The 72,089-nt window shown below is 37.9% G+C and overlaps 2 protein-coding genes across 3 annotated transcripts; one reads left to right on the forward strand and one right to left on the reverse strand.

Moving 5' to 3' along the window:
- Window positions 1–3,476: 3,476 nt before the first annotated feature.
- LOC149815713 (protein NARROW LEAF 1-like) lies at window positions 3,477–34,399 on the forward strand. 2 transcript variants are annotated; one of them, XM_089989301.1, is made up of 6 exons: window positions 3,477–3,548; window positions 3,842–4,286; window positions 13,734–13,877; window positions 14,662–14,902; window positions 16,480–16,977; window positions 33,673–34,399. In XM_089989301.1, exons 1-6 carry the CDS (start codon window positions 3,493–3,495, stop codon window positions 34,137–34,139), a joined length of 1,851 nt encoding a protein of 616 aa, XP_089845427.1. In that variant the 5' UTR covers window positions 3,477–3,492; the 3' UTR covers window positions 34,140–34,399. The 2 variants fall into 2 exon arrangements, with proteins under 2 accessions (XP_089845427.1, XP_089845428.1); XM_089989302.1 differs by having other exon boundaries at window positions 33,709–34,399.
- Window positions 34,400–43,088: 8,689 nt separating this feature from the next.
- On the reverse strand, window positions 43,089–45,914 carry LOC149815714 (uncharacterized). The gene is made up of 2 exons (XM_089989729.1): window positions 44,838–45,914; window positions 43,089–44,247 (listed from the first exon to the last, which is right to left on the reverse strand). The coding sequence occupies exons 1-2, from the start codon at window positions 45,824–45,826 to the stop codon at window positions 43,506–43,508; spliced, it is 1,731 nt and encodes a 576-aa protein (XP_089845855.1). The 5' UTR covers window positions 45,827–45,914; the 3' UTR covers window positions 43,089–43,505.
- Between the last annotated feature and the right edge of the window lie 26,175 nt (window positions 45,915–72,089).

A 72,089-nucleotide genomic window follows, 5' to 3' on the forward strand; every position in this document is an offset into this window, starting at 1 on the left:
TTGTGATCATTGATGGGATGCAAATAACTAGAACTAGGGTGCCTATGTATCGTGCACCTGTCTATGAATAACACGTGAAACCCACTTGGGAGACAAATTTTTTGCTACTAGGTTGCCCAATAATCCACATGTATACTCAGTATGATACTTCTTCACTTGAAAGAACGTTTCTCCCTGCACATTTGTGCAATAGATCCTCCAAGTGTGACTAATCTTAATATGTAGGTCATGTGCGTGAATATAACAGTTATTCTGTTGTTGTAATTCTTCTTGAATTTTGTTTTATAGTTGTTCCTAATCACATGATCTTTCAAAAATTCATGGCAATGATCAACATCATTAAACATTTTGTCGATAGCAACCTCTTGATTGTTGGTCTATGTTGATGGTCACTGAAATTATTCATAATCACCAAGTCTTTCCTTACGCAGTTGTTCATACAACTGAGATATCTTCGCATCAAAGATTGTTGATTAATCCATCACGAAAGAGAACCCATCCAACGAGAGCCTAGTAAATCCTAAATATTAGCATATAAACCTAAAACATTTCTAAAGCCCAATAAATGCTCACAAAACTCACACAACATACCAATGTTTAGGCTTCTGATAGGTCATTTGTGTATCATTGATAGGATGCAGATAACTAGAACTAGGGTACCTAACTAGCTCTATATTCTCTCTGGTGATCCTTTGTTGATGTATACCCTCAATTGTTCGTGAAAGTTTTTTGTTGTTTGTAGGTCCAATATCTATATTCCTAATTGGTTCAGGCAACTACATGTTCTCTACTTGTACAATATTACTATTGTTTATTATTTGAGACAGTTGTATGTATGATTCATCAACATCATTCACTGATTAGGATCGTTTGATGTTCGACAACTCACTAATCTCGACAGATTGTTGTAATTCCCTTTGAACTACTTTTTGTTGCACTATGCAAAATACTAAGTAAACATCACAACTAAATAATATCCCTTCCACATCATCATCGTCAAAAACATCTACTTAGCCTGGTTCATCACCCGTGGATAACGAATATGTATAACAAAGGCTGATTAACTTTTCACTTAATCTTGTTTTTCAAGACAACTTAGCTACTAATTTATTAAAGTTAATATTTTGAGGACCACTAAAGATCTTCAACCATGATCATCAGTGACACAAAAGTGCATTTTAACATATGTTGAAGTCATCTTAACTATCTACACCAACCATATAAAATATACATCTATTGAGAATAGAATACATATAGCAACCACTTTGTAAAACTAACTACCCACATTAACACCTTGTGCATAATCAACCCAAGCCCCATTACACATACATAGAAAAATAAAAAATCATATAATAATGGACAAACATCTTCAAAGAAGTGAAAATATTATTTTTTATGTGATAAAACATCTTCAAAGCAAACACAGATCTCCAAAACAAATATATTATATTCTTTTAGAAAAAAAAACCCTAAACTATATATGTGGAGGGGATTTTAGGGTCCACATGTTGGGGACTACAAATAACTCACCTTTTGATCTAACACAAAAAGTCGATAAAAAGAATGTTGCAGCCTTGTCAGAATCACCAGAAAAGTCATAAAACAAACTCAAAAAATTATGCAGAGGAGATTTTGGGGACCACAGGTTGGGATCATGAAGAACCCTAGATTTTTGTTCTTAAAAACAAACAAAAATTTTGGGATGCTGGTATCAGGTCGAAAATAACCATAGGCAAAAATAACCATGATCCATACTCAGTACCAACATCTCAAATACAGAAAAAAGGCACGCATTTTAAATTTTAAAAGATATTTGTAGATTTTTTATGCGACATTATTTCATTCTTTATGCAAAGTAACTTGGGTATTTGCGTAGTTTCTCGGTTTGAGTTTTAAAAAAAAATGTCAGATATTTATGCATATTTATGAATTTTTTATGCGAAGTAACTAAGGTATTTGCAATGTTTAGAAGTTCGATATTAAAAGAAAGTTTGCTCACACATATTTTATGCAATATTATTATATTTTTATGCGAGGTAACTCAAGTATTTATGAGGTTTGACGATTCAAGTTAAAAAAATTTAAATTTTGCATGCGACATTATTAGATTTTTTATGCAAGGTAACACAATTATTTGCAGTGTTTGTTGGTTAGGTTTAAAAAAAAATATTGTAAATTTTTTATAGGACATTATTGTATTTTTTATGCGAGGTAACTCAAGTATTTGCAATGTTTGTCACTTCGAGTTAAAAAAAAAATTGCAAATTTTTTATGTGATGTTATTACATTTTTATGTGAGGTAACTCACATATTTGCGATGTTTATTGGTTCGAATTAAAAAATAAATTCACAGATTTTTTATGTGAATTTAAGAAATTTTTATGCAAAGTAACTCAAGTATTTGTGATATTTGTCAGCTTCAGTTTAAAAGAAAGTTCACACACTTATTTTATGCAAATTTGATAAATTTTTAATGCACGATAACTCAGGTATTTGCGTGTTAGAGTTTTCAATGGAGACGGAGAAAATTCGCATATGGAGAAAATTTACACCGAAAATGATAGGTGCAAGAGCTAAAAATGTTATAAAAATAACAACATTTGCGATTTTGTACTACAAATGAATTTAAAATTTTTGAAAGCTTTTCAAAAAACATATCATTTTGTTGTACGATATGGTTATTTTTAGTAAAATGAAGCTGCAAGCTTGTTATAGTAAAAAGTAGTATATGAATACGTAAAACATAGGGATAAAAGGGAAGAGAGTGAGAAAGAAAAGAACTAAAAAACAATAGAAAATCAAGTTGAGTTTCTCCGTGGTACTTCTCCTTTAGAATCATGCTTCTCAGTCACACTTTAAGGGGCATTTGCGTGTCACAGAAAATTCAGATTTTTTGCAAAAATGCATCGACGGATGTGCATTTCCACAGAGTCCACAGTGCCAAAACAAACATGGCATCACAAATTTGCATTGACGGGTGTGCCATTTTACACAATGACTCCCCTTTTTGTACAAGTATTTTGATGAGACATGCATTTTTCAAAAGTTTCAGCCCATAGGTGCAGCTTCTAATTATGCTGAATACTTAGGATACCATTTAAATATTATCCTTAATCTTACATTAATATTGAGCCAAAGACAACGTCAGCTGGAGCCTTGAGTGGGCAAACTGGCTCAAAAACTTTTCCACTGAGAGGGGACCCCGAGCGTAATTGTTGACTAATGGGTCCCCCCAAGCCCCTCTTTGTTCTCCCTCCAAGTAAGGTAACGCCAGCAAAACTCATTGCTACAACAAGACAATGTCTTAAAACAGTCTCCCTTTTATTCTTCCACATTTTGGCAAAACATGAGAGACATTCTAAAGTGGCCACTACATGCACGCGTATGACTATATAAAACCCCCTCACTACCTTTACTAAATTCTCTACTGCCTGCAACCCCATCCTTCTCTCTCTCTCTCTCTCTCTCTCTCTCTCTCTCTCTCTGTTGAGAATGTTGGAGCACCGGCTGCAACTCTATAGAAGAAAGCCACACCCCTGCTACTTCAGGTGCGCATCCTCTCTCTCTCTCTCTCTCTAAGTTTTACATGTCTGGTATATTTGTAACCTTGTGATTTGCTAACTTCAAAAGTTTTTTACAACCCACTTTGCATTTTAACCCCCCCTCTTTAAAACACCCCATCATAAAGGAAAAACTCTCTCTTTCTCTCCCTCTCCCTCTCTTCTACCCCATCACGAGTGCTTCTTTTTTGTGGAATATGGTAAATATCTTGATATTGAATCGGCAGTACACTTGGAAAAGGGTTTGTATGGACTATCTTCCACCGCACTCTCTTCTGTAGGCCCAGTGAAGACCGCCACCCTCCTTTATCTGGCTCCTCTGCACATGCACTGCACAAGAATGGCAGCCCGGCGATTCAGGAATCGCCGTCGGCCGGCCAGCACTCGGAGAGCAACACGGCCGCCTACTTCCTCTGGCCGGGATCCACTCGCCTGAACGATACGGCCGAGGAGAGGGCATCCTACTTCTGGGGATTGCAGAAGCAACTGGATTCCGATGGGGACGGCACGTTGCCGGCCGGGCAGCAGGCCACCACCATGCTCGATCTGATGATCATTAGGGCCTTCCATAGCAAGATATTGAGGCGCTACAGCCTTGGCACCGCGGTAGGGTTTAGGATGCGGAAGGGCGCCCTCACTGATATTCCGGCCATACTGGTTTTTGTCGCCCGGAAGGTCCACCGGAGGTGGTTGCTGGAATGCCAAGTCTTGCCCACGATACTTGAGGTAACGTTTCTATTATGGATTTTTTCAGACCATGTGTGGGATTTTATTAGTACTCCAAAATTTGGCCGAATGAAGCAATCAAAAAATTGTTTTTTTGCTTGCAGTTATACTGTCCATGTTTCTCTTGCTTGTAATGTGGAAATTGATCTTAGAGTTTGGTTGATTGGCCGTGTGTGAGGGTGTGTGTGGTCCTGCTGTTGTTATTTGTTTGCGTGCGTTATATTGTGCATGGTTATAATATTTACAGTAAACCTCTCTCTCTCTCACACACACACACACACATGATTGAATGTAGATACCATTAAGTAGGAGTTGCTTCTTTTTTTCCCTTAAAATTTTGGTTCAATCAGACCCTATATATGTGATCTATGTGGCTTGTTAGTAGAAACTGAGTTTTGAATCATATATCTGTGTACACAGTTTTTTTCAAAAGCCTGAACATTTATATATTATTTTTTTAGGTACTGTCTAGTTGGAAAACCATATATCTAGGGATGACAGTGGACCGGGGGAAAGCGGGGCCCCGCCCCGCCTCGCCCCGTTTGGACCGGGGATGAAGGGTATGAAACGGGGATGGAGGCGGGGACGAAGGTTAAAATCCATCCCCGTCCCGGGGTGGAGGCGGGGATGGACGTGCACTTTTCCCCGCCCCGCCCTGTCCCCGCCCCAACCCCGCCCCGACCACTTTTCTCCGCAATATCCCCGCCCCGCCCCACCCCGCCCCGCCTCATCCCCGTTTGAACCGGGGATGGAGGACATGAAACTGGGATGAAGGCGGGGATGGAGGATAAAATCCATTCCCCGCCGGGGATGGCGGCGGGGGTGGAGGATAAAATCTTGAGGCAGGGCGGGGGTGGAGACCTTGTCCCCCGCCCCGCCCCACTGCCATCCCTACATATATCTACTCATATATATAGTTAGTCCTATCGCCACATAGTGTGTTCAATTGGGTATATCCAACTTCTAGTTAGTCCAAAAGTGAGACCTTTATATATGTATACGAGATGGATGCTTGCATATTCTACCTGTACTCATTAAGCCCATGAATGCTGGGGGTGTCAAGAGTCTCCATATAGGATTACGTATGGTGGATATGCATCTCCATGTATCACATGGTAGTGTTGTAAGTATCGTTACTATGAAGGAAAACGATATGATACACACTTGTATCACAATACGAGTTCCTATCATATCTGTATCATACAATACAAACTTGTATCGTGCGATACGGTACGATACATGCTTGATGCACTTAAAATGGGTTTGAATCGTAATTTTACATTTCTGGATTTTAAAGACCTTTTGAGGGCCGACTCCCTCATTTGTATAGAGTCCATTAGAGGAAAACCTACGCATCCTAAGAACCGTGAAAGCGATTTGGGGGCTGACCTATGCACAAGGGAGATGGTTTTTGTGATTTTTCTCAAGAGTGTATTTTCACCTTTTTTTCATTCAAGGAAGTGGGTTAAGGTAAAAAAAGCCATATTTTTTGCTTCTTATTGAGTTTTTTTGTAGAAAGGTGTGTCTAGTGCTAATAGTAGTGCCACTGCAGGCACAAAAATAAGAGGAAGAGGAGAGGGTTCTTCGGGATGAGGTAAAGTTAGAGGCTCTATTAGGAGTTTTTTCCCTCTTAAGACTGCCCATGGGGCGCAATCCGACATTCGTACTGCTATAACTCCTCAACATTTAGTCGAGTAGGTGAATGTCACGATTGTCGATATTCGTATTGCTAGGACTTAAGTTTGTTATGTGTGTAAATTTGTTGTCGAATATTTGTATGCATGCATATATTTTTATTTAGTAGTTAATTGGTTATGTTTTATTTTAGATATATTGATGTATGTATGGAAAAGTGCATCTGGAGTGTTGTGTGATCGTAGAATGCCATTGCGGTTAAAGGAAAAGTTTTATAGGACGACAATTAGGCCCGCTTTACTATATTGTACGGAATGTTGGGCTGTCAAGAGACATCATATTCAAAAAATGAGTGTAGCTGAGATGCGTATGCTTAGATGGATGTGTGGAAATACAATAAAAGATAAGATTCAGAACGAGGAGATACATAAGAAGGTAGGCGTTGCGTCCATTGAAAATAAGATGAGAGAGAATCGTTTACGGTGGTTTGGGCATATTCGGCGAAGGCCTAATGATGCTCCAGTTAGAAGGATGGAGAAATGGGAAAAGATATTAGTTAAAAGAGGTCGGGGTAGGCCTAAGAAGACTTGGATGGAGATGATAGGAAAGGATATGAATGCTTTGAACCTCACCGAGGACATGGCATTGGATAAAAATGATTCAAGGAGAAGGATTCATGTGGAAGACCCAGAATGATTTTCTTTTTTGGTTCATATCACCGACCCCAATTGTTTTGGGATGAAGGCGTAGTAGTAGTAGTAGTTGTTGTTGTTGTTATATTGATGTCGTCTTCACATAGAGATGATCCTGCAGACACATAAATGATGTACCAAGACTAGGGTCATCATTGAGATATGTGTTTTGTGGTGTTATTATTAGAGGTGGGTTGCATAGATTTAAGCAATATTGCATGTCTTCATAAAAAGTACATGCATGTTATTCTCCATCTATTCCTGCCACTTTTTGTGTTGATGTTATAGCTGAACTAGAAGCAATTGAAAGAAGAAAAATGTTGCAAAAATGCAAAGAAGGAAGACTTTCAACCATTGTTCTAGATTCTGAAGATGATGATGATGCCCCATTTGCCAAAAAAGAGCGCGAATATGAAGAGGCAGTGACACGGCAGATGAATTCAACATTGAAGTTTTTCTATCCTAATTCTTTGCCTATAAAAAAATAGGATCTTTATACTTTAGACTTTAGATATGAAGATTAACAGATAAAACATTGGTTACATGTGATGTTTTTAATTATCATGAATTTTCAATAGTTTAATTATGACTTATGATATTTTAATATAACTTGGATGTGAATTTAATATTGTTAAGGTTTTAATTGTGTTTAAATTATATAGTTGCCTTTTATTTACATTGTCAGTTATCAATTGCATAGTTTGTTTCATGTGTTATGATTTTTTTTTAGAATTTTTGTTATTTTTTTATTTTTCTTGATTTTTTTTTATTTTTTATTTTTTTTAATTTATGATATTTTACAATGCGATACGAAAGGGTGTTACTTTGGGTCTGACTAATACAGGTAACGATATGATGTAATAAAATAGCGGAAAATGCAAAAACAATGCCACTAAGGGCTTACAAGATCACAATCACAATGTGCACAAGCACATGTCCACTACGGGATAATACAATAGCCAACAAAGGGCAATAACACAAGTACTAAGTGCATATAAGGCATCAATGAACTAACTAGAAAGACACAAAACATCAAACTATTTATCTTTATTGAGCATAAATGCTTAAAAGAAGCATTACTTGGCAACAATACACATACTAAGTGCATATAAGGCATCAAAGAACTAACTAGAAAGACAAAAAACATAAAACTGTTTATCTTTATTGAGCATAAATGCTTAAGAGAAGCATTACTTGAAATGGGGACAAGAGGTCCCTTGTATACAAAAAGGTGTAAGAAAGTGAAAAATACGCAAAAACAAATGTCTCTCAACAAGTTCTCACAAATACACCATAAGAACCACAAAGGTTCACAAAGAGAACTTAAGAATGTATCCTTTCTAGAAAATGAAAGTTTTTTTGCAAAAAAAAATTCTACTGAAATAGATGAGTATTCCTTCTTGTTGGATCTAGTTCCAAAGGATAGTGAAAGAGAAATTGATCTAGATGATCAGATGGATGTGATTGATTCTGATCCTCATAGAAATAGTCAAGATTGTATTCAATACTCTAGACGAGGAAATTTAGAAAGACAATGTGCCCTGGATAAATACACAAGGGAACATGAATCTGCCTCTTCATCTAGAAAATCCACTAGGATCTCGAGGGTTTCTGCAAAGTTTGTGTCATATTAGTCTTTTTCACCAAAACATCAAGCCTTTATTGCTCTAATTCATTCCTATGAAGAACCTCACAGTTATGATATAGCCAAGGATCAACCAGAATGGGTCAAGGCTATGAAAGTCGAATTAGAAGCCTTAGAAAAAGCAAATACTTGGACCATTCAAGACCATCCTCCAAACAACAAGAAACCTATTGGTTGTCGCTGGGTGTACAAGGTGAAAACCAAGAGTGATGGCACTCTTGAAAGATTCAAGGCCCGGTTGGTGGCAAAAGGCTATTCCCAAGAATATGGAATAGACTATGAAGAGACCTTTGCCCCAGTAGCTAGAATGACCACTGTTAGAATCCTAATAGCTCTTACATCAATAAAGGGATGGCATATCTTTCAAATGGATGTTGAAAATGCTTTTCTAAATGGAACTTTAGCTGAAGAAGTATACATAGACCCACCACCAGGAATAAATATACCTAAAGGGAAAACACTTCGCCTAAACAAAGCTTTATATGGTCTCAAGCAAGCTCCAAAAGCTTGGTATGATAAGTTTAGTAAGATTATGCTTGATTTTGGTTTTCGATTTTGTCTTACTGACACAACTTTGTTTGTTAAGAATTCTGATGCAGGTATTATCATACTCTATGTTGACGACATGATCATCACTGGAAGTGATAAACAGGGAGTTTATGATATTAAAAAATTTCTCAAAACACATTTTGAAATGAGTGATTTGGGTTTTTTGAAATATTTTCTTGGTATAGAAGTTGCCTACTCACCTAGAGGTTACTTGCTAACTCAATCTAAGTTTGCATTAGATATTGTTGCCCGGTCAGGTATTTCAGATAAAAGACATGTTGATACTCCTGAGATTGTGAATGTCAAAATGAAGATTGATGATGGAGAGCCACTCGAGAATCCGACTCCGTATAGGCAACTTGTTGGGGCTCTATCGTATCTATCTATCACAAGACCTGACATTACACATGCGGTTCATACAGCCAGTCAATTTCAACATGCTCCAACTTCTGTTCATATGGGAGCAGTTTTGCGTATTATTAGATATATCAAAAATTCTATTTCTCGAGGATTATTTTTATCCGCTTCCTCTAACTTAGAATTGCTTGCTTATACTGATGCAGATTGGGGTGGTGATCCAAATGACCGCCACTCAACTACAAGTTTTTGTGTCTTTTTGGGAGAATCCTTGGTGTCTTGGCGATGTAAGAAGCAACAAAAGGTCTCTCTCTCATCAACTGAAGCTGAATATAGGGCAATGGCTACAACTACTATGGAATTAGTCTGGCTTCGACGTCTACTTTCCGATATGGGAGTTGAAAGTCCAAAAGCATCAAATCTGTGTTGTGACAACAAGAGCTCTATCTATATTGCAAGCAATCAAACATTTCATGAACGCACCAAGCATATAGAAATGGATTGCCATTATGTTCGAGAGGAATTTTTGCGTGGCACCATCAATCTTTCCTATGTTGCTTCAGAATATCAGCTGACCGATTTCTTCACCAAGCCTCTCGCTGCTCCTAGGTTTCACTTTCTCTTAGGCAAACTTTCGGTTATCTAACCGTAAGTTTGAGGGGGAGTGTTAAAATATGTAATCTCATATAATATCTCATATGTAATCTCATAGACATGTAATGTTTTATCTCCTTTCTAGTTAGGATTTTTTGTTTAATTAATTCTAGTTAAAATACAACTAGAATTAGCCAAACCAGTCCATCATTGGACTGATTTGGCCTTTACCTTTTTGACCAAGTCAAAAAGGTAAATCCAAAAAGAGCTGTTAGAGCTGTTGGGGAGTCCAACAACTCTCTTAAGGCTTCTCTCTACCTCTCTATAAATATGGGGCTATTCCCCTTGTAAAGACTTACTCTTGTTTGGGTTTTTATCTCAAATCAATAAAATTGTTTATTTTTCATTTTTATACCCGTTTCGGGTTGTGTGTATTCTTAAGTTCTCTTTGTGAACCTTTGTGGTTCTTATGGTGTATTTGTGAGAACTTGTTGAGAGACATTTGTTGTAGCGTATTTTTCACTTTCTTACATGGTATCAAAGCAAGGTCGGTGGACGTGTATTGGGAAGCGTGCCATGCAACTACTCTTCAAGAAAGTGAAGTCGCTTTGAAGGAGTGCTCGTGTGTAGCCTTGAAGGGCGTGGAAGGCTACTTATTTTCGATCTTTGTGGTTAAAATATTCCTCTTCCCACTTGCTTTTCTTCTTCCCCTCTCATTCCCACGCTTGTAAAATGGATGACAATGATAATGTCACCATTAAGTCCATAAAACTCAACGATTCAAACTATGTAACATGGGCTTCAATCATGAAGCATCTTATTTGGGGAAAGGGTCTATGGGGCTTAGTTGATGGAACCGATAAGGAACCTAAACTAACGCTCACTAAAGAAGAAGGTGGAAGAGAAGTACCTCTTTCGGAGGTGGAAAAAACTAAGGCCATCTCCGCATATGAAAATGAATGGAAAGAATGGAGAATGGGTCACGCCAAGATCATGTCTTGGCTAATTTCTAGTGTAGACATAAAGAAGTGTTCAAGTCTCGCAAAATTTGAACATGCTAATGATGCGTGGGAATATCTTAAGAGAATGCATTCTCTTAAAGATATTGCTCATATATGTAACTTACAAGAAAAGGTTCAGAATATGGTTCAAGGAGAAAGAAGTATTAGAGAATACTACAATAGCTTATCCGAACTATGGGAAGAGTTGGCTCTTCTTGAACCAAAGTGGCATTGTCCACAAGACATTGAGCTTCGCCAAAATCAAGTAAATGCGGAGCATTTTTTTCAATTTATAAATGGGTTGAGACCCGAATTTGAATCAACCAAGTCCGCTCTTCTACATCGAGGAAATGTTCCCTCTATTGAAGATACCATTGAAGAGCTAAGTATGGAAGAAAATAGACTCAAGAAACGAGTCGACAAAAGCGATGATGATACAGTTTTAGCTGTATCTAGACCAGGTAATCACATTCGCACATACAAACCTCCACATATTGGGAGAATAAACAATGAAAGGCAAGGAGACGATTTTGAAAGGAGAAAAGTTATTTGTTATTACTGTCATGAACCCGGACATGTTAAAACTTACTGTCCAAAGTTGAAAAAATCTTATGAGAAGAAGGTAGCTGTTGTTGAATCAAAAGAATCAAATGAGACATCCATTGGAAACATGTCCCTGTCTCAGCTGGTGGAGGCTCTACAACCTCTTCTTAAAGGAACTTCTCCCTCAGCTGGAGTTGTGATCTCTTCTGTTGGCACCTCCGATCCAGGTAAACCCCTATGGCTTCTTGACTCTGGTGCTTCTTTCCACATGACACCAAATTTAAAATTATTGTCGCATTGTTATGACTCAAGTGGATCAAGTGTTTTTACTGCGGATGAAACATCTCTTGAGATAAAAGGAATAAGAAATTTCGAAAATAACTCTCAAAACTCAAAAGGATTTTGTGTTCCAAAGATTAGATATATCCCCAAACTTAATCTAAATCTCTTATCTGTTTCTTAATTAACTGATCATGGGTGTAATGTTTCCTTCTCTTCTCATGATTGTCAAGTACATGATCACCAGTCAGGGAAGCTGATTGGGGAAGGCCATAGAGAAGGAGGCTTATATTACATGAATTTTTTGGAATTACCCAAGAAAACATTATGCTGCAATGTTCAAAAAGTAGGCTTGGATCTTTTACACCAAAGATTTGGTCACCCTTGTATATCCAAGCTTCAGTACTTTCCAAACATGGAAAAAATTTGTAATTTTGAAACTTTCACTTGTTAAAAATGTATTCTTGGAAAAATAAAACGACTAGCATTTCAAGAAAGAACTTTTGTCTCCACTCGACCACTTGAATTAATTCACTCTGATGTTTAGGGTCCTGCACCAGTTACGTCAAAAGGTGGGTTTTTATACTATGTAATTTTCGTGGATGACTTTACACGATATACCTGAATTTACTTTGTCAAACACAAATTTGAAGTGCTCTTTTTTTCAAATATTCCATAATATGGTCAAAAATCAATTTAAGAATGATATTTCAATATTTCGCACGGATTCAAGGGGAAAATTTTTATCAACTGAATTTAAAGAATATTTGAACTCACATGGAATTTTACACCAAAAATCTTGTTCCTATACCCCTCAACAAAATGGGTTAGCTGAGAGAAAACACAGACACATTATAGAAACAACTAGAACACTACTTATCACACATCAAGTTCTTAAAGTTTTTTGGGCCGAAGCTATTTTAACTGCTGTGTATCTTATTAATAGGATGCCCTCATCCTCAATAAAGAATATTTCTCCTACTGAAAAGCTTTATAAACAAAAAATCCTAACTAGAAAGGAGATAAAACATTACATGTCTATGAAATTACATATGAGATATTATATGAGATTACATATTTTAACAAAAGGAAGAGCCAAAAGGGAGCCCATAGAGTCGTTAGGATGCTTCCAACGACTCTAACGGTATATGGCCTTAATACCTTTGGTCTGTGGAATAAAGACAACATAAAATAAAAAATAAAGAAAAAAGAAAAAATATGTCCCTAGAGGATAGAACCTATTACAAGAGAAAAAAACAAAAATACCCCCAAAAGGTATTTACCTATTACATTGATTAATATATATATATATACACACACATCTTAACACCCCCCCCCTCACAAGAGGTCCTTTATATACAAAAATGAAGCTCCCATAGAGTTGTTGGGAGCTCCCAACAGCTATAAATATAGCCGTTGGGATGCTTCCAACAACTCTAAGGGTATATGACCTTAGTATTAGATGTGCTGAGGAGCCATTGCCGAGTTCGATATTCTGCACAGAGAAACGAAAATAGAGAAGAGGGAGAGACGGAGAGAGAGCTGCGCAATGGCTGGGGCTGCTAAAGATTGATTTCACACAGCCACCGAGCCCTAATCATTATATATATAAATTTATAAAATAAGTTACAATGGGGCTATATTACACAAATGCCATTAATGAAAACCCACACACGTTGAACCCACGCACGTTAACAGCATCGTGCGTACGGATCTGGATCCAGATCCATACGCATGTTCTATTTTAACACTTAATACCCTTGGTCTTTGGGATAAAGACAACATAAAATAAAAAATAAAGAAAAAAGGGAAACTCTGTCCCTAGAGGACAGAACTTATTATAAGAGAAGATGAAAATACCCCTAGAGGGTATTTACTATTTACCTATTACAGTGATTAATATATATATATATATATATATATATATATATATATATATATATATATATATATATATATATATATTACAATGGTAAAAGAATATACAATACAACCTTGATCACAGGTGTTGACTCATTAAAAATCTGTTTGTTTAACTGATTTTCTGTTATATTATAACTTTATGACAATTGATTGTTTGGCTGTTGTTTGTTTAATTTAAATAGTTCTTTCTTTTTCCAGTGAGTAATACTTTTGTGTTTTTCTTGTCTAGGGCCCAGGAGGCATTTGGTGTGACGTGGATGTTGTGGAATTCTCATACTATACTTCACTTGTTGCAACACCAAAGGAGCAGGTTTACACAGAGCTAGTGGAGGGCCTAAGAGGAAGTGATCCACGGATTGGTCCAGGTTCTCAGGTGTAGCATTCTGCAATTGTTCTGCTGCAATATATTCTAGATCTCTTCAATTGTTTACTTCCAATGTGATGTTATAAAACGATGCAAGGAATCATTTTCTTTTAAAGATAGAAGATTGCATTTTTACTCTAAAATCCATTACTAGTACTACTTATCTTATTCTTATAACAGTGTTTCTAATTTCATTAGATTATAATTACACAATAAATCTTTTTTCAACATGTTAAAGAGAAATAGCAGATAAACATAATCGACCATCCCATCATATGGTGCCAGAATTTCTACCAAAACATGTTTTTTTTTAATTTGATGAGAGTTGGTCTATTATTGCCTCATACCATTCTGTCTATTTCTTTTGATATTTTTTCCAGTAATGTTTTATTATCACCCAGGGAGGTTGATTGTTGTGTTTGAAGCATTAGCAGTTGGTTATTTTCTAGAATATTTGAGTTGCTGGCTAATAATGCATTGACATGTGTGTGTGTGTGCTGTAACTGTTGTTGTTGCTGCTGTCATTGTCTTGGAAGAGCCATCTAACTATTGTGATCACTGCATGGATTTAACCATGTCAAAATTTGGCTGCTCTGGGTACACTAAAGTAAATATTAGATGTCAATAAGATTGCTGACATCAACACAAGTGGTAAATGAGATCATGTTTGTTGTTAGTTTGAATTTGTAATTGATATATTTCATATAGCTGTCCATAAAAATATGAAAGATAAATATGTTCACCAGCCTTTACTTTTTGATATGTTAAGAACATAACTCTGGTCCATGATCAGGTTTCAAGTCAAGAAACGTATGGAACTCTTGGAACCATTGTAAGAAGTCAAACCGGTTCTCGCCAAGTTGGTTTTTTGACAAACCGCCATGTTGCTGTGGACTTGGACTATCCCAATCAGAAGATGTTTCATCCTTTGCCTCCAAATCTTGGGCCAGGTGTATATCTTGGTGCTGTTGAGAGAGCAACTTCATTTATTACAGATGAACTTTGGTATGGGATTTTTGCTAGCACAAATCCAGGTTAGTTCTTAAATTTGCAATCTTTCACTCTGTGCTTTAAGAAAAAATTTATGTATGTGGCATAAGTATACCTACTTCTTGCCCCAGTGCCACCACATGTTGCATTATGTGTGGTACATATGTTGCATAACATTATTGCATGCATATGCCAAAAGTTGACTGGCATTATGGCTGTTCTTTGGGCCTCTTTTTTAGTGCTTTTCATCAGTGTTCACCGGGTCAAATTATTGAATGACCCAGAACTTAACAAAACTCAGCTGAGTCATACATATATAATCTATGTCACATGGGTGCGGGTATGGGTGCGACACGGGTGCAGAGCAATTTAAAAATTTTTGGACACGGGGACATGGCTATATATATTTAAATATATATATATATATATATATATATATATATAACAATAATAAGATTGTAAATTTTGAAGCAAAAATAAAAAAGTAATTCTATTGAAGTAACAACACAAACTTACCAAAATATAACACATAAAGAAGCAAATTAATTTTAATAAATGAACAAAAATAGATTCGGTCAAAGTTGACCGAGTCCAAAATGGAGACGGACTCGGCCCCGGTGCGTTGACCGAGTCCGACACTTAGTTGACCGTGTCTGCCTCGTGTCCAAAGCCGCACCCGTGTCCGCACCGGTGTCGGGGCGTGTCGACGCGGGTGCGTCGACCTTTTAGCCGAGTCTGTGTGACTTAGTATATAATGTATATATATGCATATTATGTATATTATACATAAATGATATATTTGCATAGTTATGATCTATGTCACAGGGATTCGGCTAGCAGGGTGCCGCACCTGCGTCAACGCGACTCGACGCGGGTGGGGGTGCGGTCAACCCGATCCTGGGTGCGTTGACCGCACCCAGGGTTATTTTTGTCTAATTTTTTATTATTATTTTTTTGTTCTGGGCAGAGACCCCCCGCCAGGGGCAGCCCCCCCTGAACCCCCGCCTGCTGACCACGCAGCGGGACCCGTGCTGGGGGGAGCCCCCAAACCCCCCTTTCTACAAGGGCAAAAACTTTGAATCAAGCTCCACAACTCATCAGCTCGACCCCTCCCCTGCACAAATTTTATATTATATTATATATATATATATATATATATATATATATAATATTGCCGCACCCCCGCACCCGCACCCACACCCACACCCGCACCCATGCAACATAGGTTATGATGTAATATATATACTTTGTATATATAATATGTATATTCTATGTAACAATTAGTTATACAATCTATACAAACATATTATATACATATTTTTTATAGAAATATAAAGTCATCATGACTTGGATGAGTCACCAAGTTGACTAGGTGAGTTATGAATCAACCCATGCTGAGTTGAGTTGCAAGTCATTGAGTTTTAAAACTGTGCTTTTCAACTCAAAATTTGATCCTCTTCAGAAGTGTATATGTCTGTCCATAATAGAACCATAGTGTGTTAGTGCTCACTATTTCATTGGCTGATGCTGAACATTACGATTTTCATTTTGCTCATGAATAATTTTGTTCCGTCATGTACAAACGATAATAGGCTAACATATCTTGTTTTGGTATTTACAGAAACATTTGTGCGGGCAGATGGAGCTTTTGTCCCATTTTCGGACAGCTTTGATCTGACAAAAGTCACAACTTCAGTTAAAGGAGTGGGAGAGATGGGGGAGGTCATGCGAGTTGACCTACAAGCACCTGTTGGGAGCCTAATTGGAAAACCTGTTGTGAAAGTTGGAAGGAGCTCAGGCCTAACCAAAGGCACCATCCTTGCATATGCATTAGAATATAATGATGAGAAAGGGATCTGTTTCTTCACAGACTTTCTTGTTGTTGGAGAAAATAGGCAGACATTTGATCTTGAAGGTGACAGTGGTAGTCTCATACTTGTTGGTGATGATATGGAAAAGCCCAGGCCCATTGGCATCATTTGGGGTGGTACTGCGAATCGTGGACATCTCAAGCTTAAGGATGGATTGGGTCCTGAGAACTGGACCAGTGCTGTTGACCTTGGACGCCTTCTTGATCTGCTTCAACTAGATTTGGTCACTAAAGATGTTGCCCTTCAAGGTTAAAAAGATTTCCCTTGTTATTCTTGCTTCATGTTTCTCAATTATGGAATTAGGGCAGAGTCACAAACCACATAAGATTGTCCAGGCACAGACTATCTATTGCCGTTGGCTCTCATGAAATTAGTGTCTTCTGGTCATTGGCTGGATCTCTTCTTTTTCATCTGGCATTAAACTTTGGACAAATTTCCTTTTGCACAATCTGGCTGTTAGTTGTGAACTTATGATATTGGACATCAGTTTGTGTGTTTTCTCTAATATTTGCATAGTTTTAGTAAATTTCTGAAATTCTTATGGTGATATCACTACCAAGCACAGAATTGACCTTGGAAAGGTGGAGGTGTAGACAGTACAAAAAAAATTAAATTTTCAAATTTTCTCCCGAATAATTATCCTGCTTTTTGCTTGCAAGCTCTCCTAGGTTGGAGATATTGAGGTTTGGTCTTTGCCATAATCTTTTTATAGATCATGTAATATTATCTTGCTGACCAAAGTTTCTCTTTATGGATCTTAGAGCCAATGTTGGTAATCACATAGGGCTCTAACATCTACGTACCCGGTATAACCTTCTTTCTATGATACCGCGACACGGCAGTTCGGCTGCCGTACTCATGTTGATACGGGTATGGGTGTGCCGCACTGTGCCAGGTCGGGTCTAATGCAGACCCGAACCTCATGCAGCCCCCCTCCCGAAACCCTTGACTCTCTCTGGTCTCCCTCCCGAAACCCTCGACTCTCTTTCTTCCTAGTCTCACTCTTTCGCCCCCCCCCCCCCCCCCTAGCTTTCGTCTTTCCTTCTCTCTGTCTCTCTCTTGGCGACTGCAAGAGAGAGAGAGAGCCCTTCCCACCCCTTTTTCTTCTTAATGAAGCCCTTACATCTTCATATTCTTAAAAAAAAAAACTTTTTACTCCTTTTTGTATTCATAATATCTTCTTACTCTTTTATTTAAAATAACCAAAAGATTCCCTTTTATATTTTTTCAAAAACACACATATTTTTAAAACACCTTTTATTTAAAAATAAATCATTTTACCCTTTCTTCCTTTTCATTTCACCTCTTCTTCCTCTTTCACATTTAAAATGTTATTATTTTTTTCTTTTATTTAAAAATATTATATATATAGCCATGTCCTCGTACCTGCATTTTTCGAACTTGCCGTGTCGTACCCTCCGTACCCGCACCCGTACCCAGGTGACATAGCCTTCCTTTTACTGTGACTTCTTGAGGAGTTTCCATTTGCAGGCTTAGTAACTATAGCATCTTCCCCTTTATTATTTCCTACATTTGTGCCACCAGCCAAAACATGGAGGAACTCTCATTCAATATGAAAGCCTAGTAGTTTCCTTCTTTGTAGGAAACTTTCCTTGACATTTATCCTCTTTCCTTTGGCCAGAATCTGGCAGTATGCCTGCCTTTGTGTAGCTGCTTACACCTGCAACAGCTATGCCTTGGTCTTACCACCACTAACTAAATTAGTTCTGGACAAGTCAAGTTTCACTCTGTAGTCATTTTGAATTAGCTTCCAACTCCTTCCTCTATCAAGTCTCACGTTGTTGGGAATTAGTCTGCTTATCACAAGACTCCTGATATTCTTTGCTCCTGTAACTAGTCAAACTGGTTGCCTTTGGGTGGTTTCTCAATGTTTTCTTAAGTCTTCCTTATCTAAGCTTTCCAATTCTTAACAACACTCCAATTTCCTTGACGAGGTTTGTCACAAGGGCTCCTTCCTGGCTAGGAGGCGACCACAGTTTTTCACTTAACATGGGACTACACAGTTCAAAACCCATAGGAGGCATCTCTTTCTGTAAGGTCAAAGCTAGGTGTCTTCCTTGCTGGGCTGGGGGACCTCAAGGGTTTTAGCAAACAGAGGCCTACCAATGTGCAGTCTGTGATGGGGGAGTTTCTCCGTTGGCCTAGCCAAAAAAGGAAAAGCACAACTGCTTCCCTATGATAAATGTCCCCACAAAAAGAGCAAAACATCATGAATGATCTATGCTTAATGGTTTGCTTGAAGGAATTATCATTCTTGATATCAATCTCCATCTTTGTTACTGGGATAAAAAAGGCTGATACCTCAATGCAAATTTTGGCAGAGAGAACTCATTCAAGATTTGTTGCACAAGTGTCAAGTTCTAAGAGTTTGCCATTTAAATGGTCAGTTACCATAAATAAATCCATCATGGAAAGCTCTATGTCACATAGACACTGCAATCAGGCAGCCGTACCCGTGTCGACATGGATACCGATACCAGATGCAGCACGGGTACGTGCTGGTCTGGATCGGGTCAAGTCCAACCTTGACCCAAACCATTTTTTTTTTGATGTCAGTGCAGGGAAGAAGAAGAAAAAGGAAGAGGAAGAAGAAGAATGAAAGGAAGAAGAGGAAGAAAAAAAAGAAAGAGAAGGAAGAAGACAAAAGAGGAAGAGGAGAGGAAAGAAGAAAGAGGAAGAGGAGGAGAAGGAAGAAGAAGACAAAAGAGGATGAGGAAAAAAAAGACAAAAAAAGACGAGGAAGAGGAGGAGATGGAAGAAGAAGACGAAAGAGGAACAAGAAGAGGAGGAGATGGAACAAGAAGACGAAAGAGGAAGAGAGAGAGAGAGAGAAAGCAAACCCTCTTCAACCTCCTTCATCTTCCAATCTACTCGAGAAAGAAAGGGAGTGCACCTCTTAGGACACTCTTCTTCTTCTTATTCTTCTTCCTACAACAATCTGATAGACAGAGAGGAAAGGGCATGTACGCGTGAGAGAGAGAGAGATGTGGGGGATGTTAAAATGTAGCTCTTAAAAATCATTATTATAAATATAAATATATATTTATATACATAGAGATATATTTACATATAATATATTATATGTACATATATCTCTATATATATAAATATATATATTTATATATTTTTACCCGAAAGGGTATTTTTGTCATTTCCTGTTTTGCGCATATTCCCCTTTAGAATATGTTGTAAATTTCTTTTTTGTTTTTTATTTTTTGTAATTCTTTTTTTATTTTTGATATTTTTAATGTGCATTGGGGGTCCCCCAATAGAGTCGTTGGGGGCCCCCAATGGTCACAAATGTGACCGTTGGGGGCTCCCAACGACTCCTTTGGGAGCCCCCCCTTTGCACCTCCTTGCATTTGTATAAATAGGGGTGTTCCCCCCTTGTATTTCCTAAGCTTGAGAGTCTCAAGCATTTCCTCCTTCTTTATGAAACACATGCATTATTGCATGTTTATTATTTTTACGCTTTTTGCGTATTGTGTTCAAGTGTTGTGAGAGTGCCTTTGTGCACTTCTTTTTTAAGTATTTATGCTTGTATGCGTATTGTCTCTTCGTAGACAATTTTACATGGTATCAGAGCTCGACTGATGATTAAGGATCGTGGAATTCTTCTTTTTTCGAGTGCCTCGAAAACCGTGTCTTCGGATTCTTAGAAGTTGAAGTGGTGGATCTTGCTTCTCAAATATTTTAGAAGGATCTTGTGCAAGCTAGAAGTTGAAACATTGTGTTGGTACGCCTCCTTCTCTTTTTCTTTACTCCTTAATGGGTGAAAAAGAGTCTCACTTCGCCCTTGGCTTCAAGTTGAATGGGTCCAACTACCATATTTGGGTCGGGAACATGGAGGCTCACATAAAAGGTAAAGGATTATGGGGTTATGTGCAAGGCACTATTCCGGAACCGGAACCCAAAATAACCGTGATGGACGGAAATGAAATCAAGGTTCTTGAGGGAGAGGAAATGATCAAAGCTCTTGAAGAATACTCCAAGAAGCACGACGAATGGGAAATGAAGAACTTTAAGATTCTTTCTTGGTTCTTCGCATCTGTCGAAACAAAGATTAATGCCAACATTATCAAGTTCAAGAAAGCATCAGAAGCTTGGCATTATCTCGAGAAAATATATACATCAAGAGATCTATCTCATAAGTATTACCTTCAAAAGAAGGCCCTCTCTCTTACTCAAGGTGAAATGTCCATTAGGGAATATTATGCCGACCTCTCCTCTATTTGGGATGAGCTTTCCATGCTTGAACCAAAATGGAGTGGAGAGGCAATTGAACTCCGCCACAAGCAACTTGAAGAAGATCGGTTCTTCAATTTTTTGAATGGGTTAAGACCGTAATTTGAGCAAATAAAGTCATCCCTTCTATCCTCATTTACTCCTCCATCTCTTGAAGATGTTCTCACCAAATTAAGTGGTGACGAAACTCGTATGAGTTTATGTAAACAAGGATCAAATGTTCTTGTGGTTCCTTGTAATCATGAAGAAAACAATGAGGTCAATGTCGTATCAAGACCCGAAAATAATGTAAAGACCTATCGTCCTCCTCATTTCAAATTCCAAAATCAAGGAGGAGATGGTGGACAAAGAGGAAAGAGGGACTATAGCAAGACTATTTGTCACTTTTGTAAGGAACCGGGGCATATCAAGCCCGTATGTCCCAAATGGAAGAGGCTTCTTGCTATGGCCACCACCGGTGTACCACAAAAGGAAGAGGCATCATTAAGTGGGTCACTCTCGTTGAATCAAATAGTGGAAGCCCTTCAACCTCTTCTCAAGGAAGCTACATCCGGTGCCGCCGTGTCTACCTCTTCCATTCAAGGTAAAGTCTCTTGGCTTTTGGACTCAGGTGCATCTTTTCATATGTCCCCAAACATGTTTTCACTTTCCGATTTTTCAAAAAATGTTTCTCCATCCTTTGTTTCCACTGCGGATGGAACCTCCCTTGAAATTAAAGGAATAGGTAATTTTGAAACTCAAGGTTTTTCCATTCCAAAAATTAGATTTATACCTAAACTTAACTTAAACCTTCTCTCTGTTTCTCAACTCTCGGACCATGGATGCGATATTAAATTTTCATGTGACAAATGTTTAATACAGGATCGCCGGTCCGGGAAATTGATTGGGGAAGGCTTTAGAAAAGGAGACTTATACTATATGGAATCTCTCCAAGTTCCAAAATCATTTTGTAATGTTGCCCGGAACAAAGATATAAACATATGGCACAAAAGACTTGGTCATCCTAATGCCACCAAGTTATCTTATTTACATTTTGCAAAGGATCTATGTAAAAATTCATTTTCCTGTAATGATTGTATTCTCGGAAAAATGCAAAGTTTACCGTTTAAGCAAAAAACTATGTTCTCATCTAAAACCTTCGAAATTGTTCATTCCGATGTTTGGGGACCCGCACCTATTGTTTCAAAAGGAGGCTTTTCTTACTATGTTATTTTTGTGGATGATTTCTCCAGGTATTCATGGATCTATTTCCTAAAGTACAAACATGAAGTTTTTACATGTTTTAAAACTTTCCACTCAATGATCAAGAATCAATTCAATAGTAATATAAAGATTTTTAGAAGTGATTCTGGAGGAGAATATCTCTCCAACCAATTTAAAACATATCTTGAGGATCACAGAATTATTCATCAAAGGTCTTGTCCTAAAACCCCTCAACAGAATGGATTGACCGAAAGAAAACATAGGCATATCATTAAGACCACTAGGACCCTACTTATTTCTCAAAATATTCCTAAGAACTTTTGGGCTGAAGCAGCCCTCGCTTCTGTTTATCTGATAAACCGCTTACCATCTAGGATATTAGGAAAAATATCCCCTTTTGAGATCTTATATAAACTTGAACCTGATTATAATAGGTTACGTGTTTTTGGGTGTAAATGTTTTATACTTACGGATAAAAATGACAAGCTCTCTCCCAAAGCTATCCCCTGCGCCTTTCTTGGGTATTCCGAAACTCAAAAAGGGTTTCGTTGCTATGATCTTCGAGATGATAAGTTATATGTTTCTAGAAATGTAACGTTTTTAGAAAATGAGAGTGGATTTGAAAAAAATGTTTCTCAACAAGAAAATTTTGATTACTCATTCCTTTTTGATTTATTGGCTAGTAATGATGATATATCTAGTGATGATGATGTATCATCAAATCACGATAAGGAAAATGGTGGTGATGTCGAAGAACATAACCCTCTCAATGATCAAGAAAACAGGATTTCAAGTGATCCGATAACTTACTCCCGAAGAAACCAAGACACCTTTAGAAGTGCCATTGACCAATATAGTGAGCTTATACCTACTCTCGATGACCGAAGATCTGAGAGGAATAGGAGACCGCCAACTCGTTTTGTCTCTTTTGATTCCTTTTCACCCCGGTATAGGGCTTGTCTTAGTGCCATTCACTCTTATTTTGAGCCAAGGAATTTTGAAGAAGCTAAAAAATGTATAGAATGGCAAGAAGCCATGCAAAAAGAACTTAGTGCTCTCAAAAGGGCTGAAACTTGGGATTTCCAAACTCTACCCATAGGAAAGAAAACTATAGGTTGTCGATGGGTTTTTAAAGTTAAAACTAAAAGCGACGGATCCCTGGAAAGGTATAAAGCTCGCTTAGTTGCAAAAGGGTATGGGCAAGAGTATGGAATTGATTATGAAGAAACTTTTGCTCTTATAGCTCAAATGGTTACAGTTAGATGTCTCATTACTATTGCATCTATTAAAAATTGGAATATTTTTCAAATGAATGTGAAAAATGCTTTTTTAAATGGTGACCTTAACGAAGAGGTGTATATGGAAGCCCCACCAGGCATGAAGATTCCTAAAGATAAAGTTCTTCGTCTTCGAAAGGCTCTTTATGGTTTGAAACAGGCCCCCAAAGCCTGGTATGACAGATTTACCAGTGTAATGCCGGAAAATGGTTTCTCCTCATGTTATACTGATATTGCTTTATTTACTAGAAAATCTAAAGCAGGGATTGTAATATTGTTACTATATGTTGATGACATGTTAATTACAGGTGATGATGTTCAAGGAGTCAAGGGTATTAAGTGCGTCTTGAATTCAAAATTTGAGATGTCAGACTTAGGTTTTCTGACATATTTTCTTGGAATTGAGGTTGCCTATTCGCAACGTGGTTATTTTCTATCTCATCTAAACTTGCTTGTGAGATTATTGACAGATCAGGAATTTCTGATGACAAAGTATGCGAAACTCCTGAAGTTGTGGGAGCCAAAATGAAGATTGACGATGGTGTTCCTCTAACCGATCCTACTCTCTACAGGCAGTTGGTAGGTTCTTTAATGTATCTTAGCATTACTCGACCCGATTTGTCACATGCTATACACATCGCCAGTCAGTTTCAGCATGCTTCTACAATCGTTCATATGAGTGTTGTGCTTCGCATCATCAGATACTTGAAGGGAACGGTGAATAAAGGAGTATTCCTATCCTCTTCTTCTGAATTAAAATTGCTTACTTATACTGACTCAGATTGGGGAGGTGACCTTAGTAACCGTCACTCCACCACTGGCTTTTGTATTTTCTTAGGAGAATCTTTGATCTCGTGGCGATGCAAAAAGCAACAGAAGGTCTCCTTATCATCCACTGAAGCCGAATACAGAGCCATGGCATCTACCACCATGGAAATAGTATGGATTCGACGTCTTTTGGAAGATATGAGAGTAGTTGTCAAAGAACCAACAAAGCTATGCTGTGACAATAAAAATGCAATCTACATTGTCAAGAACCACACCTTTCACGAGCGAACAAAGCATATAGAGATGGATTGTCATTATGTCCGAGAGGAATACTTGAAGAAGGTCATTGATCTACCATATGTGACATCTGAGTATCAACTTGCCGACTTCTTCACAAAAGCTCTATGTTCGCCCAGATTTCATTTCCTTCTTGACAAACTTGCGGTTATCACACCGTAAGTTTGAGGAGGGGGGGGGGGGTGTTAAAATGTAGCTCTTAAAAATCATTATTGTAAATATAAATATATATATATATTTATATACATAGAGATATATTTACATATAATATATTATATGTACATATATCTCTCTATATATAAATATATATATATTTATATTTTTTTACCCGAAAGGGTATTTTTGTCATTTCCTGTTTTGCGCATATTCCCCTTTAGAATATGTTGTAAATTTCTTTTTTGTTTTTTATTTTTTGTAATTCTTTTTTTATTTTTGATATTTTTAATGTGCATTGGGGGTCCCCCAATAGAGTCGTTGGGGCCCCCCAACGGTCACAAATGTGACCGTTGGGGGCTCCCAACGACTCCTTTGGGAGCCCCCCCTTTGCACCTCCTTGCATTTGTATAAATAGGGGTGTTCCCCCCTTGTATTTCCTAAGCTTGAGAGTCTCAAGCATTTCCTCCTTCTTTATGAAACACATGCATTATTGCATGTTTATTATTTTTACGCTTTTTGCGTATTGTGTTCAAGTGTTGTGAGAGTGCCTTCGTGCACTTCTTTTTTAAGTATTTATGCTTGTATGAGTATTGTCTCTTCGTAGACAATTTTACAGGGGAAGGCACCTTCGCCTTTTATAGAGTTTGGGTATGGGAAAAGAGTTTCGGTCTGTATCGTACCTGGAGTCAGACCCAAACTTTCCTCTCTTATATATATATAGCCGTGTCCCCGTACCCACATTTTTTTGAAATTGCCATGTCGTATCCTGCGTACCCGCACCCTTTCCCATGTGACATAGCCAAAGCTCCATTAACAAATCTGGAAGGCGAACCTCTTAATCTAATAATCTAGGTTACTTATAGCTTTGAGGCCATTCTCGGCTTCCATCAGTTAAGGATTCATCCTGCAAACTTCCAGAGTCCATTGCTCAGGAAATGCAAGTAGTCACTGTTCATTTTCCAAATGGATTAAAGTTATTCCTTTCTTCCTTGCAAAAAACTTGATGTTGGAGATGAAGCTCCATAGGGATCTGAAGCAAGATTGTCAAAGAGGGAAGCGAAAGTGAGAAGCGAGGAGTTTATAAGTACATGGGAAGTGGTAAGAAGTTAATTGAAAGCATTTAAAACGTGAATTAAGAAATTTTATTAGAATTGCATTACATTTCAAAAAAAAAAAGAAAATATATTGCCATTTAAGATTTATTCTTCAATCTAATTAAAATAGATCAACTATAGTGTTCTTATTATACGAACTGCAATTTATTAATTATGTAAATCAGTTATTTTTTAATGGAAATTCAATTCTTATGTTGAAAATCTGATGTCCTTGGAAGTGTGCTTCCCATGAAAAGGGAACTGAGTTTTTGAATCACTTAGCTTCTATCTTCCGAAGCGACTTCCAAGCCTCTCAAGATATGTAGAAGCTTTCGATAACCATGGTTCAAAGGCTGCTAAAAATATATTTTGAATCCATGTGTTTGTAATATGCACCTTCTGTGAATCCACCTAAAAACGTCCAGGCCCAAGGGCTTAACATTTCCATGTATCTATCAGCAGGAATGAACTGATGAATTTCACCCCTTTCTTGAGACTCAAAGGTTTGAGTTAGTCTTCATTTTTCTGATCCACCATCCATCACTTCCAACCATGATTGCATGGTCTGCTTGCCTGCCTGATTGAATGAATCATCGGGATTTCATGGTGGTTCGCCTTAGAGGAGACATGATGCTCCTTCATGCCAGCACCCATATTCACACTGATGTATCTTGCAAAGTGTAAAATGTATTATTAAACACTCTAATACTTCTGTCTATGGTATGACTTGGTAATAGTCTCAGGTTATGATATCTCTTGCATTTTCTCGATATTTCTAATTTATGTTTATTTCCTATTTTATTTACTTTTCCTAATTGGGATGGATACTTTATATGATCTCAAATGATGCTGAGTGATATTGTATCATGGTCTTTGTTTCTTTTTTTCTTATCGTTTATGATAATCCATCTAACATGGATTCTTCAAAATGCTGGCACACTGTGGCAGCATTAGTACTTATCAATGCCAATATTAGTGCTGACTGCTGTCATACATACATATATTCCAGACTTATATGTAGATATACATATAAATGTCATCTGTGCATATTCATCTGCTTCTTATTTATTTACTTATTTATATGCTTTTATGTCTGTCTATATTTCTTACATTTGTTTTTCCATCCATATACACTGCCGGTCCCAAGCCTGGATAAAGGAGGAGGGTTGCGGTAGGCCGGTGACAGCCAACATAAAAACTTAGTCATACCCTATGAATATGAACCAATATGAGTATTTCGTTGGGGCATTCCCTACTGACCGACACGCTGTACTCTATAGGCCCGGAGGCAGTGATAAATGGGCAAGGGTTGCTAGGTCGTCGCCCAGAAGCGACGCGTCACACCAAATAGGCAAGGGTTCCCTCACTTTGTTGGACGGGTGGGGGTAAAGAAGATAGTTCAAGACCATAAAATTAGGTTAGCCACTTGGAACATAGGGTCTTTAACTGGTAAGTTGGTAGAGTTAGTAGATGTTATACGTAGGAGAAAGATTGATATTTTATGTCTACAAGAGACCAAATGGGTAGGTGAGAAAGCAAAAGTGATATAACCTTGGGGATATAAGATTTGGTATAGAGGAATAAATAGGAATAGGAATGGAGTAGGGATTGTTATTAGTCGTGAGTTTATAGATAATGTAGTTCAGGTCCGTAGGAAGGGTGATAGGATTTTACTTATTAAATTAGTATTAGGTACGGATATTATTAATATTATTTAGTGTTTATGCACCTCAAGTAGGTTTAGATGATTCCATTAAGCGTCAATTTTGTGAAGATTTAGATGGAGTAGTACAAGTGATATCTTATGGAGAAAAGCTTTTCATCAGCGGTGACCTTAATGGACATGTAGGCATTAGTAGGGATGGATTTGAGAGTATCCATGAAGGCTATGGTATAGGAGAAAGAAACAAAAGTGGAGAAAGGATTTTAGATTTTGGTTTGTCCTATGATATGATCTTAGCAAACACTTGGTTTAGGAAGAGGGAGTCTCACCTAGTAACATTTAAAAGTGGGGTTAATACGAGTCAGATAGATTTTTTCCTACTTAGAAAGAGAGATAGGGGTTATTGCATCGATTGTAAGGTTATACCGGGAGAAAGTGTAGCTACACAACATAGAGTCTTAATTTTAGATCTTAGAATTAGAAAATGCCGCAAAAGTGATAGACATAGGATAGATCCTAGAATTAAGTGGTGGACATTGAAAGGAGCTAAACATGGAATGTTTGTAGAGCAGGTAGTTAAGGAAGTTGATTGGTGTCTCGAGGAGGATTCAGAATCAATGTGGAATAAGATAGCGGGTGGCATGAGAAAGGTGACTAAGGAGGTATTGGGTGAGTCTAAAGGCGGTGCACCGCTAGGTAAGGATACATCATGGTAGAACGAGGATGTCAAATTAGCTATTAAGGTTAAAAGAGAGTGTTATAGAAATCTAAGTAAGAGTCGTGATAATGAGAATTTGGAGAAGTATATGATAGCAAAGAAGGAAGCTAAAAAAGTAGTTCGAAACGCGAGGGATAAGGTATATAAGGAGGTTTATGACAAGTTGGATACCAAAGAGGGCGAGAAGGATATTTATAGGCTTGCAAAGATGAGAGATAGGGAATCGAGGGATCTGGGTATGGTTAGATGTATCAAAGATGAAACACAAAGGGTTTTAGTCAAAGATGAGGAGAGATGAAAATATTATTTTGATAAGCTATTTAATGGAAGTCATACTCAGGATCTTGGAGACTTCTCCATTCCTTTTCGTGAGATGAATCGTGACTTCATGCGCAAGATTCAAAAGAAAGAAGTTGCAGAGGCTTTGAAGAAAATGAAATCAAGAAGGGTAGTTGGCCCAAATGGTATACCTATCGAGGCTTGAAAATGCTTGGGAGAGAAAGGTTTAGAATGGTTGACAAATCTTTTTAACAAGATTTGGCGGACAAATAAGATGCCTAATGAGTGGAGGAAGAGTACTTTGGTGCTTCTATATAAGAATAAGGGTGATATACAAGATTGCACAAACTATCGTGGTATAAAACTCATGAGTCATACTATGAAACTTTGGGAGAGGGTGATTGAGTATAGGTTGAGAAAGGTTGTCATGATATCGGAGAATCAATTTGGTTTTATGCCTGGAAGATCAACTATGGAAGCTATACATCTTCTTAGACAACTTATTGAGATATATAGAGAGAGGAACAAAGATTTGCATATGGTTTTTATTGATTTGGAGAAGGCATACGATAGAGTACCTAGGGATGTTCTCTGGTGGACAATGATGAAGAAAGGTGTTTCTCTCAAGTATATTAGTATAATTAAAGATATGTACGAAGGAGTAGTAACCAATGTCCGCACTTGTGGAGGGGTGACAACCAATTTTCCTATAACGGTTGGGTTACATCAAGGATCTGCTTTAAGCCCTTTCCTATTTGCTATAGTGATGGATGAGCTTACGAGATCAATTCAAGAAAATGCGTCGTGCTGTATGTTGTTTGCTGATGATATTGTTTTGATTGATGAGTCTAGAGCTGGGGTTAATGCTAAGTTAGAATTATGGAGACAGACATTGGAAGCAAGAGGTTTTAAGTTGAGTAAGAGTAAGACAAAGTATATGGAATGTCGGTTTAGTAAGCAACAAAGTAGTGATGGGAGTGTAGTGAAAGCTTGGTGAGCAAGAAATACCGGTGGATGATTGTTTCAAATATTTGGGATCTATCATTCAAAAGTATGGAGAAATTGATGGAGATGTAAATCATAGGATAAAGGTTGGGTGGATGAAATGGAAAAGTGCAATTAGAGTGTTGTACGATCGTAGAATGCTATTGCGGTTGAAGGAAAAGTTTTATAGGACGATTATTAGGCCCACTTTACTATATGGTACGGAATGTTGGGCTGCCAAGAGACATCATATTCAAAAAATGAGTGTAGCTGAGATGCGTATGCTTAGATGGATGTGTGAAAATACAATAAAAGATAAGATTCAGAACGAGGAGATACGTAAGAAGGTAGGCGTTGCATCCATTGAAAATAAGATAAGAGAGAATCGTTTACGGTGGTTTGGACATATTCGGCGAAGGCCTAATGATGCTTCAGTTAGAAGGATGGAGAAATGGGAAAATATATTAGTTAAAAGAGGTCGGGGTAGGCCTAGGAAGACTTGGATGGAGATGATAGGAAAGGATATGAATGCTTTGAACCACATCGAGGACATGGCATTGGATAGAAATGATTGGAGGAGAAGGATTCATGTGGAAGACCTAGAATGATTTTCTTTTTTGGTTCATATTGCCGACCCCAATTGTTTTGGGATGAAGGCGTTGTTGTTGTTGTAATGAAGTTCTCTAATTGCATGTATACACACACACACACTCTCACATGCGCACACTGGCACATGCATATGCATATGTTTGTGATCTAATAAGATTTAATAAAATTTCTAATATAGGATGGCCAATCCATTCATGTGAATTCATTGCTGACTTTCACATGGATATGGGCATTTTAGAAAGTTTCCAATATGACTTGTATATAAGGGGATACAAAATGGGAGTCAAATTGGAATATCCCTGTGATATAGATTGCTGATATTTTCTCTATGTATTGCCCCACCAGTCAAATATTTCTAGGATATTTTCGCCCAAATTTGCCAAGTAACTTGGGAAAAGTTTACGAAGGACAAACCTTGAGTCACTTTGTTCTATATACAGTCGAGCTAGTGGTTGCCCCAATCGATCCAGCTATATTATTCAACACCTAAGCCTTTAGTCACTCATGCCTTTGTTTGTCCCATTATATAAAGTGAATTAGGTATGTTAAGTTTGAATACGAAAAGTGTGTTGGTAACTTGGTAGTGTAAGACATTAAAATCTCTTCACCCTCTACGAGCCCCTGATAAAGAAAGAATGGAACTAGAAAGCATAGCCGCCACCAAAGGGACATTTCTGTTTAATGTTAATAAAATTAAAGTAAAATTTACAGCCATTGATTATTTTGATTTTCTAGAAAAACCTGTTCACACATCAGAATCTGGTGATTCAAAGGCCGATCCTCACTAAACAAAACATGTAGATTTTAAAAAAGTGTGTTCAAGGAGCTTTTTATTTTTGTGTGTCACGTTCATTGGAAACACAAGCTTCTGTGAAAACATCAATACATATTTTTAAAAGCTTCCTGTTTCCTGGAAACATGGAAAACATTGAGTGGCCATGGGGGTGAATTTCCTTTTCCTTGTCTTGGTTTCTTTGAATTTGCAGCTACTATTATATAATACGTTATTTATGCTGCATTGCAGTTTGATAATTTTGCATGTGTTGTACTGCTATTTACAGAATTATTTATGCCATGTCAACATTGTCATATGCATGTAGGCTGGTGCATCTTGTGTATATTACATGAGGTATCTAGGAAGTGAAGTGCCCAAATGATCTTCTTAAAAACATCTGAGGTAATCCTCTCTGAAAATATTAATTGTTTGTATTTCCTTGTTAGCTCAAGGTCAATCTTAATCTATGTAACATCGACACTACTAAATGTAAAACACACTCGTCTCGCATCCGCATCAGTGCATGTGCGACACTTGGATACGGCTTCTGCAGTGTCAAATGCAGTCAACCATACCAGGGTTCATTTATGTCAGAAACTGGACTCAGTTAACCCTAACCGAGTCCAGCTATATATAATTCGAAGTAGAATCTTCTAATCAAATGAAAGTAATTCATAATCATCAGGTTAGGATCGATCTAAACCCACCTATTCTATATTCGTTTCAGCATGCCAACTTATTAGAAACACAAGAGAGCCAATGAGAAATGTCACGAAATCTCCTGCTCTTTGAGGATGTTATCAATGTAGAGGAACATGTACTAGGGTGTATGTGTGACTCGTTCAGATCATGAACTATGACCTAAACTAAACCATTTTTCCAGTATCAATGACCAGTACCAATGAATTATATATATATACACACACCCAAGTTTTTTTTTTAAATTGCCATGTCACATCCTTCGCACCTGCTCTGCATGTGTGATGTAGTTCTGATTGTAAGGACCTCTCTAAAGAGTAAAGAGACCTAAAATAGTCTTGTTACAGTTTCTATTTCTTATAATATATGAATACAAATATAAAATGTATAAGCTGCGCCTAAGTCCTTTTTAGCAGTATTTTAGCCTCATTGTTCCGGATTGTCAAGGTTCTCAATTTCTGGCCCAGGACTGGGCAGTTGTATTCATGCCCATAAATTCTACATCTATCTACAAACACTTTGGAATAATTTACTTGTGAGCATTGAAAAGGTAGGATATTATTTTTGTCAATTATGACTAAATTTAGTAATCATACCATGAACTGCATGCTATTTCTCAATATGATCTTGATGTTAATAGTTTGAAAGCCTGCTGACCCATTACCTGATTTGTTCAATCTCGGCTCAGCTTTAGATGTTCGACCTAATGACTCAGTCAGACCTTGTTATCTTTTATTTTCTATGTAAAAAACCAGTAGAACAGTCATACAAGGAAAAAATTTACATAATGCTAGAAACACGTACAAAATCAAGAATAAATTAAAGTAACAAGTAATGATTTTATTAGTGTCTGTATCCAAAAGTACAAAAGATAGGCTGATAATCTTTCTGAGCATCTAAACTAATGAATCAAGTATCCAAGATCAACTGAAAACTACCATTCATCAACTGATTATTTCAAAATTAATTATCTTGAAATGCAAATTTGGTTGTAAACTTGAGAAACCAATCTAATATTTATTATTTTCGATGTAAGAACAATATCCAAATCTAAAGTAATAAATAATAGCAGTTAACAAAAAGGTTTGATATAGTACCTTGATGAAAGTTAACATGTAAGTGACTTCATGCATAAATATAACAAATAAAATTTTATCTCTACCTTCATAGTTCATCTAAACATAATATATGGCTGAGGCCTGGAAAGATATATAACCATATATATGTCTGAACTTGGTCATTCTACCGTGTTAACCCATAGGGGAGGAGGATGCAGGTTGATTTGAATGAGTCGGCGGACTTCAAATCATATGCTATGTTTGTTTAATATTTGGAGTTCTGAAAAACATGATGTTGAAATAATGCATATTTATCGTAGAGCCAGATGAAGAGAAAATGAACATTCCCAATTCATATGTATCAATATCCATGTAATAACCTCTAAGGATGAGAGGCAATCAGTAACATAAAATGGATGATAGGAACCGAAAGAATGTCAGCAGACATTAACATGCATACTAAAAGAATTGAGATCAGCAAAGAAGAGGAAATAGTGCCTTGAAGATGCTGATTTATGATGTTTTAAAGTGGATAATATAAAGGACTGACAAGCAAAAATTTAATTGCATGGATTTGTGAAGTGGTATTTTAGGAGCGCAAAATGTATCTGTTGCATTGTGGGGTTGGAATACAGTTTTGAGCAATGTCTTGTGGAGTTACATGATAGAAAGGACCATGGATGTGTTGTAGTTCATAGGTGGTCATGTAGAATCAACTTGTGAGATCATGGGTGGCTAATTATTATATGAGTCTACTACTTTGCATGTTTTCCTTATGCAAACCCCAATGTTTGCATCATTTAGTATGGGATGTTGTTCAAGGCACTGAACAATTTTCAGCTGTTTTGAAATGTCCCATTTTGCTGAAACATATTTTGAATGGTGAAACAATGACATGAAACCTTCAGTTTGCTTTTTGGCTTGAATGAAGAAAACAATTTGCAACTTAATACTGAAGGTATATGTTCTAATTTCTGTGGAAGAAGTCTTGGTTTCCTCTTAAGATAGGCTCCTCTGGCAACATGAATTATATTACTATACATGGATGATGATTCTAAAAACATTAGGTTTCATATTGGTGCTCATTCTTTATGCAGCATACTTCATTAATGACACTACTTGTCATGAAGCAGAAGCCTTGGAAGAAAAAGGGCAGTGCATATCAAATGCAGTTTCTGATCCAACTGTTGAGGAGCCACCTCCTAAAGGTTGCACGTCTCCAATTACGTCACTTACTGGAAAGTCCAAGTATGATGGGTGTCAAACTCTCCACTTCGAGGATATGTCCAACTATGGATCCCGTTTGGCACCACAAAGCAGTGGTATTGACATGGATGTCATGTTTCGACCAAATGATTTCATCACCAGGTTGGCAGAGCCATCCACTAGCGTGGAACACCAGTTCATGCAGGACTTTCATGTCTCCTTGGGACAGCCTAATCAGAACAGGAATCAATTTCCCGAAAATTTATCTGGATTAAGAGATGGTAAGGATGGTTCAAATGATGATATCTCCATTGGTTTGCAATTAGGAGACAACACAAAGAGGAAGCGGACGGCATAATTATCCAATTATCTGGTATTTATGAATGCATCACATTCAGCCTGTTGCAGTGGTTGAGGTGGCTGTTTCCAATGAATCTGATGCAATGCAATTAGAGGTGAGTTTTATAGGCCACTGAAATTGCAGATAATTATCTGGGCATTGGCAGTATACCAAATTACCTGTATGGTCCTGGGTCGTTTTGTTTATGTGCTGGTTGGCAAATTTTGTTTTACTTCTCTATGATTGTTTTCATCTGAAATTGGTAACGAAGGCCTATCAACAAAATTCTACTCATTAGTTTCATTGGACTGTACTATGAACACAAAAGGTAAAGTGAATTTGTTAACTGATCTATGACCCCATGCTCTCTCTCTCTCTCTCTCTCTCTCGCGGCTTAATTTTAGTTTCCTACTAGATCCCTATTCTCTCAAGTTTCAATTGGTATCTTTGATTTAACACGTCCTAGTTTCATCTTAAATGACTATTTGTTGGACAGACTAATTTGTAATTCTTGCTATAGAAAGTGCATTTTCCATATTTTTATCTGGTGAAAGCAGCCTCTTGTTGGGTTTTATACTCATGTTTTGTGATCTCTGCTAAAATATTATTGTTTTGAACCATACAGTCATGAACTTTTTGACTTGTTTTAATAAATGTTTGGTTTAATAAGGTATTATGCCCAACATAGGTAACCAGTGGCATCCAATCGTAGTTGATTTTTATCCTCATGCTGTATTGCTGCCGTCTACCATTAGCCCTGATAGAATCAGTGTGACTATCTTGAATTCCAGAAGCTTTTTTGAGCACCAAATGGATTAACGGTTCCTGAAGAAATGCCACCACGATGATATTTCAGCCTTTTGTTAACAAGATCTTCCTTGACAACTCTTGGTTCCTATCCATAAGATTTCTTACTATGGCTAAGTTATATGCTGAATTTCATTTTTGTGTGAAATTTTCCCAGAAACTAAAGGTAAATAAGACAAATGCAATCCCTACTGTGTGAATTGTGAAGAGAACCCAATAGGAAGAAAGGCAATATCCAGATTGGTCTGACGCAACTCGAGGGTTTTTCTTTGTCCTAATGGTTAAGTGATTTAGGTTAATGCAATTTCCCCCTGTTGCTGATATCAGGGTGTTTTTTTTTGTAACAAAAGAGAAAGAAAAGGAAAACGTGAAGATTTTTAGCTATTTTTGAGAACTTGTGAAATGTCTGACATCAGAAATTTCTTAGTCAATGTTACCTTATAGAACAGCATTGTGTGTGTAAGTGCGTGCATGTGTGTGTGTCCACGAGTGTGGGATGCCTTAACACTGTTTCTTTACTCTAATCATTTAGAGACTGATCCAGGAGGCACCACTGGATCAGATTTGCAACATAAAGTTTCCATATGGAGTTTTATAACCCTACTGTTGTTATGATCCATGGATAAAAGCTCTTAGTTGCTTGGATTGATCCACAATGACATTTGCCATAAAAAGTAGAGCCAGTGGAAGATGGTACATTTATAAATGATGACTCAAGATATTTTCAGTTTTATATATCCTAAGTCATGATGAAGCTTTAAATCAATTCATGGTTTGTAAGCTAAAAGTTGAAAACCAACATGATTGAAAGATTCAACTCCTTCAAAGCTGGGGAGGTGGAGGTTGAAATTGACCTAAATGAGTTTGATGAATTTTACGTATGACATGGAATTTTGATCATCAATTTACTGCCCCATTCACACCAGAAAAAAAATAACGGAATGCAATAACAGGGCTTTAGTTGAAACTATAAATGCTATGTTTTTGGACTGTAGTTTGCCATTTTATGCTTGGGGAGAAGCTATTCTTACATTTTCTATATCAGAAAATTGAGTTCCTCCTAAAACAAAGCTCACTTCCCATGAGTTATGCAAGCAAAAGGATAACAAATATATCTACTTCAAGATCTGAGTCTGAAGGAAAGAAAGTTTGATTTAATTGCAGTTAGGTTCATACTTGTCAGGTATTTAAAAGTATGGGCTTCTAGATACAGAAAATCAGTGTCATTGAATCATACAATGCCATTTGTTAAAAAGCTAAACTGTCTCATAATAGAGGGCCAATATAAAAAAGGTAATAATGCTATAGTGGATGATGCCACTGATCTATAATATGAAGCGCTCTCTCTCTCTCTCTCTCTCTATATATATATATATATATATATATATATATATATATATATATATATATATATACACACACACACACACCAGTTTAGGCAAGCTGAGGTTTGGTGGACCATATCAATTTATTGCATGAATTACCATATCGTACAATACGATACTAGGGATAGCAGTGGGCCGGGGCGGGGGACAAGGTCTCCACTCCCACCCCGTTTCAAAATCCGAACCTCCGCCCCCGCCTCCATCCCCGCACGGGGATGGATTTTAACCTCCACCCCTGCCTCCATCCCCGTTTCATGTCCTCCATCCCCGGTCCAAATGGGGGTGAGGCGGGGTGGGGCCCCGTTTCCCCTTAGTTTATAGTAATCCCTTGAAGGATTGGGGACGGGACGGGAAAAAACGTAAGTCCATCCCCGCCTCCATCCCACACGGGGATAGATTTTAACCTTCATCCCCGCCTCCATCCCCGTTTCATGCCCTTCATCCCCGGTCCAAATGGGGTGAGGCGGGGCCTCGTTGTCCCTCGATCCACTGCCATCCCTATGCGATACATATTGTTACTTTTGCGTTTTGCAATATAATATATACTTGTATTGTGATATGAGTGTGTTTCATACTCGTATCGGGTGTATTGTATGATACACCCATGTATCATGTTGCATCGTACGATACAATATCAATGCATTTAAAAAAAGTTGAAAGTTGCCTTTTGTATTTTGAGTTTAAAAGTTCTCAGAGGGTCGAGTTCTCCATATGCCTAAAGCCTGTTAGAAGGGAACCCACATACCCTAGGTTTCGTAAGATCGATTTGAGGGTTGATTTGTGCGCAAGGAGGAAGGCTTTTGTGATTTTATTAAGTAATAGTGTATTTTCATTGTTTTTTCACTCAAGAAAATGGATTAAGGTACACAATTCTCATTCTTTGCTTCTTATTGAGTATTTTTGGAGAAAGGTGTATTTGTTGCTTCTTATTGAGTTTTTTAATTGGTTATGTTTTATTTTATATCATTTGGTGTAGTTTTCATGTTCATATCATAAAGATGATCTTGGATGACAATACTGTAAAAGCATTGATGATGTACCATGAGTAGAATTTGAGATGTTTGTTTTGTGATATTATTAGAGGTAGACATCAACTAAAAGAAATTTGAAAAAGATTTTTGCAAAAAATGCAAAGATGAAGGACTTTCAACCATTGTTTCATATTCTAAAGATGATGATGACCTAATTGCTAAAAAAAATTGCCAAAGATAAAGAGATCATCGCGCGACAGTTAGATACAATACTAAGGAAATACTGTCTAATGTTTGACATAAGCTCTAAAAGATAGTTTAGTTTTTTAATCTTTATAGTTTAGAACTTTAGTGATGAAGATTGACATGTAAGACGTTGGTTAAATATAGTATTTTTAGTTATCATGAACTCTTTGTAATTTATTATGACTTGGATGTGAATTTAATTTGTTTAAAATTTAAATTATGTAGTTGCTTTTTTATTTACATTGTCAGTTGCATGGTTTATTATTAATTCAAATTATGTAGTTGCCTTCATATGTGATTTTATTGTTGTATTTTATACAATTCATTTTGTGATATGATTTTTTTAGAATTTTTGTTAATTTTTCTACATTATTTGAGATTTAAAAAAAAATTATTATAAATTTATGATACATTTACGATACGATTGGGGCCTGACTGATACGGGATAATGATAGGATACTTGCAACCTTGAATTGAACATATAAGCTTACAAGAAACCGAAGACATCTTCATGAGGACGTGAGTATGGGGATGGTCTTTCCAAAACTTACTCATGTCACATCGAGCTAGCTTGGTTTGCTGTCTAACCAAAAAATTACTATAAACGTGCACATTCTGAATTTTCACTTCTGCAAATTTTAGCTTCGTATTAACATTTAAGTATGAAAATTCTGACTTCATAGGACGATAGTGCCCTTCGATTGAAAAGGAGAATTAAGAAACGGTAGGTTTATCTCAATTCCAAGGGATTTTGCACATGGGTAACTTCATAATTATCCTTTTTATCCCCTTCAATCTCACCCTTGGGTGATTTCACCTAAAATCTCAAATGAAATTCATGTTTGTGTGAGCTCATTCTTCAAACCATTAGAAGGATACCATAGCACAATGTCTCAAGAACAGTAAGTAATACACAGCCTCTGCAACAATGACCATAGGTATGGCAGACTGAGCCAGCACTACCAGGTCTTTGATCCCAGATGTGGTTTTTTTGAGTAATAAATCTAAAAACCATATTGTTCATTCATTTTCTTTCTTCCTAATAAATGATGCAAATCTACAATGATAATAATGCGGTTGAACTCAGGATTGTCACCTCTGTCATGTGGATTTTGTTTTTTCATCTGCACATATTCTTGCTCCAAGCTGTTGCAACTTTCACATCCTTTCCAATGGCTTCATTATGTGGGAAAGTCACTAATAAAGTAGACAGGACAGAAAAGAAGGAAACCAATGTCATTCTACTAAAGTAGGAGCCTACATGCAATGCATGCCCAGAATTTCTAAAGCATGAAACAATATTACTCATGCAAATTTGCGTTCATAATCATGACATGTTGAGTAACTTGTAAGGTGAATCACATGCTGCTTTTCTTTTTCTTTTTTTCTTTTTTCCTTCGAAGCTCTAATGCCACAGGGCGTATATGAATCCCTCGGATATGAGACGTGAGGGAGATCCTCAGATTAGAGATCTTCAAATTAGAGATCCAAGTATCTCTAGTCCCACCACAAAACCATCTACCTTTATATATGAGGTTTCTCACATCAGCAAGCCCCATGCTACTTCAGATCCTTTGATCTAAGATCCAAGGGATTCAAATGCCCCCATGAGATCCACAACACTGTTCAGCCATTGCTGTCCTTGACCAAACCAATCCACCCACCTGTCCAAAATGGTTTTCGATGGAGAACCATACAATGGAAATTAGAGATGATACACTTATAATCCCATTTGGGATTATCTACTTCAACTGCCATTCATATCTGAGTTCTGTGTGTTGAATTTGGGAAGACCTTTCTCTTTATTGGTAGGATCTCATTTTGATGAGGCTGATTAGGGAAGATACATGGGATCTAGTGAGCCTCTCAACTTTGGATTTTGTGGGATCCTAAGTGAATCTGGATGTGGCCCCAGAACTTTGATCCGACATTCCATAATAGAGGACATGCATACATTGGATACAGTTCGATATGGTCTCAGATCCAGGTAGGGGTTTCTAAAGATCAGAACCAAGACCAGACCAAGTTGACCCACTTACAGACATGTCTGACTTGAGGCAACAAAATAGTCAAGTGGCAGTGCCAGTGCCAGTTCATGGCTGACCGACTGTTTCATTGCTTTTCTGAATTTCTGCCATCAAACTAGAGTTACAGCTCATACCGCCTGCAATTGCAGAAGTGTAATGTGGGATGCAGAACTTTGGAATATAATACCTTGTTTTTTCCCATGAGAATCAGGATTTCCAGGTCTGGTTTTATTAGTTCTCCTAAATTTAGCAGCATATGATTCCTCTTGTTCTTTCTTATATTTGTACTGACTAAAAGTTTATTGAACTAATTAAACCGGGTTGTAGCGGTTTTAGTGAAGAAATGATGCAGGAATGGCCTCATCCTGCAAAATCCTGACCGTAAATAGAACCACACCTCTTCTAAAGCACGATTGAAGACTAACCAACAAAAGAAAATTGCAGACAAGTGCTTTGTCCATAAGATTTCGTAAGAATGTCATTCATTAGTGTGTTTTTTATAGTGAGGGGCATACATTTGCTCTCTCTCTCTCTCTCTCTCTCTCTCTCTCTCTCTCTCTCTCTCACACACACACACACACACACACACACACGATAGGTAGCTTTCAAGTGCTTGTAGGGGACATAAATGCGTTCAGCCAGCAAGGCTGCCTCAAAATTTCATTCATACCATAATGGTATTTAGGACGACCAACAACCAGGAAACAGCAAGACCTAATGGCTCTTGACATACAAGCTAGAATCCCACTACACGATAATAAAAACTAGGGGTGGCAAAACCTGACACAACCCTCCAACCCGACCCGCAGGCGGGTTCGGGTTTGGAAAAAACGAACCCATTTAATAAACGGGTCGACCCGCCTAACCCGTTTATTAAACGGGTCGGGTTCGTGTTAGGGGTATGCCAACCCGCCAACCCGGCTGATCCGTTTAATAAACGGGTTAGGCGGGTAGGTCAACCCGCCAACCTGCCAACTCACCAACCTGACCCGTCAACCCGCCAACCCGACCCGCCAACCTGAGAACCCGTTTACCCGACCCAACCCATTTATGAAATGGGTTGGCGGGTCGTGTCGGGTTACCCGTTTATTAAACGGGCCGGGTTCGTGTTTGCCACAGCCGACCCGTTTAATAAACGGGTCGGGTTTGGGTTGAGGTATGCTGACCCGCCAACCCATCCGGTGGACCCGCCAACCCGACACGATTGCCACCCCTGGAAAAAACCATCTTGTTGCTAGTGTTCAACATGAAGCTATTTTTTCTCTTTTTTATTTAAACACCATCTACAGGTAAAATTTTATGTAAGCTGCGAGCTCTAGAACATTTATGCACAAAATCTGTAAACAAAATAACGACGACAGTCGAGCCATGCTCATTGAATTCCTAGTGACAAATATCGTAAATATATTCACTAAAACGACCAAAATATCATATGTAGTGTAGATCCTATTTTTCATTTTGACAGGGAAATAACAGAGCCTATTTTTCATTTTTTTTAACTAGCTAGTATACTGAAGGGGATGTGCTCGGTTTGAATAAGGGTCGACTTTTTAATTTATTTAATTTTCCAAATATTTTGCCCGTAAAAATGCAAGAAAAATGATTTTTTTTCAATTTATCAGGAGAATTTGGCTGCCATTTTGAACCTTATCAGTTAAAGGGGAATCCTGTTCATCATAGACAGAAGGAAACCCCTTAAAATTCGACAAAGACCATGAATAGGAAACTAGGAACTCCAAGTAACACCCATATATACAGGCAGTCAGTAGATCCCAAAAAGATTCAGCAAAAATTTACATTATCAGCAGTAAAAGATTTTGGCAGAGAAAGCCATCAGAATTCTTTGTAACCAAACAGCCCCAAGTTTCTAGAGTCAGGAACCCACGGTAATCTGCAATAGCAAGGCATTTCCTTTGACCTGAGTAACATGCCGTATCTTTATCCAAGATTTATGGTACGTAAGTTTGATTTTTAATTGTAATATTGAGCTGGGGCGGATTCGTACTTAACAGACTAGATTCCAACAAGAGGAAGTGGGGGCGCTTTTCTTTATCTCGTGTTAGATATGCCATGGTACAAACTAAGGCTGTTAGGGGCTAAAGATCTTGGTATTCCCACCAAATTTGGACGATGATCACAGCTGAATTTTTTAGTGGACATGAGGAACGTTTATATTCTTGTTTCATCTTGACCTTTTTTTTCTTCCTCTCAAAAAAAAAAATGATCACCATTATTACAGTGAAAAAAAATAAAATGATGATGCAGCAAGTAGCAATAAAACAATGAAAAAACCCATAAATCTCACTCAATGCAAACCAGCCAAGGGGAAAAGTAGAAAGGCCTCCTATCAGACGCACCACAGCAATTAAATGCTGGCATTTAATTCCCACAATATATGAACTTCTCAGACCAATGAAAACAGCATCATTTTCTGTATTTACTAGTTCTTTGCATGACCAAATTACTCAATGTTCCACCTTTACATGGAAGTAGCAATAAAACTTTGCTTCCAAGTTCAGAAACTCGCAAAGTAGTGTTCATACAAGGGCTGAATTAGGATGTTATGTCCCAACTTGGTCCCCCAAATACAAAGAAGGAAAGAACAAAAAAATAATTAAGATAGTGAAAGCGGTCTTCCACTGAGACCACACCCCATTACAGAAAGCACGTAGCCTTTTATTGGAAGCCACTCTGCAACATAAACCAGCCCTACACAGACTCACAGTGCCACAAGTGATAACCAACCTAATGCTTCATACCCAGAAGCCAGATCAGGGGAAGCGGAACATTGCATTTGTGCAATGTGATTGCACCTGATCCCTTCAGGAAGCCAGAAGGGGAAACAGTTTCCATTTTTTGACTCTGACAGGTAAGCTAGGGTTAGGCAGAACCCTAGCTGTTCATTAATGTGATAGAAAAGCACAACTGAATAAAGGCAACGAAGGCATCAAGTGTGAACTCATGATAAGGTGAGTTTTCAACTGGAAATACCAGATAGCAAACTCATTAACATTAGATAAACCGGTCCTGAATTATTATTAAGGCAATTAATAATATAACCAATTTTGATGAACCAAGCATGTCTTCACACTCGGTCCATCACAAAATGGATAAGTCTGTATTTGTTTATGCATCTTTATGGCTGCGACTGATGAAAAGAATCAAAACCTCTTATCTATCACCCTATCCTTCCTGTAAAGCAAGAGGCAACTAGGCAAAAAACCAACTTTTTAGCCTCAACACCCTTCGTATCTGGCACATTTTTACATTACCATGAACGACCAACCAGATCAGATGACAAAACCTCGGCTCCAAGATTTTCCAAATAATGTAGCCGTTGTTCCTCGTCTCATATAATCAACTCCCACAAAAAACCACAGCCTCCCAGTCTCACACAGAGCCCACACTGGAAAGAAGGTCGGTCATGAATGTTGTCTTTCATTAATCACAGATGCACACTAACCAACAATTCAAATAACAGTAGCAAGGGGATGAGACCCACCACAGGTAAGATTGAGACAAAGGCACATTGACAATGACTCGTATATCTCATTTTTATTAATCACATAACACACCACGTCTCACAGAAGACCAAACAGTAATAGACTGAACTCATCACATGAGAGGAGCAGACAGAAGAGAGAGAGAGAGGGGAGCAGGAAGAAACAGAGAGAGAGAGAGAGAGAGAGAGAGAGGGGGGGGGGACCTTATTAGACCTATGACAGACATCAACCAATCGTTTAAATCAAACGAGCTACGAACTCAGAAATTCGACAGAAGAATAGAGAGCAGAACAATACACATATTATGACATTGAAGAGTTTATAGGCTGACAGCAACGAATTTAACCCAAAGTCGCAACTGCTATGTATATGAACAGAAGTCATCACCACCGAAGAAGCAAGCATTGTATGGGAACAACGACTGATAACAACTCACTAATAGCCACTATGATCTAGCTGGCTTTGTATCTGGGGAGAGCTGTGACGATGCCTCCCCTGCAGCAGCACTTACCGGTATCGTCTGACTGTAGAATATTTGCTGTGGAAAGGCATCACCATAATCATAACCCAAATGAGTAGCTGGGTGCAGGGGATAACGGTACCCGGCGTACTGCTGCTGATCAGGAGCATGCATCAGTGGCACGGCCGCTGCACTAGCAGCAGTTCTGTATATATTGCTTGTCAATGGAGCAGGGCGGGAGGAGGATGGTGGTGGCGGTGCAGCATATGAAAGGATGGGCGATGGGTCTTTTGCTGGTGGTGGCATCGGCTTGCTTGAAGGATCAGCCATCGTGGATTGATATGCTGCAAAATTGTAGGCTTGGTTCTGCCTCAGTGTAGCCATGGCGGAGGCCTGGGGGTGCAGGAAATACATGGGGATCGGCTGATCAACCTGCTGCTGCTGAGGTTGCTGCTGCTGCTGCTGCTGTGGATGATGATGGAGCTGGTAGAAAGAAGGCATGGGTGGTGGCGGGATAGCTGCAGCCTGGTGGTGGAGATAGTGATACTCTGGCGGCAGCTCCTGCGGAACAAGGAAGTTAGGGTCTGCAGGATACGGCAAGTGGACTCTGTAATTCTGATCAGATGGCTCCCGCTTGGGATCGTCAACGGCAGCTGAAACCCTGCCAGGATCCTGATAGTACACAGGCTTAGGTGGAGCCTGGACAGGTTGAGGAGGAGGATTATCCCTGAAAAAGATAAAGCACCACCAGAACGCACTAAACCATCAATTTTCGTGCTCCAAACACACTTACAAATCTCATACAATTCAGGTTTTTCCCCAAAATGCGAAGAATTGAAATTCTTCTTTTTATTTTTGGAAAAATAGCTCTACAGATTAAAAGTTTTCTTGAAATCACAGGGATTCGGATTCTTTTGCTACCGAAACCCTATAAATTTTCTCATTTCTCTGCCGTCCTGGATCTTGAAATTCAGACACTTTTTCGTAACCCTGGACCTAAACAATCGCACTTTTGTAACACAAGCTTATAATTTCTATTTTTTGACACGTTAAACGTAGCAGTTCAGCCCTCACCCTAAAACTTCAGATTTTTCAAGCCCTAAACGTACGAATTCAGATTTCTTTTTCCGAACTTAATCTCCAATATTTTCACATTTTCGTCTCCACAAGCCCAGAAATTAAGGACATTTTCTCATTTCTAAACGCAGAACCCTAATATTCGTCACTTTCAAAACCCTAACCCTGAAAGTTCATCGTCAACGAATAGGAAGAAGAATGATGGAAAGAGAGAGAATAAGCGGAGGAAGACGACAATACCTGGCCGGAACCTCAGGCTCCGGTGGGCGCTTGGCGAACTCCGACAGCAGATTCATCTGCCCGAGCTGCTCCTCGATCCCACCAGGCCCCGCAATGACACCCCCGCCGCTGGCCGGATCCTCCGCCTTGATCCCAGCCGGCGGCAGGTTCGACACTGAGGGAGCGGACGACGTCGACCCAAACGACGACGAGGTCTCCATCATCGGAGAGTCCGGCACCGACTGCACCTCAGCCTTGAGTCCTTTCCCTGAGCCACCAGCTCCGGCGGCAGCCGAGCCACCGTCCTCCGAAGTGGCGGGGTCGTGGCGGTCCCAATCGGCGGCGGTGCCGGAGTCGAGCCCGAGGAGGCGGTTGACGGAAGCGGCGGTGGTGTCGGAGAAGCCGCGGGGGAGGCCGACGGGGACGGCGCCGTTGAGGGCGTCGACGAACCAGGTCTCGGCCTTGGAGTCCTCGAGGAGGGAGCCGAGGCTGGAGGTGGTGTCGGGCTTGGCGGGGAAGAGGAAGAGGCGGAGGCGGGAGGGCTTCGGCGAGGCGGCGCAGCGATCGTACTCCTCGATCATGTTGTCGAGGTCGTCGTCGGTGGTGACGGAGATGAGGGAGTCGAGGTCCTCGCTGGGGAGCTGGTACTTGATGGAGAAGGGCCTACCGGAGAGGAGCTGCCGGGAGAGGCGGGCGGTGAGGTCGGCGAGGGAGGAGTGGCGGTCAACGACGACGATGCGCGTCTCGCCGCCGAGGTAGCAGAGGGACTTGTCGTGGGGGCGGGGGATGATGCGCCCGCCATAGCTGCACATGAGCCGGAGCTTGGTGGAGGGGACGGTGGCAGTGGGGGCGGAGGCCGCCGGAGGGACGTCGTCCCACCGGAAGGGCTCGGAGTCCGTGCCTCGCGACCGGGGAGATGAGTCAAGTGACTCCGGGTAGGCGGCGACGGGGGCCACGGCGGGGAGGAAGGTGGCGGAGTCGATCTCCGTCGGAGCGGCAGCCTTCGCCATGGTGGTGGTGGTGCTCTCTGGTGGGGGTTTTCTTCACCTCTTTGGAGAAGGGAGGGTTTGGGTTTGTAGCAAAACCCTGGGACTGAAGGAGGACAAATGGAGGTGGTTTTTTGTTTTCATTTTTTTTTTAAATAAATGAAATGACTAAAGCACCCCTTCCTTGCAGTTGCCAGTTGGGCTAGGCAAGGAGGAGGAGTTACTGTAGTTTGGGTTGGGGGTAAGAAATTGGGTGTTTGGGTTGGTGAGTCTGTGAGCTGTCAACGATTCGGACCCGAGCCACACGTCAAACCAAAGCCTGACCCTGTTTTCCTTTTTGTTTCATTGCGAAAGAACCCTAACCTACCGCAAAACGGAAGGCCTTCCGTTGGTAAAAGGACTACTTATACGGGTCGGGTTTGGTTCAGATCCAGGTATAACCAGATTTTGGGTCAGATTTTTAGGTATGGTATCGGGTCTGAACCAGGGTCTAATCGAATCTACTATAAGAAAAAGCATACCTGGATCCAATAAAAACTACATGAACTTGAACGATACCAAGTAAAGTAATAATTTTTATCATTTTTACATTGAAAAATTATGGTTCTTAATCGGTACTCGGGTCGGGTCTGAGACTAATATAAAATTTCACAAATTATACCCCAGTCCATGTATTAATCCAACCTTCGGGTCTGGACTCAAGTCTTAATCGGATCTTTTCTTTTGTCACCATAGCCTCTCTGCCTACAAGGGCAGCGCACGGCTGAGACAAATACGTTTGGCAGACCTTTACCAGTTTACAAGATGTCAAAATACGTTTTTACCCTAGCCAAACTACAACATAATTATGTCCGTCGGTATTGAGATGGACGGTTGATGCTTGAAAAGGTCAAAATTTTTTTTTTTTTGGCTTCTTCATAAAATCTACCAGCTACTTGAGGCCTTGAATGTCCTTGACTAAAAGTCTTAAGGGTTACTTGTACTTTGATGTAAGTTGGAAAGTTGAAACTGCCAACTCGCAGTAGTCTGTGTACTGCTAACGCCCTGCGTGACGGAGGACGAAATGTCAATCTCAACAATGGTAGGGATAGTGACATAATTTTACACGTAAGCTGGTATTTTCTTGGCTTAGTACTTGTCGGGGAGTGGTGTAGATGGTGGGGCCCGCCTTGGGATGTATTCTTAGCTGGCGAAATGAGCTGCTTACGAAATTACTAAAAAACCTCCTTAATATGACGAAATGGCAATTACACCCTTATATGCGTTTAGGGATGGCAGTGGACTGGGGGACAACGGGCCCCGTCCGCCTCGCCCTGTTTGGACCGGGGATGAAGGGCACGAAACGGGGATGGGGGTATGGGTGGCAAAATCTGACACGACCCGCCAACCCTTTTCTTAGCCGGGTTCGGGTTTGACTTAAACGAGTTAATGTCGTAAACGGGTCGACCGGCCTAACCCGTTTATTAATCGGGTCGGGTTCGTGTTAGGGGTATGCCAACCCGCCAACCAGTCTGACCTGTTTAATAAATGGGTTACGCGGGCAGGTCAACTCGTTTACCCGAACCGTCAACCGGTCAACCAACCCATTTACCTGACCTCGACTCGCCTGCCAACCCGTTTACCCGAACCCGACTCTCCAACCTGCCGGACAACCCGTTTACCCGAACCTGACCCTCCAACCCGCCCGCCAGCCCTTTTAGCCGAATTTAACCCACCAATCCGCCCACCAACCCATTTATTAAACAGGTTAACCGTGTCATGTCAGGTTACCCGTTTAATAAATGGGTCGGGTTCATGTTTGCCACAGCCGACCCATTTAATAAACGGGTCCGGTTCGTGTTGAGGTATGTTGACCCGCTGACACGACTTGACAATCCGACCTGATTGACACCCCTAGATGGAGGCGGGGATGAAGATTAAAATCTATCTCTGTCCGAGGATAGACTTACGCTTTCCCCCACCCCGTCCCGTCCCCATCACAATCCCCGCCTTGCACCACCCCACCCCATCTCCAATCCTTCAATGGATGACTATAGACCCCTAGGAAATGGGGCCCCACCCCGCCTCACCTCTGTTTGGACCGGGGATGGAGGATTTGAAACGGAGATGGAAGTGGGGTGGAGGTTAAAATCTATCCCCATGCCGGTATGGAGGCGGGGATGGAGATTTGGATTTTGAGACGGGGCAGGGGTGGAGATCTTGTCTCCCGGCCTCGCCCCGGTCCACTGCCATCCCTATATGCGTTAGGGCTGGGAAACAAACAAGCCGCTCATGGCTCTGCTCGTTAAGAGCTCATTCAAACTCTTAAGATAAGCTCCGCAAGATGAATATCAACGAACGATATGTACTTGGCTCAGCTCGGCTCGACTCACAGAAGTTTGTTAGGTAGTAAGAAATACATTTTATATATAGTTTACATGTAGTCTTATTTCTTTCAGTAAAACAATGCATGTTTTCATAAACAAGTCAGCTCAAACTCAGCTTAGCTGAGCCAAACTTAACACTTCAAGCTTGTCTCATTCAGCTCATTTATGAGCCTACTGTCAGATGTTCACTGGTTGAAAGGTAGACATTGGAAAAGTCTTAGTGTGATCCCTTAGTGCATCTCTGTCAATTTTGGTTTAATTTTTTTTATTCCATCATTTGGTGATATGAGATTCAAAATTTTCAACTAGTTGGCTTTGGCTTAGTGCTTATGTTGTTCTTGCTTGGTAATGAAGAGATTCTTAACCCTGCTTTTACATGTATTGTTGCATAAGAAACCTATTATATGTGTATTTAGTGGCACTAACCCCATAAAAAATGAGCTTTTGATTTATGCATAACTAATTTTCAAAAGCAAAAAATATCTTTTGGATCATGTTTGGCATGTATTATTTGTTATTTTCTACCAAACAGGCAAACGGGCACATCATTTTCTCATAGTTTTTTTTTTTTATTAAGAATAGCATATAAGAGGATTAAGGCTGGGTGGTCGTGTCATTAATCGAGAGTTTTACTTTCCAGAGAGGAGGGCCAATTCGTGTCACAGAAATTCTGGGTTTTTCACAGAAACGCATGGACGGGTGTGCATTTTCACGAAGCCCACAATGCCGAAACAAACATGACATCGTGGAAATGCCTCGATCGGTGTGCCATTTTACGCACTGGACTCTTCTTTTCCGAGAAAATGGTTTCCGTGGAAAAGGTTCCGATACAGTTTTCGCAGCAGATGAATCCACGGAAAGGGTTACCGCGTAACCTGGTTCTCAGTGAGGGTTTTCTTTCCTTGGTCATAAAAAAAGATGACATAACAGGAATAAATTAGAATGAGTTGTTTTCTTGCATTTAATGCTTTGATTCATTTTTCAGATCATGATTATCTTCTTGAAACACAAGTTGTTGATTTTTCAGCAGCTTGAGATTTGAATCATCTGATAAGGATAAGAAATGAACCAAGTTGCTCGTAGCTCGGTTAGATTTTGAGTTTTTTTTTTTTATAAATAGGCAAGCTTAGGGATAAGCCAATGGCACTGAAAGTGAGACGCTTTGGCTATGATAGTGTAACCTAACCATCCAACTATCTCATTAGACCAGAGTTGAGCATGAGCTTACCTGATCAACTGGCTTAAATTAACAAACTAAGCACAAACAAGAAATGTTCAGCTTGAGTTAGCTCGTTAAAAATATAATATAAGTGTTTTAGATGCCATCATTACCATAAGTACAACATGCATAGATATAGTCGGTTGAGGTGTATGTAGGGGTGGCCATCCGGCTGAACCAGGCTAGCCCGATTAGGTCCCGACAGTCCCAACCCATATCTTGGTCCGACTTAGTCATACTTGGGCTTGGGTAGGGCTCGAGCCCGGCCCTTTAGACCATACCCAGTTAACGGGTTCGGCTTGTAAGGCCTTGTGTGTTTTACACAAGGACCACGATTAGAGCCCGATTATCCAATCGGCCTGAGCCGGGCATCGCCCAACATTATTCGAGCTGGGTCTGTAATTAAATTTCAGCCCGATCCCAACCCAATTCGAGCTGGGTACCCGAAAGTCCGACAACACCCAGACCTATGGCCACCAGTGTATGCTTGTATTGAAGAGGTTGGAGACTATCATCTACACATGAAATTCTTAAGAAAATGGGTGTTTGCATAATCATGCAGGGTATTGGTTCTTATTTCTTGTCAAGCCTAACCAAACAAATGTCACAAGTATCATATCGGGATTTTCTGCAAGAAAATATCTCTTGATAAATTTTAAATTATCAATTTCCAGGTGAATCTCAGGAAAAGTATAATAGCATATATAATATCGAAACAAATATGGAGATAATTACACATATCATTAAGTCAAAAGAACTGTCAATATTGTGTTGCTATCATGAAAAATCATGATATCTTAAAATGAGTCATTTTTTAATATATCAAGATATATATTTTCATAACAACACCAATATTCATAGCTATAAGCCAAACAAGTGTACCCAAAAGAAGCAGAGTCCCATATCTCTCTCTCTCTCTCAAATCACTATCTAGTCTTATCTTGAATTTTCATAAAATAAGAAAGAGAAAGACTTTATGATCTATACATGTTTTCGTTTGATTTTGTATTTGAACAGTTTAAATGTTTGAAAATGCATGAAAGAGACCTCAATAGTTTGACAAGGCTTTGTTTTTATGCTTGGAGACCTAATATCTTTTGACACAAAAGTGAGCCAACTGTTCCTTTTCCTTTTTTTCATTTTTTCTTGTCCATCCACAACGTTAGGGTTGTATAAGAACTATACCCTTACAGTTGTGTTTGATGCTAAGAGAATATCACATCAGGCATCTACTCAGCATGTTATTAAATATATGCTAATCTTTCATTTAAAAAATTCGAGGGTAACTTAAACAAATCAAACTGTTTGTTTAATTACATTACAAGAATCAAGTTTAGAATCTACAGGTTGATAATCTGTTTTATCAAGTCCAAACAGCCTCATTAACTAACACAAGAGGACTAGTACAAAAAATGATGTCAAGTTCTTTTTCTTCTTTTTGATAAACAAAATTATCTAGTTGGTATGCCTCTACTTGTTTTGTTGTGTGTCACCTTGTGGTTATACATAGTAGATATCATTAATAACAAAACTTAATAATGACTAGAATCATATTAAAAATAAAGACTTACCTACACATATTTGATAAATAGAGGAGATTAGAGTTCATGGATTCTCCTATTTTGCTTGAAGCTTCTAATCAAAATGAGCCGCTGGCTTGTTTTGGCTGAGGCAAGCTCAAGTATGACCTGAGCCTAAGCTCAATCTCTCATGAACTTGAGATGGGCCCAGGTCAACTCCTCATGAGCTCAAGTCAAGCCTGAGATAGCTATATGTCTAGGTTAAAAGAAATGATAAAAATGAGGAAACCAAATCATTAGCAACCAATTTATGTAGACAATGTTTACATGCATGTTAAGATGAGCTATTATTAACCTTTATACACATTTAGGGATCTCTGTGGACCGGGGGAAACGGGCCCCTCCCCGCCTTGCCCCGTTTGGACCGGGGATGGAGGACATGAAACACAGATGGAGGTTAAAATCCAAACCCATGCGGGGATGGAGGTCCGGATTTTGAGATGAGGCGGGGTTGGAGACCTTGTGCCCTGCCCTCACCCCGGTCCATTTTTTTTGCTTGGTATTAACCTTTATGAGCCTAAGTTAAGATGGGCTAGGCAGCCTCATTTTCAAGCTCAGCTTGTCAAATATAATGAGCTCATAGCAAGCTGAATGCAAACTGCTTTACCAAGTCTAGACTGGGGTGAGTTATGTGTGGTTTGGTTTGGTTTGTTAGCCGCTCCACATCTATTACTAAACCAGTGAGGGCACCGAAATTATCTCGTTGGAGCAGTTAGTGTACGTCACCTATGTGTTAGACTTTGCAAGTTCAAATCCCAATGGTATGGTTGTATAACGGGTGAGGGTCACAAAATCTTGCTCTCGAGAAAAATATTGGCAAGGAAAAATCTTGTGATACTTTGGAAACTCTAGTTTTCTTAAGAAAAATCTTAGATATATTGGTGCACAATAAACACTTAAAATATGTAAAATATGATGCAACTCTAAAAAAAGTTCTTTTAAGGGTTAATATTTCACTAAAGCATGCTATTTTCAAAATAAGTAATGTTTTTAAAATAGCACACTTTTGCAATATAATATTGGCTTTTGAAAATATCATGATAAAATTATGATGTTGTCACACGATATCGCCAATATTTGTGACTGACTACAAGTTTCATTTGTAATCAAGCAAAACAACTGCATTTTTTTGATAAGTTCAATTTGGATTAAACCCTAGGATGTCTAATTTAAAAGGGACAGGGTTTTGGGCTGACCCAATCTTCTTGTTATCTCTGAAAAATACTCGGAACATAGAGATTTGACATGCTAGAAACTCAATATAACCTATATATTTTACACCTCCAAGGAACTCGACTATAACATGTAGCATTCATGAACTTTCTACATGAAAGTTCTCAAGAAAATTGGCTATATATGGTGGAATTGGGAAAGATGGATGAAATGAAGGAAAATCTCATGAATCTTAATAAACCAATCCAAGTCAAAATAAGCAAAAGTCAATCCACTTTACAAAAAGAGAGAGGCTAAAGAGAAGTAATTCTCATTAAGATCATAAGCATATGAAATAACACTAACATTGGAGTATTTGTGCACCCCTAAGCTTAAAAAAATAAAAACACTCCTCACTAAGCCCCAAGTTACCCCATACACCCTTCATGGATCATTTGGATCTAAATACAAGAAGTAAGGAGATCCACTAGGTAACCACCCAATTACAATAAGATCCAAAACAAAAAAAGAAGTCCCCCAAAATAATATGCTATCAATATCAACCTCTTTAAGTTTGTCTTGTCCTCAAAGCAATGCATGTGAGTGTAGCTGGTCTTCTTCCTCATGACTCACTTTTAGCTTCCTAAGTCTTTTTTCGTCTTTTCGTATGTGGATCATCTTAAGTCTTAATTCCCGTGAAAGTATATTAAGCCCTTTTCTTAATTACATTCAAAAGAAATTTCTACTAACCTTAATACAATTTTATTCAAACTATGAATCATATTTATGATTCTTTTATTATTCTATCCTACTAAAATAATCATTATCTTCATGGGAAGAAGTCACATAATGTGTAAGAAAAGGCATTCATCTTGACTCTATGATCGTACTTCACCTTATTTATAGTGGTCTTTCATCATAGTAAAGTAATTATTCAATTATGAAACTCATGCTATTTGTAATGTTTTTGCCATGTTTAAGCTTGGAAAATCATCTTTCCAATGGGCATGGGGTAGTGGACATGAAATTACAATTGTGGCTAGGTTGCCACTCTCTATTACAAAGTAAGCATAGGTCAAACCTTTCATGCTCACTACACTTTTCATTTACATGAGTAAGATTTTCAATTTCACAAATTTGGGAAGACTTCTTCTTCTTCCATAGTTGCATCCATAAATGAAAAAACTAAGATTAGCATGATCAAATATCCAATCCATAGCTAAGCATTTATTTTAGCTATTTATTGCATGGTCTTATAAATAAGGACGAAAGGTCCACTTCTTGAAGAATTTGATTCATGACAAATATTCGCTACAATTTGTGCCTTCCTATCTTCCCATCTTTAATCTTATAATGGACACTCATGCCAAAATTTCCTTTATTATTTTTGTTTAGTCCTTTATGAGTAATGAAGTGACTGCATCCTGTACTAAAACTTTGGCTTCATTAAGAAGTTTCAAACACTTCAATTCTTATGGTTCAACTCTTGTGTTGAATTGTTCTTTCACATAGCTATAGAGAAGCCAAATCTAATCTTCAAGGGCCTTAATTTTTTTTGGGTTATACAATATAGTTTTAGACACTCAATTCACATTTCATGTTTCATAATTGTGACTGCAACTCACGTATTTTATACTTGAATGACCAGAATTTTCAATTTACCATTGTGCTTGAGAAGAGTGAAACCTGAATTTTCAATAGCAGGAAAACTGCTTTTGCTACTAGCATCTTAGCTAAAGGGTCTATGTCAAGGGTTTAGGCCGAATTTGAGTTTTGTTTAAGGGCTATGTGAGTTGGTTAGGTTATGAGATTTTTAGTGACTTTTGTAACATTATAGGTAGGTGAAACTAGCTATAGTTTATTGATAAGTTTTGTGACAGATCAGAGTGCCTTAGGGTGTGTTAGATGACCCGTCCAAGATTGGATAAAACGTCATAATAATAACACACAAAACACATGTTTTGCCTATTCTATAACAACTATATTATGTTCAGTGTTTGTTTTAATTGGACAAGAAGATGTGTTCTTTGTGTCCTGCATTTGATTTTTACTGCAGATAATTTAAACACTTATGGATTATGGGTCGGACGATAACTGAATTTTGGATCCTATGACTTGATCTGCCCAACCATATGAGTATTTGAACAAGTTTATTATGGATTTTAGATTAGAATATGGATCTCATATTGGATCTAAAAACTAAAAAAAGTTTAAAATTTAGATAATTTGAGAAAAATAAGAATTAATATTTTTTATATATAAATTCTTTAATCAGTGTCATATTGGATCTAATTATAAAAGCTTAACAAAAAATTATGGATTTTAGCCCCAAATATGGATCTCAAATTGGATCTAAGCATGAAAAAAATGTTTAAAATGGGTTATTTGAGAAAAATAGGAATTGATAGTTTTTTATATATAAATGATTTAATCGGTGTCATATTGGATATAATTGTGAAAGTTTATCAAAAATTTATGAAATTTAGCCCCAAATTTAGATCTCAAGCTAGATCCAAGTAATAATTTGAGAAAAAATAGGAATTCGTATTTTTATATACAAATTCAAAAATCATAAATAAATCATATAAAACCCTAAAATGAATGAAATAAATCATAAATAAACCAAAAAACTCTAAACTACAACAAAAATAAATCATAAAATCAAAGAAACCATAAAATTAAATATAAAAAGCCCCAATTCAAACCTCAACAAAAAAAAATCAAAGAAAAAAAACCCTCATCAAATACAAAAATTCTCTAATTAAAGAAAATTGATTTAAAATCCTAATCGAAGAAAAAAATCCTAATCAAATTAAATATATAAAACCTTAGTTAAAGATATTTGATTCAAAGCCCTAATCAAATCAAAGAAAAGCCATAATAAAATTAAATAACCAAAGCCTTAATTAAAGAATTTTGATTTAAAACCCTAATAAATGAAAATCAAAGAAAAAACCTTAAATCAATAAAAATTAAAGAAAAAACCTAATTAATAAAAAAACTAATCAAAGAAAAAAGGCCTAAGAAGACAAAAAAATGAAGGGGGAGAGAGAGAGGATTTGTGTTAGACCCCCTCCACTCATTTTTTTAAGTCATGTCTTCCCTGCCACATTCTCAGTGCAACATGAGGGGACCGTTCCACGAACGCAGCATATGCGCCCTTCGTGCAACATCCAAAATCAAGTGTGGGATGCATGATCAAACGTCCCTTAAAGTTACAAAAAAGTAGTGTTTGACAAAATGACTATAAGTCAAGATTGAGAATGAGTTTTAAAGTAAGGTAAATTGGGTTAGGTTAAGGACATCAGAGTGAGAATTTGGGTAAAGTCGTAAGTTCAAGTTTTTTCTGCCCTCACAAAAGCACATCACGGTACAAAAAATAGTTATACCATGACAATTACAACTTCAATTGTAGCAATTCATGATTCTAAAGATATCTAGAATTCAGAAAAATTATTTGTAGACATTTTTTATACCAAGAATTCCTCTAAACAGATTTTACAAGTCGAGTTACAAAAAACTATCATAATAAAAAACAAAAATCTAGTCTGAATTTTTGCCTACTTTTTGAAGGTCCTTGGGGCTAACCAAAAATTCACTTGAGGCAAAAAATCAAATCTCAACTGAAATTTAGATCGTGAAGAAGATATATCCCAATTTTGATCTCCAAATGATGCTCCATTAAATTCTAAAAGTCAAGCAATCTTATTTGTTTTCTGCAACTTTTCGTAGAAACATAACTTGTTGAACATAATTTTCCGGTTGTATAGTCAGATTTCGGTGCCCAATGATCCAAATTTTACCCCAATAAATCCACACTCCAACTTCAGTGGGATCAACACTATGAAGACAACAAAAAAGGTCACAAAAAATGTTATGCTATCAGCAAAACTCCATTTAGTACAAATATTTTTGAACAGACTTAAAAAAACAGAAAAAAAAGACTCATTTTAAAGAGAACAAAAAATTCATTTTTACGAGACGTCATAAGTTCGAAATGCATAGGTGGCATCCCTTGCCACAAGGTTGAACCTAGGTGCACTCCCTGATGGTTAGGGGGGACCTCAAGGGTTTTGCCAACCTTGAAACCAGGCAATATGCAATCGGTTTTCCTTTGGTCTAACCAGAAAAAATAAATCCTTTTAGTAAGGCATCTGTTTTTATTGGATCCAATCACATTGACCATGACTTAAATAACAAGTTTGTGCATTCACAATAAGTTACTACACTACAAGAAAAATAGGCATTAGTGACGGAAGTTTGCGACAGATTTTTTTCATCGTAACTTGGCGACGGATTAACGAGTGAAACAAATCTGTCGCTAAAATCCATAGTATTTACGAAAATGGCGACGAAAAAACTTTCATCGCCAAATTCATCGCTACTTAGCGACGACTTAGCGATGTTAGGTTTTTGTCATAATATCCATGGCATTTAGCGATAGATTTGGCGATGAAAGTTTTTCTGTCACTATTTAACGACGACGTTAGTGACGAAAATATTTCGTCGCTACCTAGTCATGTAAATTTGCGACGGCGTTGCAAAGGAAGTAGGTCGTCGTCAAATCCGTTGCTAAGTTTTCCGTAAATCCCTAATCATAACCCTTCTTTCTCTTTCCTGTTTTGTCTCTCCCGCCCGACGCAATCCCTTGGTCGCCGCTCGCTGCTCGTCGTTCTCCGCCCTCCGCCCGTCGCTCTTCATTCGTTCTATAAGCAACAGATGGTACAACAATATGGCGATGACTCTACTCAGCATCCATCATTTGATCCTGCAGCATGGGTGACTGCAGCAGGTGAACCCAAAAATGACTGTGTGTTCGGGTTTGAGAGTAATATGAACACCTCACCAGTCGTTGCTTCATCCAGTCATGGCTCAGAGACTTCTCCCGTCAACATCATCTCCAAGCATTCGACTGATTCTTGGGATGATGTACGCCAGATAGTTAGGGATGAAATGCGTGACTACTTTCATGAAACAATTGCTGACGTTCTCCGGAATGAGTTCAACAGTTTTTTGCAGAACAGGGGAGTTTCGTTTGCAGATGCCTCTTAGGTATGAACGTTTCATGTGATGTTGCATGTCGTTAGATTTCATATAACTTTGATTGTCTTAACTTAGGTGCATTGCATATAATTTATTTCAGTATACTTTGTTTATCAATACTGACCTTTTATATAATATTTTAGTATAATATTTTTAATGCCTTAGAACACATATGAGCATGATATAATCACATATACAGTTTTTTTACTGCCTTAGAGCACATATATAAGAGTATGATAGAATCACAAAAACAATCTTTTTACTGTCTTTAGAACACATATGAGCATGATTGAATCACATATAAAGTTTTTTTACTGCCTTAGAACATATATTAGCATGGTAGAATCACATATACATTTTTTTGACTGCCTTAGAGCATATATGCTCATGATTGAATCACATATAAGTTTTTTTACTGCCTTAAGAACACATATGAGCATGATAGAATCACTTATACAGTTTTTTTACTGCCTTAGAACACATATGAGCATGATAGAATCACATATAGAGTATAATTTATTTTAGTATATTTTGTTTATCAATATTGACCTTTCTTTTCTCGTGTAGGTTGCCACTACAAGAAAATATGGAATTAGCGACAGAAGTTAGCAATGGAATTATTTTGTCTCTAAGACGGATTAACGAGAGAAACAAATTCGTCGCTAAAATGAATACTATTTACGAAAATAGTGACGGGATAGGTTCTGTCATTAACTAGCGACGGATTTGGTGACATAATAGATTCTGTCGCTATTTTCGTATTTTATCGTAATAATCGCGCCATTCAGCGACGAATTTGGCAACAGAATAGATTCCGTCACTATTTTTGTATTTTTGATTTACGACGGCTTAGCGACAAAATTATTTCGTCGCTAAATGTCGCATAAATCCCTAATCCCAACCAACTTTCTCTTTTCCTGTTTCGCTGCCTCTTCCACTGCTCCCGCCCGTCGCCCTCTCCCTCCTGCCACCCGTCGGCCTCTCTTCGCCCCCCACCGTTCACCGCTCGCCGGCTGTCGCTCCCCGTTAGCCTCCCGTCGCCACTCAGCGACGCACAGGTAAAGCTTTCCGTCGACAGGGGGTCGACCCCCCTGCGTTTCCGGCAGGGGGTCGACCCCCCTGCGTTTCTGTCGGCAGGGGTCGACCCCTCTGCGTTTTTGGCAAGGGGTCTACCCCCTGCATTTCTGACAGGGGGTCGACCCCCTGCGTTTTCGGCAGCAGGGGGTTGACCCCCCTGCGTTTCCGGTAGCAGGGGGTCGACCCCCTGCGTTTCCGGCAGCAAGGGGTCAACCCCCCTGCGTTTCCGGCAAGGGGTCGACCCCCTGCGTTTTCGGCAACAGGGGGTCGACCCCCTGCGTTTTTGGCAGGGGATCGACCACCTGCGTTTCCGGCAGCAAGGCACAGGGGTCCCCCCCCCCTGCGTTTCCGGCAGGCAGGGGTTCACCCGCCTTGCGTTTCTGGCAGGGGGTCGACCCCCTGCATTTTCGACAGCAGGGCGCAGGGGGTCGCCCCCCTGTGTTTCCGACAGGCAAGGGGTCAACCCCTCTGCGTTTTCGGCATGAGGTCGCCCCCTGCGTTTTCGGCAGGCAGGGGGTCGCCCCCCATGCATTTTCGGCTGGGGGGTCGCCCCTCTGCGTTCTGTGAAACTGTGAATGACTCATTAAATCAGTTATAGCCCGACTTCTAGAAGGGCCGTATTTTTTAGATAAAAGGCCTATGCAAGATTTTTTCATTTGCCTCAGTTTTTTTTTTTCGGCAGGTGGTGACTTTATTTTAACACAATGTTTTTTGTAGATTTCTCAACGAAACTCGCTTGTGTCCCGCCACCCGTGGTAAGTAAGCGACAAAAAAAATGCAAATCGGGTAAATACCCGTGGTGAGTAAGTGATGCAAGCGCATCACATGCTATTTGATTTATTGGATATAACACTTTATTGTTCACACACTCACTTAATTGTTGATATCTAGGACTGCTTTGTTGAAGTTCGGAGATCATGCTGAGCATGATTTTAATGTATGAGAATAGAAGTGTTCTTATTTTTGGAGTGCAAATTTCATGCTAGGCATGGTAGTAGTTAGCAGGATATTGAAGTGTGTTTGCTGCAGGTACATGTTTGACATTTTTTTGATATGAATGATTTCGATGTATTGCAAAGTTTGATGTGATTGTATTCATGCTTGCATGTAGTTACTTTCAATTTGATTATGGCTTCCATGTGAAATTATATAATGAAAGTATGCTTCAAATGAATGTATCTTGTCATGAATAGTTTGCACATGAAAATATTAAGTTATCAATGCATGCATCATAATTCTTGTGATTGTATGACATCATATATTGCATGATAAATTTGATATTTTCTTCATCATAGCATTCTGATGGTTCTCTTTTAACTAATTAGGATACTATTCGTAACATCATACGACAAAATGACTGCAAACCGTGAATAGATGTACCTTAGGATAGTGGATAATGAGTTATCGCATGAATATATGGATGATGTTGAAAGTTTTATTGAATTTGCAACGACAAGTTTGCACATGAAGAAGAAGAATATGAAAGTCAAACAAGTGATGAGGAAGAATTCTCAAGCTAGTGAGCAAAATCTTGTAATACAAACCTATATTTGAATGTATTGCAAAACTTGTTGTGAATGATTTGAATTATTTGAATGTATTGTAATACTTGATGCGAATGATTTGAATGTATTGCAATACTTGATGTGAATGATTTAAATTATTTGAATGTATTTTAATACTTGATGCGAATGATTTGAATGTATTGCAATACTTGATGCGAATGATTTGAATGTATTGTAATACTTGACGCGAATGATTTGAATGTATTGCAATACTTGATGTGAATGATTTGAATGATTTGAATGTATTGTAATACTTGATGTGAATCATTTGAATATATTATAATACTTGATGCGAATGATTTGAATGTATTGTAATACTTGATGCGAATGATTTGAATGTATTATAATACTTGATGCAAATGATTTGAATGTATTGCAATACTTGATGTGAATGATTTGAATTATTTGAATATATTGTAATACTTGATACAAATCATTTGAATGTATTGCAATACTTGATGTGAATGATTTGAATGTGTTATAATACTTGATGCGAATGATTTGAATGTATTGCAATACTTGATGTGAATGATTTGAATTATTTGAATGTATTGTAATACTTGATGTGAATTATTTGAATGTATTATATGCCATTTTGATTTGTTAGAATATGGTTTGTGGAGCTTACAGTGGTCGTTCATGCAGTAGTAGTCAGTCTCAACCTTCATCTTTACGGGCTCCTGTGGTAGGTATATCATTTAACTAATTGGATGCTTGCTTAGTTGAAATACGCATTCTGAGAATTTCTAACGTATTTTTTTACAGATGATGTTTCGCCTGTACATGACCCACCTACACCAGTTGATCACACAAGTCAGGAGCCAACACAGGATGCAGGGTCTTCTCAGTCTGGCACAAGAAGACTCATTCGAATAGTGTATATCGATAATCGACCGTAAGTATTTCGTTTTCACTTATTGCATATCTTATAAATATTTTATATTGATATTTACTGTGTATCAATTCATGCGCAACACGAGGTTTGAGCCACAAGAAGTAGTACGCGAGATTAGGAATTCACTTCTTCAACATCTACCAGGACCGATCGCTCAATGAAAAGAGTATCTAAAAGAGGTGATAGACAGATTGTGGTTCTCATTCACAGTATATAGTTGTTTGTCATAGTTAATGTGTTTCATATTTAATTTTTTTTTTATAGTCATGTCTACTAACTTTTTGAAAATATATATAAGCTTCGAATTGCTTCGCGACTACGGTGGAAGAACATGATGCAAGGAAGGTGTGGCAGAAGGTGGCTGCTAATCGATTTGCAGACCTGTTGCACAATATGAAGACTACAACAAAAAAAAACATCTGACAGAATAGATGATCCACTACAGTGGAAGGGCCATGACCCTATTACTATCAGGAGAGATTATTGGGAGGGAATGTGTGACAAGTGGGCGGGGGATGCATTTCGAAATCGCTCTGCGAAGGCTGCACAAAATCGATCAAAAATGCCCGAAGCTCATCTACACACAGGCGGATCTAAGACTTTTGGGAGCCACCTGAAGAAAATGGTAACTCATCAATATATAATATCAATTTTATAAGTATTGTCGCAAACTTGTTAACTAAATCTTTTATCATTTAACTTCGCAGGAAGCAGAAAAAAGAGGCATTGTACCATATAAGGATGTGTTTGTTGAAACACATAAACGGAAGACCACGGAAGACTTCGTATCAGAGAAGGCAAGAACGACAACAGTATGTATTTATTCTATTAATAATCATTGCAATATACAAGTTACCATTTTCTTTGTAATTCTTAATTATTAATGCATACTGTAAACATTATTTTGTAGGAGGCATATGAGCAACAGTGGTAGAGCGATATGACGATGACTCTACTCAGCATCCATCATTTGATCCTGCAGCATGGGTGACTGCAGCAGGTGAACCCAAAAAGGGTCGTGTGTTCGGGTTTGGGAGTAATATGAATACCTCACCTGTCATTGCTTCCTCCAGTCACGACTCACACACTTCTTCCGTTGACATAAGCTCCAAGCAATATCATATTTTTTTCGGTGATGATGTATGCCAGATTGTTAATGACACAATGCGTGACTACTTCCATGAAACCATCGTTGACGTTCTCCTATCTCATTTCAACAGTCTTTTGCTGAACAAGGGAACTTCGATTGCAAGTGCCTCTCAGGTATGAAAGTTTCATGCAATATATTGCATGTCGTTAGATTTCATGTAACTTTGATTGCCTTAACTTAGGTGCATTGGATATAATTTATTTCAGTATATTTTGTTTATCTGACCTTTTATATAATATTTCAGTATAATATTTTTACTGCCTTAGAACACATATGAGCATGATAGAATCACATATACAGCTTTTTGCCTGCCTTAGAGCACATATGAGCATGGTAGAATCACATATAGAGTTTTTCTGACTGCCTTAGAACACATATGAGTATGATATAATCACATATAGAGTTTTTTTACTGCCTTAGAACACATATCATTCATGATAGAATCACATATAGAGTTTTTTGCCTGCCTTAGAGCACATATCATTCATGATAGAATCACATATAGAGTTTTTTGCCTGGCTTAGAGCACATATGAGCATGATAGAATCACATGTGCATTTTTTTTTACTGCCTTAGAACACATATGAGCATGCTATAATCACATATTCAGTTTTTTGACTGCCTTAGAACACATATGAGCATGATAGAATCACATATAGAGTTTTTCTGACTGCCTTAGAACACATATGAGCATGCTATAATTACATATTCAGTTTTTTGACTGCCTTAGAACACATATGAGCATGATAAAATCATATACACAGTTTTTTGCCTACCTTAGAGCACATATGAGCATGGTAGAATCACATATAGAGTTTTTCTGACTGCCTTAGAACACATATGAGCATGCTATAATCACATATTCAGTTCTTTGACTGCCTTAGAACACATAATTCATGATAGAATCACATATAAAGTTTTTTGCCTGCCTTAGAGCACATATGAGCATGATAGAATCACATATAGAGTTTTTTTTATTTCAATATATTTTGTTTATCAATACTGACCTTCTTTTTTATGTAGGTTGCTGCCGATAATCAGCGTAGCTGAGCTGAAGGGACAGATCAAGGCAATGAACAAGAAGACGCACAAAATCTTGGCGATGATTAGATTAATGTGTTGAATTTGTTCTACTTTTTTTTTGTTTCGAAAATATAATTGTTGAATTATAAATAATTCAAACTTGTGAATTTTAAAGTGGAACGATTAATTGTTTTAGTTTCCTTTTATATGTAATTTTATGTGTAATTTATTTTTTATTCACAAAAAATATAAATTGTACAGGAAATATAAATTATAGCGTGAGAAATTTTTTCTCGATATTTAATTTTCAAATATTTTTTTAAATTTTTTTCCTTGTTTGCGACATATTAGCGATGGATATATTCGTCGCTAGATGCATAAGTTAGCAACGGATTAGCGACGGTTGTAAAGCCGTCGCCAAATTAAGGTCGTTGTTTAGTAACGACGGCTTTGTGACGGACGTTGTCTTTCGTTATTTCGTCACAACTTAGCGACAAAACTGACGACAGATATACGCCGTCGCTTATTAGCGTCAAAAAATTTGCGATAGAAGATATCTGTCGCTAGGCCGGTTAGCGACGAAATTAAGTCATCGCTAATCCAATGATTTGATGTAGTGTGCTGGTGATAATCAGCGTAGTGTAACTAAAGGGACAGATCAAGACAAAGAACAAGAGGACGTACAAAATCTTGGCGATGATTAGATTCATGTGTTGAATTTGTTCTACCTTTTTTTTGTTTCAAAAATGTAAATGTTGAATTATAAATAATTAGAACTTGTGCATTTTACAGTGGATCGATTAATTGTTTTAGTTTCCTTTTATATGTATTTTGATGTGTACTTTGTTTTTTATTCACAGGAAATATAAATTGTACGGGAAATATAAATTGTATCACAAGAAATTTTTTCTCGATATTTAATTTTTAAATATTTTTTTTTTGTTTTTTTCCTTATTTGCAATGGATTAGCGACAGATATATCCGTCGCTAATTACTATTAGCGATGAATGTAGCGACGGATTAGCAATGACTATAATTCCGTCGCAACACCAAAATAGCCATATAGTAACGATGGCCTTGCGATGGATGTTGGCATTCATTATTTCGTCGCAACTTAGCGACGAAACTAATGACAAATACATTCTATCGCTACTTAGCGGTGGAATGGGTGATAGATATATTCTGTCGCTAATTAGCGTCAAAAAAATCATGATGAAAACTATATGTCGCTAATTTGACGCTAATCTGTCACTAAGTTGTTTAGCGACAGATTAGCGTCAGATTAACGACAAATTTAGGTCATCGCTAATCCACAGGTTTCTTGTAGTGTAACTTTAATGGCGCCTAGACATGAATTTGATTATAACATTAACCTAAATTTTATCTTTTATTCCCTTAAATTATCAAAAACCTAAACTATTTGTGATCATCGCAAAAGTTTTCCTCTCGTGGTATTTCTCTCTCTTCCTCCTCTTTTTCCTTTCTATCCTCTATTTTTCCTTTTTTTTTGAAGGGAGAAATGAAAGACAGAAAAGAAGAGAAAAGAGAAAAGAAAGGAAAGAAGAGAGAGGTAAACTCTTTTGCGAAGGTCTCACTTCGTCGGTACGAGGTTCGACCGTTCCTAGCACCTTTACCAGGGGTAATCGAACCAAGGATCGAATTTATGCCTTTTCGCTTTGCCTTAATATTGTCTAAGAATTTATTCTGAGTCTAGAAAATGCACAAAGAATCATGCTTGTGTAAATGCAAAAGACGTATGCTCTTTTGAAAAGAATTTGGAAATTTTATCCAAGTAATTTTGAAATTGTGAAGAGTGTGATGAAGAAATGGTTTTTGAAAGTTGAAGAAGGACTTGGAGAAGTTAAATTTTCTAACTTAGGATTTAGAATAGATCTTGAATTTTGAAATAATCAAAGCTGAGATGAACCTAAATTTGAAGAAGAAAGTTTAGGAAATAAGAATCGAAAGTTGGATATGGTCTTTAAAAATGGTTCTAGAATTGAGAGTCAAAATGGAATTTGAAGATAGCATGGAACTAAAATTTGAAATCAGAATGAAAGGTGGAAGAAATCTAGATGGGATCTGGAATTTAGAATTGGGTGTGAAACCTGGAATCCACGATGAAATTGGATTCAAAATCCAGAATCTGAGACGGAATTGGATCTAGAATCCAAGATGGGATTTGAGAAGTAGAATTGGATCTAAAATCTATAGTTCTAGATGGAGTTGGATCTGAAGTCTAGAATCCAAGATGGAGTTGAATATGAAATCTAGAATCCTAAAGGGGATTGGATCCGAAGTCTGGAATCCAAGATGGAGTTGAATCCAGAATCTGGAATCCTAAATGGAGTTGGATCCGAATCATGGATTTTGAACATGTATTTGGATTTTAAGATCTAAATTGGATTTGGATTGGGATCTTTAAAATATCAAAGTTGAAAGAGTAGAAAATCAGATTTTGAGAAATCCGAAATTGAATTTTGAGAATCCATATTAAATCTGAAGTAGATTTGAGAAATTCCCATAGAATTTGAAGATGGGATTAGATTTCAGAAATCCAGATGAAACCTGGAATTGGATCTAAGAGATCTAGATTGACTTTTGAAATTTTGAAAGAAATGACAGAGAATGAAACTTGAATCAGGACATGAACCTGAAAATTGCAAAGTTAAATTGAACTTTGAATTTTGGTCTGAAATGTTGAATTGAATTTGAATTCGAATTTTGAAGATGAATTTGGAATTTCAAAGTTGAATTTGCACTTTGAAATTCGTTTTGAATGGTAAATTGAATTTTTGAATGTAAAAATGAATTTTGAAATTTCAAAGTCAAATTGGACTTTTAAATTGAAATTTGAATTTTAAAATGAGATAGAATTGAGAAAAAGGATTTATAAATAAGAATTGATTTAAGAAATAAAGAAGGTATTTGAAGAATTATCTCAAAATCACTTGGATTTTGAAAAAGAATTTTGATGTAATTCTATCCTAAATGATGAATGAATTAGAGAATTTTGAAATTGAATTTGGAAAAATATATTTAATTCTTTAAGTGAATTAAAATAAGATTGAAGATATAATACACCCCTGACTATGGTCATTGAATGTATTATATAGTAATCATATTTAAATTCAGGTGAAGAATAAAACACATTTTTCGTGCCTTTATAGAGTTTAAAAGGAAATTAACTCTCAATATACCCTGATTATGGCCATTGATATATATTTTGAGTTACTTTTAAGTTAAACTCTGATAAAGGAAGGAAATATTTAAAAAATATGATGATTTTGAAAGGAGAGATCCAGTGCGGATCTAGTGTTATTCCATAAAAGATGAAAATCCTAAGTCTTGTTCACACCCTGACTATGACCATTAATGCAAATCGTAAACTTAGGATTTAATCACCTTTTATAAAAATGATATGAAGCATAAAGATAAAATGATATGAAGCAGGCAATTTCTAAGATATGTACATGCTCATTTATTCTATCTAGAGCTGAAAATGTCAAGTTTTCATTAATATCTGGATATTACAACTTTGAAAATAAAAATAATCAAGTCCTAATCTAAAAGAGAGAACCGACATCTCATGCATCCATGCAAAAATTGAGTTAGCACAAGCTAAGAATATGAAAATGTAGTGAAAGATGGGAAATGCTATGTGAGAGATTAACATACATATGGTCATGCCTAGGCAAATAATAAAATGCAGACTTATCTATCTAAATACAATGCTTATACTAAACAAAATGAGATTATGACAAATATAACATCTAGATAAGAAACTAGAAATATTAATGAAGGTGAAACGGGAAGTAAAAAAAATAAAGGTAACATATACAGAAAAATTGATAGATGAGGTTTAGACAATAACTATCTAACCTATATCAACACAATATCAACTGTAAGTTGAAGGGCACACGGCTTGCATGAAATGTACAAAAGTGACATAACAGTGCAGGAAAATGATGGATTTAGTGGGGTTGAAGATAGCATACAGTGATGTGATGATATACTATGAAGCATTGGTGACTGATGCTTATGATAGTGTAGGGAAAGGGGCTTGTGAAGGAGATATTGGATGGGACTGTGCAATAGACGTGAATAGGTACCTAACATGTACTGGGTAGTGAGCATATATATGTGTTGGTATTAATGCAAGTGTTTCAGCAGTGCTGCTGAGCGGAGGGTAGCATGTTGTAGGTGTTTAAATGATGAAGATGTGGGAAGTGTGGGTGAAGAAAAGGCTGTGTAGCAAGCAAAGAAGGCGACAATTGTGCCTAAAGGAGTGTGTGCCAGGTAAAAATAAAAGAGGAAGATGATTGTGGTGCAGAAGGCATGATGTATAATGAAGAATACAGAGATAGTTGGTGCCAACTGAAGAAGAATAAGGAATGTAATTTACGACAACCTACTAAAAAAAAAGTTGAAACAGTTCTCTTACCTGTTTGCAGAGATTTTCCAGAAATTCAGAATAAGCAGGCTTAATGTTGCTGAATTCTGCCAGGAAGGAATGCTTAATGATGTCAATAAGCACCTCACATAGGTAAATCAGGGCAATGCTAATGTTGTGAAGGGGGTGGCTGGTCGCTTGATGTAGCAGCTTCAACAATGCTTTGCCCAAATTCTCCTTATTTTGCATGCTTTTAATATTGTTTTTGGAATGCAGTCCCTAGAATTTTGCAGAGATGAGTTGTTGTACCTGTCCTTGAACACTTCTCATTTCACCCTTTTCATGCCCATCCAGCTAAATGATGGTTCCCAATGCTGCTGTAGAGAGTTTTGTAGATGTTTCCAGCAGAATCAAGACCATCAGTTCTCTCACAGATCGTGTGGCTTATTTTGACCATCTCAGCAATACCACCTGCATTGTCACTAACAGAACTACAAGCATCAATGGCCAAACTAGTGGCAATTGGTCTGAGTATTCCAAGGGCAGGCATTGCAATCTCGCACACAGCAGCGAAACTGAAACTAACATAGATGCTCAGATCAATAGCGAAAATTGGGATGATAACGAACTTATATCCCAAGGCCAGGCCCCAAAAAAATAAGTAAATACATAACATTGATTGCAGCACCAGTCTTGCAAACCTCTGCAACATCTTGAACAGGACCATAGGCATTGCTGGCAAAATAATCAGTTACAAATCCAATAATGAGACCAAACCATAAACCGATGGCAACACAGGAGAAAAATTATCAATTCCTCATAATCTGCTGAACTCTGAAACTATGGCAGACCAGTCTCTACAAAATGGTTTCATCAGCAATCATCGGTTTGGCATTGGTAACAGAGGTTTAATGCATTGGATGTTCGGGTTTTGCTGTTACCCTTGACCGTGGTACCTTCAACAGCCTGGTAGACCCCTGGTGACACATATGAGGGCCATAATTTTGATGGTCACATAAGACCAGATCTGCGTACTTTATCCTTCACCATCTAACTAGGCATGTCCGATGGAAACAAGATGGGAGAATCGCTTTGGACTACCAATCATTCAGTCATTTTGAAATTAACCCAAGATGGGTGAATGATAATGTGAACAAACTTTTGAAAGCATCTTATACTTTGATCTGGAAGGGCATTTGTTGGAGTGGATTAACTCCTCATTGGCGATGGAGCATGCTTTGGTCTGTTGAGAGCAATAGGCATAGTTGGCCTCCTTTGATGATGCAGATGATGGTGACATTTGTGGCAGAATCTGAGATGCTCCTGGATAACACTGGGGGCTACTGCTATCAGCGCAACAATGAGAGGCTTGGGTATTTGCAGGGCTGCTTAATATACCTCTGAAACAGCAACACAAGATAGCAAGGAATGAGCATATTGTTTAAGCAACCCAATGTATGAGAGTGACTCACCACATGGCCATGTCAACATTAATCTGTTAAGAGCATTGAAACCCTTCTGGCCACTGGGCGTTTCCCTCAGAAGTTCATGCCATGTAAATATGGGGACTCTTTCACAACAGATTCAACAGATGAATCTACAGTGACATGCATAAACTGTAATCCTACCAGATCAATGTTGGGACATAATGCTATAGTGTCATTTACATAGATTGAAATACATAGCTCAAAACTAAAAAAATAATAATTATATTGACAGGGTATAAAAATCTAAAATGCCTAGAATGGGGACGAACATGATACTATACCGTGGATGGGAAGCAACCATTTCTATATCAGGCATTGAATGAATCATCTGAACCATGTCTCCAATTGGTGAATCAGAACATTGCATTTCATGTACAAGAGTTTCTTGAGAGTACTTCCCATCATTATTGTCAAATGCATTTTTTTTTCTTGTGACCCATATTGTACATCTTGCCTCTCTGCATCCATCACTACAGAACCTAATGTCTCTTCCATCAAGGATGGGCCACCAGTAACCTTGTGATTTGCCTCTTTTGTGCTATCTGGAGGCTTTGTACTACATGAATGTCATGAGTGAACATGGAAATATACATGATGCATGATGCAGAATATAAAGGAATGAAAGAATGGAGGATTCTAATTAACCAGAGACAATGAAACAAACTGGAAAGCAGACAGGTTTTGCAGAAAAATCAAAGCACAGAAGCAATGCTGGATCCAAAGTGCATAAAGTATAAAATGGAACCTTAAATGGACTATCATTGAAGATCACAGGGTAAATATATGTGATGCAGAAAATGCTAGTTAGGAAACACACAGATGATTCATAACGATATGAGAGGTGGGTGATATTTAAAAAGAGCAGAAACAATGAGGACACATTAAAACTTCCGAAGCAGCAACATGTCTTTAACGAGATGCTGAAAAAAAAGGAAAGAATACAGGAAATAAGGGCAACGATAATAAGAGAAAAGAAAATTTCACTCCTCCATAAACAGTTTTGTGCTACTGATAGAACTTAAACAGATCTTATGCAATGACTAATAGGAATCATAATGCATGAGCATGTAATGCAGAATGGAGGCAATGAGTACTGAAATGCAACGACAGATGAAATAATGATGTAACGAAACAAATCTGGAATGCTAAAATGCAGGAAAGAGATGTGGATATATGGAAAAATAAACAACACGCTCGATCCCTGATGCAATGTAGATTGACAACACTAAACAAACCAATGAAATTGAGAGAGAACGCTAATCAAATATTTGGTATAAGATGAAATAAAAAAAAGGAATCACAGAAAATGTGACGATTAGCTAATGATAAACTACCAAGAAAATATTTAATCGAGACAGCCCAAACAGATTATCAAAACCTCCCTAAATTGAGGAAATTCAAACGAAGAAATTGCAGAAAATAGAGGAGTAAAGTGACGATTTCATCGACACTATGTTGGATTATGGCCATCCCTTTTGTTGTAGCAGCAGGTGGATTGATCTTGTTATATGCAGATCAATCTCACCTACGGTGTCTTTTGACAAAAAAAAATGGGAAAAATAGAATCAAAACATTAAGATTAAATTTCTGTAAAACGAAAAGAGAATCAAAATACAATGGGAAAAAGGTAACATAAACGTAGAGATAGGATTAGAATACAAAACCCTGATGGATTGACGATGCCATTGCAAGGCATTGTCGATCCTCAGTACGTAAGAAAGGATAAAAACTAAAAATATGTCGTGAACCTTGAAACAAAGATGAATATTGAGAAAAGTGAAATGTAGCAAACATGTAATGACGATGAGAGCAAAAGAAATTAAATTCTAGAGAGGCGTTAAAAAAAAAACTCAGAGATACAGGGAGAGAATCTTACCTTGTTTTACAGGAATCCTGAAAGAGGGAGCTCATGCTCCTTCGGTGGGACCGGAGAGGAAGCCTATTGGCTCTTCTTGTTTGCAGGGATTCCAGAACTTGAAGAAGGAGATCGAGAGGAAGAAGGGGCAGAAGAAGTGATGCTTCTGTATAAGTTTGCCGAGATGTAGCTGGTGTTTTGAGATGTAAGCTCCTTCAATCGATAAAAGGAAAATAAGAGGAAGAAGAAGAAGAAGAAGAAGAGGAGAAAGAAGGACTGAAGGAAATGAGGCTCGATTGAGAAGAAGGATGGATTGGTGAAAGATGGATCAAAGGGAAGGGAAGAACAATCGAGAAGAGCGTGGTGGGGTGATAACGGATCTGCAGAAGGAGGAGAGATGAGGGGTGCAGGGGTGAAGAGGCGGTGGAGACGATGGAGGAGGAGAGTTGATTTTAAAAGAAAAAGGGAAGAAGATTCCAGAAAGGGGGGAGAAGAATCAAAGGGCGGCTCGTGAGTGAAGGAGCGAGAGCAGCCTTCCTGGTTGTCCGATCCTATATGCCGGGTTTTCAGAGAGAAAACCCTTTAACAGTTTTTGCAACGGCCGCCCTTTAATGTTCTGATTTTTTTTTTCAAATTCGAGCTCTTTTCAATATTTTCAAAAGAGGGTTTTCACAAAAATCCTGATTTTCAGAAGGATGCTTTTTAAAAACTATAATTTTGTATCTTTTCTTTTTCTTTGTATTTTCTATCTTTTGGTTTTTTTTGAAATAAAAGCTTTAAAATTATTGGAAAATAAGGGATTTAAAACCATTTCTTGTGATTTTTGAAGAATATTTACAAAAGAGGGGTTTCCTTTTTTTTAGCTAAAGAGGGTTTTTTTTAAAAAGGAGAACAAACTAATTTTCTGAAATTTTTGAAGGAAAGACCCGAAAGCATAAGGGAAACACAAGAACTTTTAACAAGTGGGACCCAAATGATGTTTTTAAAAGGTTTTTGTAAAATTATTATTTTAAAATATTCAAGATTTTCTAAAATGAAGTTTTGGCAAATAGTAGGGTTAATTTTGGAAATCGAGTTTCAGAAATGGATGTGGGTCTGAGAATTTTGATAAAACATTAAAATTCGGATTTTGAATTGAGATTGGACCCTGAACTGAGAAAAACCTCTGAGAAATATAAAGAATTTGAATTTTTTGATTTTTTGGAACAATAAGAGATCCGGGATCAGAATTGGATCCAGATATCCAATTTGGATCAGAAATTGGGTCAGAAATGAAGATTGAGCCTGGATTCCGAGAAATGACTAGAAATTTGATTAAAATTTGACTTGATTTATTTAAAGAAAGGGACCTAGAGGCAAAAAGGAAATTTTTGAATTTTTGGAAAATTTTTGGATGAAAAACAATAATGATATGGCTTAAACTCTGCTTCTTTAATAAGAAACCTATGTTTACTTTTTGAACAGATCAGGTGAAGGGCATAT

Source organism: Nuphar pumila, chromosome 15, assembly GCF_984573655.1.
Source record: "Nuphar pumila chromosome 15, dmNupPumi1.hap1.1, whole genome shotgun sequence".
Lineage (NCBI taxonomy): Eukaryota > Viridiplantae > Streptophyta > Magnoliopsida > Nymphaeales > Nymphaeaceae > Nuphar > Nuphar pumila.

Excerpts from the sequence above, each read along its gene's own strand:
- LOC149815714 (XM_089989729.1), bottom strand. The coding sequence starts at position 45,826 with ATGGCGAAGGCTGCCGCTCCGACGGAGATCGACTCCGCCACCTTCCTC. Across the intron at positions 44,248-44,837 it reads GAGCCTGAGGTTCCGGCCAG|GGATAATCCTCCTCCTCAAC; the intron begins GTATTGTCGTCT and ends TATCTTTTTCAG.
- LOC149815713 (XM_089989301.1), top strand. The coding sequence starts at position 3,493 with ATGTTGGAGCACCGGCTGCAACTCTATAGAAGAAAGCCACACCCCTGC. Across the intron at positions 4,287-13,733 it reads TCTTGCCCACGATACTTGAG|GGCCCAGGAGGCATTTGGTG; the intron begins GTAACGTTTCTA and ends TTTCTTGTCTAG. Across the intron at positions 14,903-16,479 it reads TTTTGCTAGCACAAATCCAG|AAACATTTGTGCGGGCAGAT; the intron begins GTTAGTTCTTAA and ends TGGTATTTACAG.